The sequence below is a fragment of the Lemur catta genome, chromosome 5 (assembly GCF_020740605.2).
Source record: "Lemur catta isolate mLemCat1 chromosome 5, mLemCat1.pri, whole genome shotgun sequence".
NCBI lineage: Eukaryota > Metazoa > Chordata > Mammalia > Primates > Lemuridae > Lemur > Lemur catta.
Window position 1 is genome coordinate 57,385,166 of NC_059132.1, and position 72,089 is coordinate 57,457,254.

Genomic DNA, 72,089 nt, shown 5'->3' on the forward strand with positions numbered 1-72,089 from the left:
GAGAAATAGCAGAGAAGAATAATTGAATAGCATAGAAGATACTTTCAACATTTTTCAAAAATTTATTGCCCTTTACTCTTACATATAGCAATCTTTTTTGGAAGGAATTTCAATTTTCACCTGTAAAACAATTTCTTCCAAAGTATGTACAAATCAGAATCCCATTTAGAGTCATCTTTAACTACTATAGGTATTTCTATATTTTTACTACTCCTGAACATACAGTCAGTATGCATTACCTTTTTGTTGAATATTCCTCCAAATTGGTTTTATCTAGAATTTTGTTTTACATTTAATTTTTAACTCACAATACTAGTTGTTGTTTTTTCCAATCACGAACTAATTAAAGTACTGAATTATCTGATAAATTTCTGTGCTTATCATTCTTCATTGTCTTTTAGGGTTCAAATTTCTTCTTGATAAAGTATGTTCTTTAATAATTCTTTCAGATAGGTTTAACTGCAGATGAGAAACTTTGTTAGTCTTTGTATGTTTCACAAGTAAATAATAATTTTGTATATATTTTATTTTCACAACTACTTACATTATTAGCTTTTATTTCAATTTATTTCAACTTAAGCTAATGAGAAATCTAATTGTCATTCCTTTGTAGACAATCTGAGTTTTTTGAGTCTAAAAGTAGGCAATTAAAAAAGAAAAGGAAAGACAATTGGGGGCAGGTAATGCTTCCAAATTCCACTATGTAGACATATGCCAACTTTGCTTCTGAATTCTGAATTGGGTTTATCTCCCTGGGGCCTATTTCTGTTTCCAGCTCATAGGAGATACTTAGTATAATTTTTTTGTTGTTATTAGTTTACTTGTATTGGTTTTAGTAAAGTGTGAATAATAAGTGAATGGATGAAAGGATGGATGAATGGATGAGGCATGCCAACTGTGTTGACAATAATTTAAAAATTCAAACCTTTCGATAATGGAGATGTTGGTGAAGGATTTTATTATAAGAGTGTAGCCTCTACAACATTTGTTGATCACAGAGATGAACTGAGAAGTCATCTCCATGGTTAGTATTGATAGAAATCTCGTGGTCCACTTCCCTTTTACAAGGGCTCAGACACTCTTGCTAAGTCTTGTAGGCTGGACTGAAGTGGGCTTCTGACCTAGAGTGGTCAGAAACAGGTATGATTAGAGACACCAGTACAAATCATGCCTAGAAGGGAAGACCTCAGGATTATTTCATAGGCTTGAGTGAAAAGCAAAAAGTCAAGAACAGAAGGGCTCAGAACACCATCAGTCCATGAGACACAAGTTGATGTGAGAGAAAGAGGTCTATGGTTATAGTTCTGACAGACCAAGGATGCTGGATGCATGCTATGGGGACACATCACCTGGTTCAAGTACAATGTCAGGTCAGATATCTTGGTGAATTTATTGTGATACCATGATAATTGACTCTGCAAACTGCATTTAAATTTAGAAAAAAAAAGTCTTAATTTAATTTTTCTAAAAATCAATTTGGGTATATGTGGTCAACACCAGGTGTTGGCAAAATCCTACTATCTGATTCTGCTTGTTAGATCCACACCCTAATTCTAGTATCCTGCTCTGGGCACTTTATAGGGAATATCGTATGGATTATCAATGATTTTTAAAGAATCTTTTAACCACTGGGGTTATGTTACCCATTGCTTAAATCTCACACACACACCCCTAAGTAGACCCACACATACATATCCTGACACAAATACTTAAGGTGAAGGAGGTCTAGGGAGATGTGATGTCACATGTGAGAACCCAAAGCAAAATCTTTGAGGTCAATGAACTAAGATTTTGTCAGAACACACAGAAGAATAAAGTTTATAAAATTTACAGTCTTTTAAAAGGATGATCTGCCTCTGTTTCCCTTCAGTTCAGGTAAATTGCTTAAGTGCTGCTTTGTCTTTAATGCCATCTTTTTCTTGGTTGCTCCTCCCCTGTATTGTTTATCTCCAGCTGTTCCCTAGTGTCAAGCTCCTTCTCCCCACCCTCTCAAATAGGAGGCATCATTTTTCTGTGGCGTTTGTGCTTGTGAATGTCTTTTATCCTACTCTCCTTTTCTTGAGTGCTAGGGTCAAAATGGTTTCCTGGTTTTGTTCTAGTCTGGAGTTGACAATGTACATTTGCCTTTAAATACCTCCCTGAGAAAACTTTGGTTTCTCTTAGAAGCTGGCTAACCATGCTCCCAACGCACACCTGCTTCCAGCTGCCACATTTCATGAGCCTGCTGTGCTAAAGCACATTCGGATGGCAGGCACTGACAATTTTACATGCTCACAAAAGCCGGGGAAGCTGCATCAAGAGGAAGGTTTACCCTGTGCAAATCACGCTGAAGAAAAGTGAAAGAATTCAGCTCTTTATTAGCCATTTTAGTTCTCTGTCTTGATGGGCTGAGACAGCAGGCCTCCCTGAGTTTGAAGCATTATTAGGTGTTATGTTCTAAGTGGTTGGTGGCAGAATTGAAATTTGGCAAAACTCAGATGTACAGAAAGGTGGCTTTATTTCTCCCAAACTGGAAACTGCTTGCTAAGTCAGTTTAACATCCCAATTGGGGCACCTTCCTCTCTCAAAAATTCTTCCCTCGTTTTCTTCCCCAGGACAGTGCATGGATAGGGAATGAGAAGTTCCATGGCAACAAGGAGGAGGTTTCTGCTTTGCAGATTGTCCCTGTCCCTGGGGTCCTTCCTGGTGTCTGCCGAGGTATCTCCTCTCTCTGGGGTTGTGCTTGGCTTTTATGCATCCCTGCTGATGGAGCACATTGTTGCTCTGAGAGAGTGTGCCATGACTGTCCAAGGCTGCTGGGCCATCTGCTGACCAGGTGCCCCATCTCAGTTATCATGGTGCTTTTTGAAGCTCAATGACATTATCTACCTGAGTCCTGAATTTGAACTGAGCATCTTGAATCCTTTGTTATAAGATCCCCCTACACTTTGCTGTCACAAATCTCTGGCAGGAAATTCTGCTCTAAATTCTTAGCTAACCTCTGTACCCACCCTGGGCAGGTGACTGGAGTGGGTGATAGGAACTTTTCCACATCTTCTCCATGCCTGGCTGGTGTTATGGGAGACTTGGGATACGTATGTAGATGACATTTTCAGGCCCTCATTGACCACACCTGTTTTCCAGACAACATTTGGGCTGTTGTTCAAGGCTAGGCTAACCCTGAGGTGACGGCTTCTTGTACTTTACTTACCAAAGAGATCTGTTTAACCTGCTTTGTTTGGCCCCATGAGAACTTGGAGAGGGATATATTTTTTTATTTTAAAGATGACTTTTTTTAAATTTTACTTTTTTTTAAGCAGCAAATTGGGTTTCTTCCCCCTCCCTGTTACTGAAAACGTGGCCACTTGTCCATGAGGACAAATAATAAGGACAAGCAGTTTGAGGAGGAAGGAAAGACAGAGTTTATTTTGCTGGCAAAGGAAGAAATATGTTAGAACTTCTTGTCTCAAAATCCAAATTTCTGAACATTCACAGAAATACAGAACTTTTAAAGGATGGGTTCTCAGCTTCAGGCAATTACTGTTCAACTACAGTTGATAATTCTGATCATCCCATCTCCTGAAGATAATCTTGTGACCTCTGCCCAAGATTTCCCTTCATCAGGTTGGGCTGTTGCAAGTCTTTTGTCGTAAACAAAAGACTTACCCTGCCCCTCCCAACCACTGGCTTGAGGCAGGTATGAAGGTTTTAGAGACAGAAAATATTTTGCCATTTTTTCCAGGCCTTTCCCTCTGTTACATATTCCCCATTCTCAATATTTCCCTTCCATATCTATGGGAGGAGGGGCGATGTAGTCATCGAGCTACTTCCTGCTGATTTGGGGTGATGTCTCAGATGGAAGATTTATACTTATGTATACCATTACAAAGTTTTGACAGTATATTTACATCAACAGATTACCAGGCCAAAAAAGTTATAGGTAACAACTACAACAGTGAAGATCGACAAGGCAACATGGACTATCACCTTGTACACGGTGTCTGATACAGGGATGGGCTAGAAAGAGACACGGTACCTCTGAGTGCAGAGCTATTACTTATACTCTGTAGGTGATCTGAGATACTGCTTCTGTAAATTCAGAAATCATTCACAGCACTGAACAAGGTTTAGGATGACAAATACAAATACAGATCACAAGAAGAGGCGTTAGCCCGGGGAAAATCCTCACTAAAGAGTTGTCTCTCCATCCTATAGGCAGAATAAATAATCAAAGACAGATTAGCAAAACATATCAACATTTTCATTTTTTCCTTTCCTTAAATAGTTACTTTATATCACCTAAAGCCTGGCCCCTCCACTGGGGGCTTGGGTCCTCTTCTTCCATGGGACACCTCTTTACTCTGGTATAGCGGACTCAAGGTTTCATTTCTGACAACTTCAAAGAGGTGTAAGCTGTTAGAGGAACTTCATAGGGTTTCTTCTGCTTTGTTTCCAACTGGGGTGGAGACCTGAAGGAGGCGAACTTATACATAGTGGTTAGTACCTGACCCACTCATTTGGCATATTGCTTTACCCTGCTTTTTACTCCTGGTTGTATTACCATACTTACCTCGGGATGCTAGGAAAGGTCTCTCATAAACTATCTCTTAGGGGATTAACTTAAGCCTGCTTCTGAGGGATATCCTCATTCAGAGGGGAACAAAGAGCAATACCCTATTCTACTTTTCTGACTTGCTGGGTTATCTCTGATTAAAAAGCATGTCTATTACTGCGTTGTATGGAGGAGGGGAGCCTATGAACATCTAGACCTGTGGGAGCATTGAGTCCACTGTGTCACCAGGTTCCCACTGAGGCTCCACTCGAAGTTCATGGGTGACCACAGGACATTGTGCAGTAGGTCCAGGTGCAGACCACAGGTAGGAATATTTTTGGTCACCTTGTGAAATGTCCAGGGCTCCTTGGCCTCCCAGGCACTGTTAACAATGGGGATGTCTGAGCCTTGTTGGTTTCCAGGTCCCTTCCTTCTTGGCTGTGGAGCTTGTTGACAGCCTTGCTGTAGAAGGAGGGGCTATTGAGCTATCTCTGCAGCTTCCTGTCCATGGCATCCATCACCAGCATGCCATTTTATACCTGCTTGGCCTCTTTCCCTGGACTGCTAACGTCTGTCATCCCACTGTCCTCCGAGACTCGTTCCTGCTCTGCTGGTGTACATGCACAGGAACTCAGCAAAGGCCCCCTCCTGGGCCACAGCTCCTGGTAGGATCCCATCTTGGAGCTTTAGACACTCTCTCCATTCGCAACCTGAAAAGAATCTACTAATACCAAGTGAAACTGTCAATCATCAGAAGAGTTGGGCCCCCTGTGCATTGGGTTGCCTTTCTGTCCTTGGACCACCTCGAGCGTATAAACAGTTTGTTGCACAAAGGATCTTTCCAAATGAAGTCTCACCAAATCCACTGAGGCCAGCACATGAACAGTCCATTGTAAATGGGATTTTCCCAAATGAGGTTCCCCAAATCCATTAAGGCATCACACCTCCAATGTGTGTAGGTGCCTCAAAAGAGGCTGAACCAAAGTTTCAAGTAGGAGAACAAGTCTATGAGAAATTTGTCTCCACTTAGCTGTGTCATCCAAAATGGCACAGAGTCCCAGTCTTTGGCTTCAAAGGAAATCTAAATCTAGCTGGGGAATCAAGATCCCAGAAAACAGATGGCCTCCAGTGGCTTTCTTAGCATCTCTGCCAGTGGCCTGACTTCTTTTTGCCATGTTGGACACCTGCTTGGGCTCAGCCACAGCCTGGTTCAAGGCCATTATTTCAGTGCAAGCTCTTTAAGGATTCTAATCAGGGGCATAAGGGCACCTGAGACTTTGGCCCAACACAAAGTTCAATATCCATGTCTGCATTGTAGCCATCATGTTTTCTGAACTCTCTAGTCTAGACCAACATCACACCTTACATTTAAGAATTCTAAGATCCTAATAGCTCTTGGTGGTTCATTGTAACTTTAAATATTTAATTTTACATTCTAATGTGTTCTAGTTGTCTATCATTTGGTAGTTTGATTCCTTTTTTTAAATAAATGAAAATAACATTTAAAGGCCCTGTCCATATGTCTAGAGGAAAAAAATAATTTCTGATGAACTTGGTCACTTGTGTTTAAGTCTGTTCCCTCATGAGCAGTTACATAAAATAATTCATCTCAGTGGTGAATGTAACAAAAGAAGAGGTAGTTCAAATAACCAAAACAGGGATTGGTGAGGAGATTCAGAATTTTTAAAAGCAGAACGTCTGCTTGGTATCCCCAAAATCTGTAAAGTATAGAGTTTTGTAATTGGACTCTAGCATCTCCTCTTGTCCGATGCCCCAGTAAGCCTATGGAAATAACCATCTCTTCTGATTTGATAATGTTGGTCTCTGATCTTAACAGTAATCAGGAAGGTTGTAAGGTGAATTAAAAATTAAAACATATACCAAGAAAACTACCTTTAACAACCATGACTGATTCTATGTATGCATGCATCTGTTAATCTTTATTGGAAATAAGATACTAGTTTTTATTTCCTTGTCAGATGACAGAAAAACAAGAAATGTATTTGAAAACATGAATGTTCATAATTTTGAATCTAAGGGTACATTTCCACTCCTAAATGGAGGTGGAACACATTCATTGCTATTAGAAAATTAACAGTGAAGCAAGAGCCAATTTAGAACTAGATTCTAATTATAAGCAGCATTTGTATTACAAAACATAGCTTATAAGAAATTACTCATTTGATCCTCACAACATTTTGAAAGAAGAGTTATATCCCCCCTAATTTACAAGTGAACCCAGCTAACTTACTGTTACAAAATAAATCAAGTAGGAAATAAAAACAGGATCCACATTTTATAATTATTTCAGAAATTAATTCCCTAATAATAGGTCTGTGGACACATTTATGTACATTCTTTTATCTAGTATTTTAAAAGCACTGAAATAATATCACCCCTATAAAACAACTTAGTTAACTCAGATTCATTTGCTTAAACTTTTTATTAGAAAAATTTTAAATATATAGAAAAATAAACAGGATAGTACAATAAACACCCATGTATTCAGCAGCTAAATCTAATGATTGTGTACCTTTTACCACATTTGCTTTACATATTTTTGCTGCATTATTTAAAATGAGTTATAGACTTTATAATATTTCCTCTCTAAATACTTCAGAAGCCATTCTCCTGAAATAGACATTTTGCTACTTAACCACCATTATATTATTTTCCCTAAGTCCTTCATATTAGCTAATATTCCATCCATATTCAAATTTCCCCCATTTGCCTTAAAATGGTCTTTAATGTTGGTGTGTTAAAAGTGGGATCCAGTTTAGGTCCACACATTCCATTTGGCGGTTGTTTCTCAATAGTTTTTCACTGGGAATACACCTTCCTTCCTCCCTTTCTCCCTATGCCATGCACCTGTCAAGCTGACCTCTCCAGTTACCCTGTGGAGAGTTCCACCCTCCGGATTTCTCAGATTGCTTTTTTGCTTAACTTGTTCCTCTTATGGCTGCTGTTCCTGTTAACTGAGAATTAGGTCTACAATCTAGATGAGGTTCAGGTGGGGCATTTTTTGAAAGACTGATTCAGGGGTGAGGCGTAGGAAGTACAGGTCTGGTTGACCCACCCTTGGTGATGCTGATACTGAAAGCTATAGGAAGGTGATTATCATTTGTTTCTAAAGTACTATATATTTTTTGTGGTGGTTTTCATACTTCATAATTAATTTCAATTAATTCTGGCCTCTAACTTGGACACATATACTTGGATTCTATGATGCTTTGGAGATTGCAATCAATTTATCTTTCAAGTTAAACTGAAGTTACTGTTGTTTCCTAATGAATGTTGTTGAATAAAGAAGAAACAGCCACATCTAGATCACTACCTTTTGCTTTGTTTTTTTACCCTTCAGGGACTTTCTGTTTTTTTGGTGAACCATGTTCCCTAAGTAGCTGTGCACGTAGAGTCTGCCTCACCAACACTTTAGAGTTCACAAGAGCAAATTCAAAGATTAAAGGTTTCCTTCCTTTTCATTTCTCTCCAACACACATAAACACATGTATACAAATAGAGAGAAAGAACTGAAAAATAAAAGTAACTCATTTACTCAGTTTTATGACACATTTTTCACCTAATAGGATGGGTCTCACTATCAATGTGTACATTTATGTGTGTAAACACATATATCTCTCTATATACAATATATACACAGACATACACATATATATACCCCCCCCCACATACACATCCAAAAGCTAATCTGAATCTAAGGTGTGTCTTGCAATTGATTGCATTTTAGAATCAAGGTAATGTGGGGAAAAGCCTGCATTAGGTCAGTTAAAATGTATAAAGATAAATCTCTTTCTTCTATATTCTGTATGCTCACATTTTTTTCCACATAGTAGTCTGATGTGTTAATAATTTTTAAAGGAGTTTTGTTTTCACCAAGAGTAGCACTTTAAAGCTCTTTGGTGGAGGGACATGTGGCCTGGCTTCACTGAACTGCAAACAACTCCTCCTCTGAGTACTATTATAATACAGACGGTTTTCTTACTGAGCAGTTATGAAGGTTTATGACCAAGTTTAAAACAGGAGAAAGGAGCTTATGTTAATGAGGTCAACACTGTTTCTGTTATGTCTTTGACTTATTAAACAGTCTCCCAAAGGGAATACCTTTTCTAAATGGGCTAAACAGAGAGATAAACTTTTACCAGCTAAAGACTTAAACCGCAACTGTGCTTAATGATGTGGAGCTGGATCTAAATCTACATGGAACCATACAAGGATACCTACAATACTGCAGCTATTATATTAATATTTATGTATGTATTTGTATGTATAATAATTTCTGTAAATATCTTTGTCTCAATTAGCTTGGGCCGCCATAACAAAATACTACAGACTGGGTGGCTTTAAACAACAGAAAATTTTCCCACTGTTCTAGAGGTCTAAGATCAAGGTGACCTCTGATTCACTTTCTATGGAGGACTCTTTCTGGCTTGCAGATGGCTGCTTTCCTCACATGGCAGAGAAAGAGAGAGAGAGACAGAGAGCACAGGCACACATGCAAGCTTTCTGGTGTTTCTTCTTATAAAGACACTAATCCCATTGCGAGTGCCTCACTTCATGACCTCATCTAACCCTAATTACTTCCCAAAGGCCCCGCCTCCAAATACGTTCCAAATGAGGATGAGGGCTTCAACATATGAATTTTGGAGAGACACAAACATTCTCTCCATAATAATCTTCACATGCGGAGTGAATGAATGGGAATAAAGAATTATATCCATTTTGTTGGATCAACTGGCTTACAAATCAGCTTATGGAGATTTAGCTTGTATGTGCTTTATTTCCCAGCTGCTGGGTTCTGTGTCAGAGGAGGTGCTTCTGCCGTGGTAAAGTGGATACCTGATCAGATGAGAGTGTACACACCATCATTGAGTTAGAGTAAAGGCAGGCATCACAGAAAAGTTCAAACTTTGGGTGTGTGGTTGACTGTCGATATAGATTAGTTCATTCTAACACAATGGACAGGGGTCAGCTGGTTGAAGTTTTGTGATCAATGTATCAATGCTTTACCAATTTGCAATTATAGTCTTAGCCCAGGATTTGTATAGCCTTTGATAGGGAAGTCACCAGCTTGTTTTTGGGTAGGGTAGATAACCAGACAGCTGCTCATGCATACCAATGAGGGCTTTGTAAATGCAAATTTGGAAAGCCTTTTTAAAAATTTAACCCTAAGTGTCTACTTGGAGCTTCAGTGTGATATGTGATATGAGACCACTTAATCAGCAAGTTTGCCTCTAATTTTAGCTTCACCTGAATTAAAGCCACGTGCTCTCGCATACTGCCACACACATTAGCAACTGCAAAGAGCAGGAAGAACAAAACTGAAATGAGATGCAGTCCATGGGAAGAATCACAAGAAAGTCACTGGTGACATCGTGTTGTTCACAAAATTTCAGAAAATCTCTGATGAATATTCGGTAAAAGAGATAATTTGCTTCTTCTTAGGAACACATTTTTAATGCTATTTATTTCCTACTTTGGCAGCTCAAGACAATCTGCCTACATACAAAGGAAGCAAAACAAAACAAAACAAGCTGTTTGGGGAATTGATTCTTCAACAAACCCCTCTTGAATGAGCCAGTGTCCCCATTTAAAAAGAAGAATGCCTTACATCTTCTGCTTACCTTCCAAATACCTGACCACTGGGCAGATGGAATGTTTCATCAAGCAAAATGGCTGAACAATCTTTATTGGACCTTTTTGTTCTGGATAAGTGACCAGGCCCGGGTGTGTAAGTTTTTGTTCTTTGGGTCAGGAGAAAGAGATTATGGCTTCTCATCTCCCCTGCTAGATGACTGAAGTGTGCCCTCCACATACTAGCTTAGAATTACTGTTTCCTCTATGTAAGGCTGCCACCCCCAAATTGACCTGCAGTCCCAACAATGTTGCTTATCCGTATGCCAATAAAGTGAATTGAGACTTAACCTGTCTTATACAAGTAGCTGCTTCCGGATGATGGTAGATATGAAAAGGGATAGTTAGGACAATACTCACAAAGCAACAAAACAGCAAATAGCCTATTAGTGAGGGCTATCTGTGTAGGATTTTATGGTAATAATTAATTAATCAAACAAATATTTATTTTGTGCTGGGAAGTATAGTAAGATTTAAAGACCCAGAGATGTTAAGGTATTGTCTCTACCTTCAAGGGACTGGGAGAGAGGGAGATCAACACGGAGATGAATAAAATTGTAATTTAAGCCGTAACACAATTTTTCATCATTTACATAGGATACTCTCAAGAGTGAGCCAAGCCCCTTCTTGGGGAGGTCAGGAAAAGCTTCAAAAAAAAAAAAGGCAAGGCATGAAATGTTGGTGTATATGATAAATAAAAATGAAGAAATCAAATATCTACTTAATAAGAGCTTAGAGAAGGAAAAATTACTTCCATTTGGAGGAGAAAGATGATAACAAGCAAAGGGAGAAACTGAAGTGGGTCCTGAGTAACATTTGTTGTGTAGTTTGAAGAAATCTTAAACCTGAACTATGCTAATATTGCCTTAGTTGCTTCTGTGCACACAATCTTTGGGGGCCCAGACCTAGTGGCTCTAGGATATTTGGGGTAACAGAAAGTCATTACCTTCTCGTACGTATGGACATAGGATATTCTGGGCTACATCAGCACAAGCTAGGCTTGTAATTGCCATTTCATTTCTATTTTACTCACTGGTTTTTTATTCTGTTATTTTAAACAGTAACAGACTTGTTCAGAAATACAAGTAGAACTAGCTTGTTCTCCATTGCAACATAGCTCCCTATAAAACAGCAAGAGGTAAAAGTTAGGTAGCAGGCAACAACATCATGGTACCACAGAAGGAGAAATACGAAGTTTATTTCCTTTAAACATAAATTTGGGGGGAAATGAAATCTCAATTTTCATTTTGATTTTGATTCTATGGTTCTTAGACTATTCCTGAGAAATTTCTTAGAAAATGAATCTTTTAGTAAATCTTTCAGTCCTTGGATTCCTGAATGAATTACTTTCACTCTGTGTGGTAAGTGAACTATTCTTACCACTGTGGAAAGAATGGACTTGCAGTTGGGCAGACTATGTGATTGCTAATGGTCACGGAGTACCAGTCCTTTGACACGAAATGGCGGTAGATTTTTCAGCTTTGTTCAGAAAAAACCTATTTCCAACTGAGGAAATTTTTCACGCTTAGGCAACCAGCCACCCACAGGTGCAAGCCCCAAACAGTAACTTCTGAATGTGAGTTTGTGTATCTTCTGGATGTGTGCGAAAAACAAACAACCTATAAGTAGTTTGATAGATTAAATAGAGACTTACATCAGTATATGGCATTGGTAAGATGTCCATTAACTCTTCTTTTCAATCTTGAAATAATTCTTTCATGTCCAATAGTGAGTAAAAACCTTTGTAAGGTTTTGTGGTGTGTTGGAAAGACCCTAGAGGTATGGAAGTGGTTGGATAAAACCCTCGTTTCTAAGCTGTGCCTTGAATTATCTCTGAGACCTCAGGCAAGTCACTTCATTTCAGGGGACTCTTTCTCTCTCCCTCTCCCTCCCTCCCTCCCTCCCTCCCTTCCTTCCTTCCTTCCTTTCTTTTCTTTTTCTTTCTTTTAAATATATGGGGTGAGTTAGATTAGTGATCTAAACAAATCCTTCATATTCAATAGTCTATGACTCTAGGGATTCTATGAATAAACTAGAGTGATTTTAGTTTCAGAAATTTGACTTTTAGAAATACATCTCTAATTCTATTGTTAGGAACATTTGCATCATTGAGCCCTACCGTGCCTAATTCAAGTTGACTACCAGGACACAGCTCCCTAGCACGTTGTTGTGAATCTGATACAAAGTTTGGCAATATTGCCTGGATTTTGAGGCTGAGTCATTTCGAACACAGATGGGAGGAGATGATTTATGTAAGGTCATATTTGTCATGTAGGCAGCAAAACCTGTTCCAAGATAAAGCCACTTTTCCCTGCAGCTCTTGGCTGACTCAGAGGAGTTTTGCCTGTTTTCATATTACTGTTATCTGAGTTTATCTTGTGATGACAGAAAAATTAATAGGTGATTATGCCCCTTTGGTTATTTTGGGTAGCTCTATTGTGTAATGGTAAGGAGTTTGTCAGGTTGAACTAAGACCTTTCATTTGGAGTCTTGTGGGGAACTAATTTGTAGGATTTATCTCATCCATACTTTACTTAATTTTGCATGCATTTGGTCAGCTATATCAACAATTGTTTTCATTCTAAAGGATTGATTACATGTAAGGCATTATTTTAGGCTCTATGGGAAACATAAAGATGACCCTTTTTAAAAAAAGAAAGAAAAGAAAACCTAATGAGGGAGATTCAGTAGATGGCATGCATTAAGTTTTATTAAATAACATAACTATGTCCTTTTGCAAAACAAATACTAATAATATTATACTATTGATAGGTTAAAAAATTACCTAAGAGACCTAAAAAAATAGCAATAATATTTGGGTTTTTATTCATAAGTGATGTTAAATTATGTGATAGGCAATGATCAGCTATGCTCAGAAACCTAAACTAGTTCAGGCCTAATGGATAAAATCCCAAGTGACCCATGAAGAATACTTGCATGTTAGAGCTACTTTTTCATTTGATAGAGAATGGTTAATTTAATTTTTCCAAGTTGAAATATGTAGGACAAATTATAATACATCATTTTACTTTGTAAGAAATTTTAATTATTTAGCTTGCATGATACCCTGTCATTTAAAATGTTTTCACCTTACAGCTTCTTAGTTGTTCTCATTTAATTTCAAGTCAGAGTGCAAGGGTACTTGTATTGATATTTCAGTTAAAGATTAGGATGTGGACAATGATGAGAAATCAGAAGTATAATTTTCTTACTTGTAAATGTAGATTAATATTTGAACCTCCTTCCAGAGTTCCAAGATAATGAAAGGAGACAAAAATTCCTTGTCTTCTAAGAGTGAAGGACATAATATTTCCTAGGTAGCTTGGAGGAGATAAGAAGTATGGCTATAATGCCTTTCAGTCCTATAATTTTCTTGTTTTTTAAATTTAGTTAAACACTATGAAAGTAATCTCCAATGTCTCATTCTTACTGTAAGAGATATAAGAAATACATCTAAAAATACATAAATATGAGGAACCCAATCACCTAAAATGTTTGAGGTAATCTCTATTTAGAATGATTTATGCTTTGAAGTTACAGTATTTAAAACTCTGATAACCTTCACCAGAGTCAAGAAAATGCCTATTTATAGGTCATGAGGCTCAGGACTCACACTATCTTCTGTGGCCTCCTAACTGTTTTTCTGCAGACACATTTTTCTACAGGATAAGAGAAACAGGAGATTTATATCCAATCTTCTCAATGTTAATTTTTTTAGACGAGACATTGCTCTATTAAACCAACAGAAATTCACTTATATGTTTCTCTTTTATCTTTGTTTATACAAAAGTATTAATGGAATGGGTATAAAATAATACTCAGGTGAAAGAAGGATCCTTTTTACATAGTGCTTTGGGAAACTTTAAGATAAACTTTCATTGATGCAGGTGCTTTGAGCCTTCTGCTGGCTCCCAGAGGAAGCTGTTTCCTGCAGACCCTGAGCACTGATGGCCACTGACAAGCTCCACATGGAGGCTGGGCTTGCAAAGCACCAGATGTTCCGAGTGGTCTCCGGAGCTTGGCAGCAGTCGGAGGAGGGAGTATTTCCACCCCTTTGCACTGAACAAACTCTGTTTCAAGAAGTATGAAATTGATAGAACAATCAAATAAGAATCTGCACATAGAAAAAAAATTTGCAGAATATAGGATTAAATTCAGTTGATAGGTATGTCCGTGTCAGGTCTTCTCATAGTCATTCATCTGCCGAGGTCACGGTGAATATCCTTGTGGGGGACACTCTGGGCACGGTCTTCTACACTTATGTCACCAGGAGCTCCCTTTCTGTTAGACGTCTATGACATGTTGAAAAAGAGTAACATTTTGAGGAGAAGAGTTTGGATAATTCTGCCTTAACAACCATCAAATTCTCTCCCTTAGATGAGGAGGGTGATGTAGGAAGAAAGATCTGGAAGGCTCTAAAGGTGTTCTCAGAGGACAGGGCGCTTCCTCTGTCGCTGCTGTGGCGTCTCCATGCTACTCTGCTGCTGCCACTTGCAACTGCATCAACAATCTCTGCTGTCTCCCTCCAGCCTCCTTTGGGTCTCTGGGACTTTGCTCTAAACTCCCTGGCATTCTGTCTCGTGGCTTGCCTCAGCACTATCGAAAACAGGCGGCATGCATTTTGGCATGCGTGTCCCTTCCCTGTGATAATTTTTCTCCCATTCATCTCCCATTTTCAACCTGGTCCTTAGGGATCTTCTTGCCAGAGATAGTTTTAATGAATTTTTTAAAAAGCATTTAAAACCCTTATCTGAATTCATCAAAACAGTTGTTATATTCAGTGGGATGTGTGTGTGTGTGTGTGTGTGTGTGTTTGTGTGTTTGCAATAAGCATATTTTGGAAAGTTTCTCCCCTTTTCTTTGATGCCAGCTCATGAAGTGCAGGGTAGCAAATATGAGACCATGTATACCATGTTATGGGGGCTCATGAATGTGCAGGAAGCTAAGAACAAGAATAGATTCCTCTTTTTGTTTGTTTTGTTTTTCCTAAAGATGAGTGTCAACATGCAGTGTCTGGTTTGACTTCAGGATTCTGCCCCTAACCAGGCCTGTAACTTCGTGGAACGTAACCTCTCTGTGCTTAGCTTCTTCATCTGAAAACTAAGGATGGTTGGAAAGATTAGATGAAAAATCACATGAAAAGCATAGAGTGTGCTTTTATCTCTCTCTTCATCGCTTTTGACTCCACCCTTGACCTTGCTAGTATTTGGGTCCAGATGAAGCCCTCTGTGCTTAGCTTGAAGATTTCAGTTGAATTCAAAGTTAGATCAGTACAGTTGGGCTGTAGGAATAGAACTGATTTCTAACTGCATGCCCAAGCTTACTTTGGGGGCAAGGGCTTCTGTAGTTGTGTGCCATGGCTAGACCAGAGCTTGGCTCCCAACGATATGGAATTGCAACGTGAATCAGCAGAGACACCTGTGAGGGGGACTGCAGCGTCCAGACTGTACCTGAGGAGGTCATGATGACTGGTACATTCTAGGGTACCGAGTGCAGACTAACAATTCGGACATCTTGCCATCCCTTTAATATGAGGCTGCTACATATTAAAATATTCTTTCATTGCAAAAACAAAAAGCAGCCATTTGAACACCAAGGTGCAGATCACACAAATCTGAGACCAGCCAGAGGGCCCAAACTTCCTCCTCCCAGTGTGCATGAAGGAATATTATTTTTTACTTCTTTTAACCCACCTAAAAAGTAGGATATCTCAAAAGTATGAGATTTAAGGGAAGGCGATATTCAGTATCTGCCCAATTAACACAGGCAAACTATATATACCACCTTATTCTCCAGTAGGTTTGGTTTGTGTGCGTGCACGTGCATGCGTGCGCTCTCTCTCTCTCTCTCTCTCTCTCTCTCTCCCTTTGTGTCTTTCTGTCTGTTGGGATGCTCTCTTTTTATGCCCCTCTGTTTCTTCTTTTTCTCATCTTTCATCTCTTTCTCCTTTCTCTCTCTTACTCTTTTCCCTTCCTCTCTTTCTTAACATGCAAAGAGACTGCTTAAAAACTTTTCTCCAGCAACATTTGAAAGGGAATATTCTTTTTTTTTTTGAATATTTTAAAATATTTTTAGCCTGTAATTGTTACATACTAAACATTGTCAGGCAAGTGGTACTTTCCTGTGCCCAAGAGAAAATATCTAATATTTTGGAAACAGCTAACTTTCTGAAAATAATAATTTTCATTTCTGTGGTACTCCTGTACACTTTACAAAGAGCTCTCACATACCTAATTTCATTTAATCTTCACAGATACGGTATCATCTCCAACATAGCAGATGAGACAGTTTAGGGATGGTGGGGGGAGCTGAATGAAGTACTTTATGTGAAGTGCCTTAACAAGAGCCTGGAATGTGGTAGGTGGCCCTGAATTTTCTTTGTCTTTCCTTCTTAGGTAACATATCCAACCTCAGTTAACAATCTTCTTACAACAAATAGCACACTCTTTCCAGATCAAACCGTAGTCCCTAGGATAGAGAAGTTAGTTGGGCCACATATTTCTGGAATAGAATGAAGGCGAAGTCAGTTATACGGTTATGTTTCTAGTTCCCTGTGTCTGCTATCCAAAAGCATTTCTTTTTCTTTTAATTTCAGAGTATTATGGAGGTACAAATGTTTTGTTTACGTGAATTGCTTTTGTGCTATTTGAGTCAAAGTTATAAGTGTGTCCATCATCAAGATAGCATGCATTGTACCCATTAGGTGTGCATTTACCTGTCCCCGCCCTGACACCTGCTTGGTTTCTGCTGAGTTTTACTACTATATGTGCGCTTGAGTGTTGATTGATCAGTTCCAGTCTAAGAGTGAGCACATATTGTGTTTGTTTTTCCATTCTTGTGATACTTTGCTTAGAAGAATCGTCTCTAGTTCCATCCAGGTTGTTATAAAGGGTATTAGTTCACCATTTTTTATGACTGAGTACTCCATGGTATACATACATCACATTTTACTAATCCACTCATGTATTGATGGGCGCTTGGGTTGTTTCCACATCTGTGCAATTGTGAATTGTGCTGCTATTAACATTTGAGTGCAGGTGTCTTTTTTATAGAATGTCTTTTTTTTTTCCTTTGGGTAAATACACAGTAGTGGGATTGCTGGATCACATGGTAGGTCTACTTTTAGTTCTTTGAGGTATCTCCATACTACTTTCCATAGAGGTTGTACTGGTTCTTTGTAGCTATAAAGGGTGGAAAGCCCAAAGAACTGACAATTTGCTAGGATAGAGAAAATACACACTTCTGCTTTTGACTTGTTTGTAAACTTGAATTTTCAGTACACACATCTGTAGAAAGGGATAGTTTTCTACTCTATTTACTTTTCCCCTCTATTCATTTATCTTAGGTGGACTGCCATGCAGAAAACACCATAAAATACCCTGCCCTGCAGGGCCCTGAATTTGAGGCACACTTGGGGATAGGAGAGCCGTACACACAAATACAATATAAGCGGTGACGCAGAACAGTGAGCGCCAAGTGGTCATTTTTGTTGGAATGCTTCACAGAACAGATGGGCTTTTATGAGTTTTCTGAAGTTTGTTATTATAAATCTAAACTGTTGTTCTGAGGATTCTTTTCTTCTATATACATTTTAATATCTCTACTTGTATTTGGTTCAGATGAAAATGCAAAGACAGTTCCCTCTTGGAATGGGGCATTTCAAGGCAGTATAAACTTCCCTTGCTAAGCTCTCCAGAAATCCTCGCTCTATGTATTCAAGCTGGTTGGCTAGGGAACAGATTTGGTAGTAGAGTCTGTGACCACACCTGAGTTATTTGTCATATAGCAAAGGTCATGTAGCAAAAAACAAAATAATCACCAGATCCCATAATACACCCAAAGTTTATCTCTTGCTCATGCATTATAATTGAAATTATAAGGGTACAGGATGCAGGGGGGCAGTGCTCTCCTCCAGATGATAACTCAGGGATCCAGGCTGACAAAGGCTGGATGAGACTCCAGGGTTTGCTACAGCAAGCAAAGAAAGAACCTGGAGACTCACAAAGGGGATTTTCATTGCCATAGCTCATGTATCATCCCTTCCCAAATTTCACTGGCCGGAAGTCGTCAATGGCATTGCCTATAAGCAAGGGGATTGGGAAGCATAGTTTTCTGTAAGTCAGGAAGAAGTAGTTGAGAATGGAATTTGATGAACATGGATCTTTTTCTCAGCCTTATTTGATGTTTACAGAATAGCAAGTTCAGCATTATTAGGGATTTTGCCATAATACACTTTGTAGCCTTCTCCTTTATTCAAAGAGAAGAACAGAAATACACATAAAAACAATCAGATAATACACATATTTATTTTTGCTTTAAATTAAAATGCCAATTATAATGTAACTAAAATTTCTACATGACCACCTCTTGATGGTCATTTTCCTAAATAAAACAACCTTATATTCTCCAAGCACACATTAACTATTAAGCCAGCAAAGATCCTAAAATTTCCTAGGTGGTCAGGATAAACCAAGCTGGCATAAATTAGACGTGTCTTTGATATTAAGCTCTAGACATTTAAAAATTTAGTGAGATAGAATTTGAAATTGGAATTTTTGGTATTTTCTTTGCTGCTCCAGGCTGAGAAGGGCCTTCTTAACATTTTTTTTTAATGCACATTTTCACTTCCTTTAAAATATAGAAAAAAATTAAAGGTAAAATCCAAAAAATTTGAAGGTGAAAAGAAATAACCCAACTCATGCTTTTCTGGTAGCATTATAAATTAGTACAATCCTTTGGGGAAACAATACAGTAAAACATATCAAAAGCTTTGCAAGTGCAGTATTGCTACCAATATGTCAAGAGTCATAAAAATGCTTATAACCTCACTAATCCTACCTCTGGGAACCTAACTCAAAGAAGCTCAGTAATCCCTTATCAACCATCTCAGGTAACATTCTTGAAAGACAGTACGGTTGGCCACTAGTCCGAAAAACAATTTTTTGATAAGGTCATGATTTGATTAAAATTAATGGTTAGGGATAGAGAAAATATGGCATTATATAGATTTTTTCAAAATTAAGTAAATAAATATTCTAGAATGCATCTATTAACTTAAACTAGGCTATTTAGCATAAACTCTGTTTTTTCTATTTTTGTGTAAGATGACTGTTGACTTTGTGAGCCCCTGTGGCAGATTTACCCAGAAGTTTTCTTTTCTACAGACTGTATCTCTCTAGTTTTCTAATAAACTTGTACTGACTGGAAGTCTAAAATACATTTCACTTGTATTCTTATTTTTTAATATCTTAAGTTTTGGCAAAATGCTTAAGTAACCAGGTGGTCTTAAAAATATTCATGCACCGTATTGGCACATTTTTCTAGGTCTTGTCTCCAATGCATATATTGAAAGTGTAGACCATCTATGGACTTGTTTTTTTTTACGTTATATCTATAATCTTTTGCATAAAGAGAAGAAATTATATTGGGTTTTTCTGTCTGTGTTTTGTTTTGTTTTAGGGGACTGGTTTGAATGGGCTATTGGTGGAACGAGTACCAGCTAAAAAATTTTGTTTATCCCTAAATTGTAGTTTGTAAGAAATTCCAGTTTTATAATTTGTGTAAAAAAGCTACTTGCCTGAAGAGCATCACAGATTTATTTCAGCATTATTTATTTCAAAGAAAATAAGTACCCCCAAATACCCTATTCCAACTGTGCTGTCTTCTACCTCACCCAAACACTAAAGTCAAACATTTGTCCTGGAAGAAATTCACTGTTGGACTGACAGGAAGATTTAAGGAGAATATAGCTGGGCTTTGGGCAGCATCTCTCCTTCCCTCCTGAACGTTCCTGAGCCACTCCCCATTCAGTCTCCCTGGATCCTGAAAAGCTCAGGTATATAGTGAACCTGCTACAGGTGAGTATAAGTTCTGTTCTCATCCCTTTCAAAATCCCTAACCCCAACTCTCATCTGGAGGCCACATCGGTAAGAGACTTGCCAAACAGCTGGGCAGGCATTGACTCTACTGGAGCCTATGGGAAGTATAAGACTCAATTTGTTGTTTATATTTGAGTGAAGATCGAAGACCAGACAGGAGTGGCATTAGTGCCAGAAAGATAAAATAGGAGAGTTAGGAAGCTAACTCAAACTTACTGAATAACCCACGTTGTTAACAGACATACCAAAATTCAATTTCTCGACACAAACAAGAAATTTAATCTAACTGCTTGAAACCATACCCAAACTAAAAGTCAGAAGAGGCTTTTTGTAAGTATGCATAGGTAACTTTGGTTTCTCTGGATGTGTTTTCTTAAGAGATTTTCCTGACAATAATTTTGTATAAATGTTCTTTTTTCAGCACTTCAAAAACGTCCATGAAAAGTCTCACTAATGTTTAAACCTTGCTTTATAATGTCCTGGCCCTTAAATAAGGTTCATTTCTCTTAATAAAAATCAATCTAAATGCCAATTTCCAGTTGATTCCATTTTTAATGATGGTTTAACCACCTAAGGCTCACACCTCACTTCAAGATAGCTAAGGATTTCTAACTTGTGAGCTAAAATGGAAGTTCAGACTCAATGATACTTGTAAGCCCAGTAATTCTGGTGGCCTCACTTGACAATGAGGAGGACATTGGACCTCAACACTTTTACACTTTCATATAGTTCTTTCTAAATTCACATACTTAAATAATTTAATTCAAATATATTTATCATGAGATATAAAAATATTGACAACTTTTTTTGATGGTTTTCCCAGAAAGAAAATGTCTTTATTTCCCACTTATTTTCCTCTGACCCCAAAACTACCCCAAACTGTGTCAAGAATGTTTCATTTAAGTTATTTACTAGGAATCTGGTACCTTTCTATGAAGCAAACACTTTGTTATCCCATCTCTCTATAATTTACATTTCCACGAACTTCTGGTCTAAAGGGATGACAGGCACCACAGAGTCTTTAGTCCTTTTAGTAAGCTGAAGAAGCAATTCTATTAAATTATTAATAATTACCTTTCTATTAGACAACAGAGAGGGACAGGCATTGTTTTCAATCCAGAAGCCACAAAACCATAATTCGAAAGTGGAAAAAAAGAGCTGTGTATGGAAATTACAAAATATAGATTCTCAAGGGAAGGTATCGATATCTTACTTATTTTGGAAACCCCAGTGCCTGGGTAAGTGACAGACACCTACAAAGTGTTCAATTTCTCTTTGTTGAAGAAATGAATGAACATAAGCCCCAAAGATTCATATGCATGGCATTGATCATGAGAAGTGTCAAGCATGCTAGACAAAGTAGTTATAATCAGTGCAGATACGTTTATATTATTTTTGATTCTTGTCTTTTTATTGTTCTTCCTAAAAAATTAAATATCACCATCCATGTAACATGATTTTAAATGCCATAAAAATTGATGATTTGCAGACACATCTAAGCAAATAGTGAAGAATAATTTTGAATGACTCAGAAAGCAACATATGTAATAAAGTGAAAATCCTTATTTCTTTTCAAGTAGCCAAGTGAAAAAGAAGAAACTGAAACTGATCATGTGTGTGTATTTTTCGTGTGTGTGTCTGTGTGTGCTCTCTTCCAAACACTCTGTTGAGTGACTTACCATTAACACAGTTAATCCTCTCCAAACTCTATGTGGCACTTACTATGCTTATTTCCATTTCACAGTGTTTTACAGACAACTGAGACTGAAATCACTTAAGTAACTTATCTCAAATCTTATGACTGAGCTGGGTTTTTAAACCGAACAGTGATTCTGGGACCCCTGCTTTTAGCTACTATTCTACACTTTCTTTGTACTAGAAAAATAACACTTCCGTGAGCTCTTGGCTAGAATATTACAATTTTAATACTGCACGAGAAGGTCAAGAATAAAAACAATCAAAGGGAAAACAAAAATTATAAAATGGATTTCACTGTGGCTCAATTGAATCTAGAAATAATTTCCTAGAAATGTGCCTACTGGAATTTATCATTGAAAAATAAATAATGATCTTTCTCTTTTATTTATTTTGAATCCTTAAACACTCTATTTCAGTGTGTTTTCTGAATGTTCTAGTATCTCTGTGCTTTAATTAGCAGCTGTTTCCGCGTGTGATAGGTGATTCATGCTAGTCTTAATATTGTATATAATTGGATCTCTAAGGCAAATTTATCTGTCAGAGTAAAATTGATCTACAAGTAGTTCCCTCTAGCTAATGCCTAAATTAGTTTCACCTGGACTCTGCCCTTTGCTTCCTTCTGAATTATACCCAAGGAAGGAAACCTAACAGCTGGTGTAGGAAACAGCAATTTTATCCTAAAGATTCTAAGGTGAGTCCAAGATAATTATGAAAGGAACAAAAAACTAAACATATTTATAGGCCAATTTTGAGAAAAATCAAGCTTACAATCCATTATATGTTAGAATATTTAGAATCCACTATTCGGAATGGATACTTCAAAGCAATACTAGACAAGACTTTTAAATCAGTGAGCAATAGAAAATTATGATGAGTAGGGGTCCTAGATTCCATTGTACATTTTTTATTGTGTAAACACAGACCCTATGTATACGTTTGCTTTCCTCAATTTTCCCTCCTAATTTTAAACATCTCCAAATCTACTTCTTAATCTTCATGGGCCAAGTATACAATGGTTCCTTGTTAAATGGATAATAAGTTAGCCTTACTCAGGGCTAGAGTAAATAATGATTTATTTGATGTGGTTTGAGGGGTCTTTCTATTCCCAAGTTATATTCTCAGGAGCCTTCTGCTTCAGTAAGGCAGTGCCTCTGAACCCTGCGTAGAATCTGTCACCGGGGATCCATGTCTCATTTGCTCCTGTCAGCTTCAGAACCTCACCATAGTATTAGCTTCTATTGTAACAAATATCACATTGTATTTATTGCTTGTATCTTGTCCTGTGACGCTATGAATTCTCTCAAATTCTCTTTTTTTTAAAGTCTAATCCCTAGAACAAATAACCTCCCCAAAAGGTAAGCATTCTATCACCATTATTTAATGGAAGGAATGCTAAACCAGAACTTGGGAGACCCAGACCTTGGGTATTGCAGTGGATCTCTCTGACCATCAGTTTCTTCACATGTCTAACGTAAGATATTGGCCTCACTAGTTTTGCCCAAAGTGTATTCTGAAGAATACTAGTTTTGTGAGATACTCGGCAAATAAAATGATTCTTCTCTCAAAGAAATTTGGATACTCATATATTCCTCTTAGACATCAGTGACATATGAGGAAAGGCTCTCAGAAATCTTGGAGTTACAAATAATGCAAACAGGGATTTGCTTTGTTTTATACACTATTACCCCAAATTTTTAGACCACAGAACACTCTTTTAAGAAAAAAAAATATTAGTATTTCATAACACTAGGATTTCAAGCAAGAAAGATCAGGAAAATCAATCTGTAAAATCCCTTCCAGTATAAAACCTTCCAAGATTATGATTACTGTTTATCGTTCAACAACTTATCACTATTAAAATCAAAATATACCTGTAGTGGTAAAATATTAATCTGTCATCAATTGTCAGCCTTGGATTTATTTTTCCCTTTAAAAACCAGTTATTTCATAACCATTATGTATCAGACACTATATTAGGACCCCTAGATGTAGGGATGAAGGCAGTAGTACTTTATTAAAAGCAGTTTAAATATAGAAGGAGTAGACCAAAGTGTAAAATAGAAGAACAATAAAAGTATTCTGATGGAATTTTATATGGAATACAATGGAGATGCAAGGAATATTTGGCCGCGGTGGGAGACAAGCTATGACTGCCATCAGTATGTGCAGGTGTGTCTCAAGATGAGTGCTAAGAGGCAGCCAGGATTTATCTGGAAGAGCAAATGAATTTATCAGAGTGCGATCCTCTCCAGGATGGAGGGAGCAAGATAAGATGGAGCAGGAAGCAGTGGAAAAGCATCACAAAACTGCTAATGGGGAGGGAGAAAAAGTCAGAGCATTGCTAAGAAGGGATATGCGGGTTGAGGTGCTCTGTGCTCTGGTCAGCCCAGTGAAAAGGGTGTTGAGAGAGTGCTGAAGACACAGATACACGTCCCCCTAAACCTAGCCTATGTAACAAATTCAGATTTCTAACCTAAAATATCCAGAAGGCTTGCTTTATATGATTTAGTGTAAAAGGATGACATTTCATTCAGCTGCTTCATAAAAATGGAAAATTACCTTTCTGTTTCGTCTAGGCTTATATATACCTTGAGGGTATCCAAAGTGTTTCATAGCAGGCTGTATAATATGTTGCCCTGAGGTAGATGAATCCAAAGATGAAGCAAAATATAACAAGCACAGAGGTCTGGCCTGATTTTAAGAACTATTTTCTAGGGAAAGAGAATATAATTCATAATACGCATTTCTGGAGAGAGAGCATTCCCAGCAAAGAGACTTATATTATTGTAAATATCAAGCAATCCCAGTACTCCGGATTCTCTTTACAATTTATCCACCTCAAGTTGATAATAATAATAATGCATTCACTTCCACAGCATCTCACATACAGATTTCTGAGTGCTTTGTAAATGTGAATAGATTCTTAAGATACTCCTGTGAGACAGTAAAAAATATTACTAATATTTTATAAAGAAAGTAACAGGTAAGGGACTCTTGAGTTCATGGAGTCATTCACTTGTTGGTGCCTGAGATTCTGGGATGAAAACATGCATGTAGGTACACACACACACATGCACCCACACACAGAGTGGGCCCTGCCTTCCATGAGGCCATGGGACAGAAAGAGGCATGTATATAAAGAAATCATTGTGATAAAATAAAAAGTAAGTACAAGATGCATCCATGACTCAAGATGACTCCAGAAATGCAGTGATCACCTTTGCTTGGGCAAAATCAGCATGAGCTTCAAAGAGAACAAGACACTGGGTCACACTCATGAAGGATGATGAGGTGTTCAAGACATAGAAGATAAAGGAGGCAGAAGATACATTATCTATAAAGCCATGATGATATGAAACTGCAGGATGTGTATAAAGAACTAAAAGGAGTCTTGCATGGCAAGGGCAGAGGCCACAAACTCAAATACCTACCAGGCAAGACAAGTCAGGTCAATGAAGTAAGTGGTCTGCCTGGAGATTCATGTCTCTGCCACAGAGGGCAGGGGCTCCTACTCATTTCTATACGGGTTGATGTACTATAGGATTGGAGGCTCAGTGTTGCCATATACCCTGTTTTTACAAGATAAGCTAGACATCTGAATTTTGAAATCCTGCTGGAATAAGGAAGAGGCTATAATCCCTCCATTCCACAATGGGATATAACAGAGTCTTGCCTCTCACCACAATGTAATGAGGAAGGATGTTCGGAGCTAGGTAGCTCAAAAATCACAAGTTTATCCAACATATATTGAGATGGTCATATAGTCAACACTCTAATCTTGGCTTAGAAATATTACTTCCTGTGTGCTGGTAGGAAAGTCATCTAACCTCTCTGGTCTTACTTTCTATACCTATAAAACTACATCTATAAAATTACAGGGTCTTGGACCAGAAAGGCTCTGCTATTTCCTTACAATTCTGCAATTGAATGATTTTCATTGGCATTTCCCCCCACATATATAAAAAAATCTAGAAAACGGACATAACTTCTGTGGAATTTCCACAATTCACAATCATCTAGAATTTTGAATAGTTAAGCCACTCAGTACGTTGGTAGTCTGGAAGCTTATGCCCTACTAATGCCTTTATACCAGAACATTTTAAGAGACAAACTATTTATCATAATTTAGCTTTCTTTTTCTCAGTTCTACCACAATCATCAAACACATGTTAATGTGTTAAGGAATAGATAAGAATACATACTTTTTACGTGGACTTATTTAATAACTATATATCTGAATGATTTTTATTATTTATTTATTTCAGTAGATATAGGGGATCCAAATTGTTTTTTGTTACATGTATGAATTGTGTAGTGGTGAAGCCTGGGCTTTTAGTGTACCTGTCACCAAATAGTGTGCATCTCTCAGTCCCCTCCTCCTCTCCTCCTTCTGAATATACTTTAGAGACAGAAGTTGTCATATTGGATCAAAAATGAGACAAAAAATATAAATATTTGTTGAATGAATAAATGAATTTGGCAACCAGCACTTTGATTAAATATAAGAAGGCCATCAGGAAGACTATTTTTAAAGATTTTATTATATTTTCTAATTATTAAAGTAGTGTGTATTCATTGTCAAAACCTTTGAAAAATATATAGATCATAAAAAGGACAATAAAATCACCATCTAGAGGTAAAATATGCAAAATTTTGGTGATGGAACTTCTGGTTTCTATCTCTATCTTCTTTCCTTCCTCCTCCTACTCCCACCCCAAAAGAATTATTCTGAATTATCGCTATTGGTATTTGCTTATACATATCATGACATTTTCTCAATTGATTAAATATTTATATAGAGCATGGTTTTTAATGGGTGTATAGTATTCAATTCCAAGTTGGTATTTTTTCTTCTTATTAAACATTATACTCTTTGTGCCTAGCTAGCTTCCTTATTTGAAAATTGTGATAATAAGACCCATTTTTCTCTAGGAATATTATGATGTTAAAAGAGTTCAATAAATGCTAATTGTTTAGAACAGATCCGGGCACATAGTTAGCACTCAATACAAATGGGATGATAATAATAATTGCTAATATTACTGATTTTTTAGTTCAATCTATAAATCTTTTTTTTTTTAACTCAATCTATAAAACTTCAGGAGAGGCATGGGTCCTGAATAAGTCAATGGGCTTAGGAAATACTACATGTGAGGACAACATATAAAACGTCAAGGACTTGTGTTTCTGAGTTCTTGCTATTTAAAGTACTATATTGGTTGACATTGAGATAGCTGGGATGTAGAATATGATTATAAATAAACAGCCCAAACTTTTAAAGTACCACATAAAGTTCCAAAAAAAGGTGTGTGTCTCAATTTCCTAATTTAGTATATAACTAAATTAGTAGAGGGAAATATATGGTGCTTATTGCTGTGATACTCATTTCTCTCATTGCCTGTCCTCCATAATATTTAGCTTCCTCTAACATATTAATGCTCTATGAACTACTTAATGTAAATATTTGAAGAAAAGGTACTGCTCTATGTAAAGAATTATAACATTCCTTACCTTAATTATTCTGTTTTCTGTGGATGGCTTGTTTTGCTATTTCTCCAGAGCCCTCTTCTCACTAGAACTTAGTCTCCTCACCCTTCACTACAATGTTTTACTAAGACTGCTTCTCCCTTCCTGGATCTTCCAACCTAGGAGCCTTTGGTATCCTCTAAGGACATTTTATGTGCATGCCAAATCCAGATTCATGTTCTGATCATTGTCTGGGAAATGTCTCTCATTAAAGACACTGAATTCATTGTGAATGATATATATATTTGGGGTGTTGGGGGGTGTCATCTAGCTGATTGCTTACTGCTTTTTCTATGGGTTGCTGAACACAAGTTTTGTTTCATGTTCTTAGCAGCAATAACTGGGAAAACAGGTTAGTGAAAAGAATAACAATCCAATCTAGCTCTATGTGGAAAGTGTTTAAGTGCTCAACAGCCACATGTGGGCAGTGGCTAATGTATTGGATGTTTCCATCACCATAGAAAGATCTACTGAACAGTGATCTTCTAGAAGATTTATGGCTTATATTTTTCCCTAAATAATTCAAAAGTGAAGATGGCTACTGATGTTATGGATACTATTGGACTAGACTACGGAGAGAAGACAGCAAAGGCACTGCTAGTGACAAACAAAGGTGGAGGCAGTACTTGAGCCCAAGAAAGTTGGACATGAAAATGGAGCTTATCAGGCTTGGGTAGATACATGGGATATTCTAAAGACCTAGAAAGATAGACCTGAACTGAAAAGGAAATTATGGAAGAAAGCAAGATATTGTCTAATTGCAAACTGGATTAGTGACAGCTCTTCACAACCTTCAGCCATCTTTAGAATGGGTCAAATAATTTTATGTGAACTTAAGAATATTTATGTGTAACAAAGAAAAATACTACAGTCAGAATTTAAAAATAAAAGTATGAGAATATGGGTATTCAATAGCAATCTAAAAATAATTAAGACAAGGTTATAAGATTATATTAGAAGAAACTAAAATTGATTTTAAGCCAAATCTCTCACATTGTCAATGGACGTGGGATTCAGGACAGAATGGGCATTTGTCATGGGAAGACTAGTTAACTGCAATGTCAGAGCTGCATACTGAGCACTGAGTGTCATGCCTGCACTGAGCTGGGGCCCAGTGAGATCCGAGTGGAGGCTGTCCAGGCATTAACAGTCAAGGAGAGAGTCAGGAAAATCTCTGTCCTGGAGAAGTAGCTAATGAGTGTAAGATTCAGTCTGTGAGACACAGGGTTCTCTGAGCCTGGCAGCAGGCATCACGTGTCTCTCAGCAAATCGGCTATTCCATGGCTTTCTTGGGGCTGAAGTGGTGGGGGAAAAATCGCTAATTCTCAGACTTATTTACAAAGGAGTTCCATTCTATTAGAACCATTGTTAAGGGGTTCCTGTAAAGAGAGGTAGTAGAATTGTGCATTTTTGTCCCCTCAAGTCATCATACCCCGTATTTCCAACTCCAACAATGATACCTTCTTCTTTTCTGAGTCAGAACAGGAGCTAGAAGATTCTATGAGGATCCTTCTGACCTTAATTAAGCTCAGTTACAAACCGAGACAGAAAGAAAGCTCAACTGTACCTCAAAGTCTACAGATCGGTAAGTCTCAGACTTTTTACATCACCTTTTGCTGGCCCTGTATTTACCATGTTACTACTAAAAAATAATAAGCATGTCTAGGTAATCTCAAATATAAAGCTGGGGCTAGAGGAAACAGATCTGCTTCTAATGGATTTTCATACAAATCTCATGCACTTCTTAAAGACTGTGATCCCTATTTCAGAAACACTCTACTAGACTAGTGCTTTTATTTGTGTTATTCTTAACTAGAATAACACAAATGCGTTATGTGTCAAAATGTGGACACATAAAATGTGGACACATAAAATTTCATTCAATATGTAGAAACCGGTATTTCAAATGAAACCCAAGAATTTAGCATGGTTTCTTCTATATACTGAAATGCATAATGAAAGGGCTCTTTTAGTTTACTGACATATTTCCTCCATTATGCTGTACTGTTTAGAATGAGGACTGAGTGTTATCAAGAAAAGAGCGATTGTTTAGCAAGGTTAACAAGTATGTGATGCATTTCAGAAAGTTTCATCTAAAACTACTAAAATACATATTTAACTTTTTTATTATAGGAAAATTTAAACATATACCAAAGTAGAAAAAACCAGACAGCTCCATGTGCCCATCACCCAGCTTCAATAATTATCAACATATACAATCTTGTTTCATCTACAGCCCTTCTCTTTCTATCCCTGCCCTAAACTCTCTTAGTTTGATGCAAATACTAGAAATTATACCATTTCATCAGTATGCATCTCTGAAGCATGACATTTTTTTTTTAACATCACAAGCTTCTAGTTTTAACTACAGCAAATACAGGGTAGCACATTAAAAGATGCCAAAAGAATACAATCAGCAAAATTCAGAATGTTGGAAATTCTACAGGATAACAACTCAGTTTCCTTAATAAATAAATTGCAGTGGATAAAATAGGATTAAGGAAAAACCTATAAATTAAGAGACTCAAACACACATTGATTCTAACCAACAATTATGAGACAATTGGGGAAATTTGAATACTAGCTGTATATATGATGATATGAAATGATATTGAGAAATAACTGTGTTTTTTTTTTTTTAAGGTAGGTGAGATAATGGGTTTACAGTTATGGCAAGAAGTTTTTTTTTCCTAATACTTTGCCATAAAAAACAAGAGTAAATCATCATTTATCTGGACAAGTTGATAACCCAGAACGACTCTTAACTCAAGAGTGGTAGGTAACTATGTTCTTTCAGTGGTAATTTTTATTTTCTAAATAATAAAAGAAAATCATAAAGAAATATGAAATAAAATAAAATAAAATGAGCAAGTCCTGAGTTCTAAGGTAAATCTGCTGATACTTGATTCCTTTTGTTTTGAGAAGTCAAGAGCTGGTGTCTACTTAAGGGTTAAATAGCAGAGCAAGGAAGCCATTATTCTCTAAGTGCATTTTTTTGGACAAATATATCTAGAAACAGCCCTGAGTTTGGCAGCACTTCTGCACTTTTATAATTTTTGCCTTGTTAAAAATAGAGGAACCTGTTATTTTGCAAATCCAGATCACACACCCTCCTCTGTCTTGCAAGAATGACAAAGGCCCATAGGAAAATGCACAGAGAAGATTCTTTGAGCTTTTTTTTTTTTTCAAGCATTTCACACCATGCCATATATTTCAATAACAGGCTGAGATGGGGAGAGATGAGTCTCTCAAGGAAATAACCATGGTGCATTCATTAGAAGACTCATTAAGAATAAAGTGCAGGAAGGGGGCTCTGAGAACAGACTCTTATCCTGGTATTTATTAGGACAAAGCACTCTTTTTAATGGGGCACATGAAAAGCTCTCTGATGCAATTATTATTAGGCATTAGTGCTTTTCTTGGGATCAGGTTTGCCCCTCTCTCTGTCTTGGTAAACAGCTGACAACAACCACCTTGGTTTCCAGGATCCTGTGGCAAATTTGTCCTCACTCTTCCTGCCTTTGTTCAGGAGTCCTGTGCTTCCACTTGGACAGGGCACTTGAAAATTGGACCTCCCTTTAAAGCAGAGTAAATTGAAGGCTGTTACCACACTTTATTGTTGATCTCTTCCCCTGAATCCTTCTTTCCTTCCTGCATTTCACATATAACTCTCTACCTCTCTTTCTCTCTCTCCCCTAAGGCAGGTGTTGGAAAACTTTCTTTAAAGGATTAGATAATACAGATAGTAAAGAGCTTAAGCTTTGTGGCCCATGGGGTCTCTGTTGCATGTTGTAATACAAAAGCAGACATAGACCATACATAAATGAATGGATATGGCTGTATTTCAATAAAACTTTATTTACAAAAACAAGTGGTGCGCCAGATTTGGCCCACAGGCTGTAGCATTCTGACTTCAGTTCTAGTGGTCTAAAAGAGAAATTCCCGTTGCACTTATACAATAAAAGCTGTTATGTACTATTCACAAACAATTTTAACTTCATTCATATGATGACTCATCAAATAAGCTTTGAATACCTGCTATGTGCCAGGTTCTGTGCTAGGCACTGGGAATATGGAATCATAAAATCCAAAGAGCTTACTACAGTCTTGTAAGTAGTTGGACAGACAGCAAAATAACTACAATGGGATCTATTTAGTTCTATAATGGACATGTGAGTATATGAAACCATAGGTTAAGGGGATGGAAGATGGCCTGAGACTTAAAGCATTAAGAAGATTTTACCAGGCAAAGGGCATTTCAAGAGGAAATAGCTCAGGAAAACGTATAGAGGCCCAAGGAAATATACCTGTTACTGGGCCTTTGAGTATTCGAGTGTGACTGCAGTAAAAGTGTATGTACAGGTGTTAAGGCAGGAGGCAGCAGGGATGGGAGAAGAGATGAGTTAGAGGAGGAGAAGGCTAGACAGGTAGGAAAGTCTTGTGCTCCATGCTAAAGTGTTAAGATTTCGTTTTGTAGGATGTGGAAAACCACTGAACAAATTTCAGCACAAGAATGCCATGGTCAGATTTACCCGCCAATTCCCAAGAAACAATATGGGAGATGCAATCCATCAGTCCTTTGATTTCTGCCCTGAGAAACTGTCAAAAATAAGCTAAAGTTCACAGAACTTGGATCTAGAAACCAAGAAAACAACTTAAAATAGATTGAATATTCTTCCTGTTCACGTTCCATTCAAGCTCCCTGGGCCAACTGTGTTAGCCATGGATGTTAAATGTTTATTTGCTGCAGAAAGAAATAAATCTCTCTTAGTTCAGTGACAAGAGGAGGAGAATCATTAGGCTAATAATTCCAAGATCGATAGTGAACAGCTTGCTCCTGAGTACAATTCGAGGGCTGCTAGGAATCCCCTTGCCCTGAAACACTAGATGCATTCAGCTTCTGCAGCATCCAAAATTCCACAACTGGAGATTCGATTCCTTCAGGTTGGACATTGCTCTCTCTAGGCAAGATATTTTAAAACGCAAATACTCCTAGGAAAAGTGATATACTATGTCAATCATAACCTAGTATGAATGAGGATATATGTCTGATAGGGACTCAGGAGAACACAGACCTGTGTTCAGGAAGAAATCAGGAGGAGGCTTTTAAAATAAGGGAAGGGCTTCAGAACCAGGGATGGAGAAGGCAAAGGACACAGGCTAACTGCCTACCTCTCCATCTTGCCTAGGGCAGCGCTGAGCACAAGAAGGTGGAAAAGGACAGGCATAATATAGCAACTGATTAATAAACATGGGCAGGAGAAGTGTATATTTTTCAGACTCAATGGAATTTTTACTGCCTAACAATTCCAGAGCCAATTTGTAAAGCTGTCTGGGAGTGTTCAGTGTGTGAGAGGCAGACACAGGAAAGGGGAGGGAGACAATTAGGAGGGTAAAGATGCTTCAGACAAGGAATGGGCTGTAAGTGACAACTGAATGAACCCCCCTCCCTCACTTCTGGCAGCTCTTATTCTTCTCCCAACAAGCTCCTGCTTGCTGCTTTGTGTTCTGACTGCAAAACTAAAGTGCCTGGGTGAATAAACAAGAACCCTCTTTATCAAAGACAGACAGCGCCCAGTTTCTTGGGGCTTGGTGTCTGTTCCTGTGCAATGCCCATTGATTTGAAGCTGGTGAGAGATGTGAGGGCACATTGCCTCGTTGGCGACAATGCAACCAGGTCTATAACAGCAGACTGAAACTCGGCAGAAGTTGTCCCTCTACTTCTGGCATCATTGTGTGAACCAAAGAAAGACACTTGTGAAGTGGATTCCTGCCTGGATAAGGCCAAAAACAACCTTCAGACTTTCTTGATCGATTCATTCATACATTAAATATTTAACCACGTTGATTGCAGCCCCACTCTGTGTAAAGGCCCTGATCAGGTGCTGAGATGCATGAGAGCGAGGCAGAAGTATTCCAAATAACATGGAAGCAAGGTTACCATCTGAATATAAACAAGGGGAAATAATGGCTGATGTTCCTCAGCTGTAGAAGCAACCCAAGAGGTTGCAGAAGTTTGAAAGAAGAGTTTATCCAATAACTTAATGTGTCCATCAAGGTGATTTGAGGACAATGAGCAAGTCTGATTGGAATGTGAGGTAATTAAAGAAGTTGAAACCAGGGCCAGCTACGTAGTTGTCTGGCCCAGTGTAAAATGAAAACGCAGAACCCTTTGTTCAAAGAGCAGGAGAAAGAGGGCACTGTAGTGCTCTTAGAGGTACTGAAATGTGAAGCGTATTTTTTTATTCCTTGGTTTCTCTTTTGACTTACCTTTTCTGTTCTTTTCTTTTTTGTATTTAATGTCATGTTCCTTGGGCACAGGGATCCATGCTGGGTGAGTGTAGACCCTCACATACACCTAGGGCCCTGACTTGTGACTCCGTTCATGAGAGCTCAAGGCCCACTGGCTGCCGGGTTCTGTGTCCCACTGGCCACCTCACAAACGTTCCCTGTTGCAGCTGGGGCTGGGGAGTCAATGTCCCCTTCCTATGGGTCTGACACCCCAACCATAGCAGATAAGTGACCGCCCTGCAAAGAATTGCATCCTCCACACAGGGATACACTGTACTTGGATGGGTATGGGGAGAAGCTTACCCCTATCAAGTCACCTGCCCAATGCACATGGCAGCCATCATTTCCTGTCCTGAAATGCCACGGGGGACATGCGCTAGACTGCATCCCTCCCTGCATGCTGATAGCAAGGCCCCAGCTGGAGTCAGAGCAGCAGTAGTTGCTGGGAGATGAACAGGAGGAAGTGTCTGGGTGGGGCCTTGAGTACCAGGAATTGGGGGGTCAAAGCAGACACTGAACATTGCAAAGGGCCAGGGAGGAGGAGGCCAGGTGGGATCCTGGGTGCCAGGAGGCAGAAGACTGGGCTGCCCTTGGAGTTAGCAGGAGGCTGGACTTCAAGTGAGCAAAGGCTCCAAGTCCAGGGCCTGCTCCATTATCCCCCTGGACTTCATTTACAAAATACAAATTCAAAGCTAACATTACTAAGAATTTCCATTGATGACTGCAGAGCATGAAATGCCAGTGCAGACCCTTCTGAATGTGGGGCTCTGTGTGACTGCCATGGAGGCCTCCATGGAGCTGGCCCTGGTTGAAACCTGTTTGATTATATTGTATCCAGTCTGGGAAAGAGATTAATTGAGGAGGGTGGTATTTCCAAGGCACATAAAAAGGAAGGAGTTAAAGAACAAGTATAGGCAGTGGTCACCCAGCACCATTCAGGAGACAGTCAGGTTGATGTTTGGGGCACTAGAGAGGTGGAATTGGTCTTGGGGCAGGGGTGTTTCATCCTACTTTATAAAGGCCTGGGTGAAACAGTCCTCACCCCGCCACGGTGCTTTGCTATGATCGCACACACGTTTTAGAAGAAACTGCTAATTGCCCCTAAATATCCATTCTCTTCTTCCTCCACAGTAATAGTATTTCCAGCTGTGGACATGATCCTCTAGAATAAAAGTGACTTTTCTCAGCCTTTCTTGCAACCTCGAAGGGCCATGTGACTCAGTTGTGGTCATCAGAATATAAGTAGAAACTTTAATTTTGCAGCTTCTGGGCACATTTGGGTTTGGTTTGCTCTTCCTTTTCTAGTTCTTTGAGATATGATATTAAGTTGTTAATTTGTGATCCTTCTGACATTTGGATGTGGGCCTTTAAAGCTATGAATTTTCCCCTGAGGAATGCTTTTGCTGATGAGTCTCATAGATTTGGATAGCTTGTGTTCCCTTTATCATTTAGTTCAAGTAACCTTTTGATTTCCATCTTAATTTCATTATTGACCCAATAATTGTTCAGTACCAGGTTGTTTAATTTCCATAACTTTGTGTAGAATTGAGTGTTACTCTTAGAATTGATTACTAGTTTTAATCCACTATGGTCTGAAAAGATATATAATTTTGATTCTTTAAAATTTGTTGAGGCATTTTTATGGCCTAAGGTATGGCCAGTCATGGAGAATGTCCTATGTCCTGCTGAGAAGAGTGTATATTCAGTAGTTTTTGTGTAAAATGTTCTATGTGTGTGTGTGTGTGTATATATATATATATATATATATATATATATATATATATATATATATATATATTAGGTTCATTTGTTCTAGGGTCCCATTTATGCCCAGTGTTTCTTTATTTATTTTCTGCTTTGACAATCTCTCCAGCTCTGATAATGGGGCATTGAAGTCCCCAGCAATTATAATGTTATTATTTATTTCCTTGCTTAGCTCTAGTAGAATTTGTTTTGTGTATCTGGAAGCTCCTGTGCTAGGTGCATTTATATTTAGGATTGTTATGTCTTCTTGTTGAATTGCTCCCTTTACCATTTTATAATGACCATCTTTGCCTTTCTTTACCATTGTTGATTTAAAGTCAATTTCATCTACTATGAGAATGGCTACACCTTCCTTCTTTGAGTTTCCATTTGCATGCAATGTTTTTTTTCCATCCTTTCACTTTGAGCCTGTTTGCATCCTTGTAGTTTAGATGTGTCTCTTGGAGGCAGTAGATACTTGGGTTGCATTTTTTTCATCTATGCAGCCAGCCTATGTCTTTTGAGTGGTGCTTTTAAGCCATTAATGTTATGAGATACAATTGATATGTATGGTGCTGTTCTGGGTTCAACAGATTGGGTAGTACCTTGTTTTTTTTTTTCCTTCTATTGTGTTATAGGAGTTGTGAACTTTAGCTATGTTGGGTTATTTTACACTGGTGGGTATCGATTGTGCTGATTCATGTATACAGCAGTTCTGAGTATTTCCTGCAGGGCAGGTCTGACCATAACAAATTCCCTCAGTGTTTGCTTGTCTGGAAAATACTTAATTTCTCCATCAATTGTGAAATTTGGTTTTGCAGGATACAAAATTTTAGGCTGGCAGTTGTTGTGTTTAAAAAGATTTCAGATGGGGCCCTACTCCCTTCTGTCTTATAAGGTTTTCACTGAGAAGTCTGCTGTTAGCCTGATGGGTTTTCCCTTGTAGGTCAATTGTTGTTTACATTTAGCTGCTTGTAGAATTTTCTCTTTCATTTTGACTTTGGCCAAGTTGTTACTATGTATGTGTCTTGGAGATGTCCTATTTTCTATGAATCTTCCTGGTGTTCAATGACCATCTTGTATCTAGATGTCTGGATCTCTGGCAATACTAGGGAAGTTTTCTTCAATAATTCCCTCAAATAGATTTTCCATTATTTTAGCTCTTTCTTCTTCATTCATCATTATGTATTGACAAAGAGGTCAATTCAACAAGATGATATAACAATTCTAAATATACATGCACCCAACACTGGAGCACCCAGATATATAAAGCAAATATTATCAGAGCTAAAGAGAAAAATAGTCCCCAGTACAATATTCACTGGAGACCTCAACAGTCCACTTTCAGCATTGGACAGGTCATCCAGACAGAAAATCAACAAAGAAACATTGGGCTTAATCTGCCCTATAAACCAAATGGACCTAATAGATATTTACAGAGTGTTTCGTCCAACAGCTGCAGAATACACATTCTTCTCTTCAGCTCATTGGTCATTCTCAAGGACAGACCATATATTAGGAAACAAAACAAGTCTTTAAAAATTCAAAAAATTGAAATCATACTAAGTATTTTCTCTGACCACAATGAAATTAAACTAGAAATCAATAACAAGAGAAACATTGAAAATTACACAAATACATGGAATTAAACAACATTCTCCTGAATGACCAGTGGGTCAATGAAGAGATTAAGAAGGAAATTAAAAAATTTCTTGAAACAAATGAAAACGGAAACACAAGATATCAAAACTTATGTGATACAACAAAAGCACTAATAAGAGGAAAGTTTATAGTAAAAAGTGCCTACATCAGAAAAGTAGAAAATCTTCAAATAAAAAGACCTAAGAGTTCATCTCAAAGAACTAGAAAGATAAGAGCAAACCAAACCCAAAATCAGTAGAAGGAAAGAAATAACAGAGATCAGAGCAGAAATAAATAAAATTGAAAACAACAAAAATACAAAAGATCAATGAAATGAAAAATTGGTTTATTGAAAAGATAAATAAAATTGACATACCTGACTCACTAAGAAAAAAAGAGAGAACCAAATAATTACAATCAGAGATTTAATAATAAAAAAAAGGAGACACTACAACTGATAATGCAGAAATCCAAAGGATCATTAGGGACTACTATGAGCAACTAATTGGAAAACCTAGAAGAGATGGATAAATTCCTAGACACATATAACCTGCCAAGATTGAACCAGGAAGAAATTCAAAACCCAAATAAACCAATATCAAGTAATGAAATAGAAGCACCACATGTACTCACCATCAAATTGATATTAATTGATCAACATTTATGTGCACATATGGTAGTAACATTCACTGGGTGTTGGGCAGGTGGGACGGGGGAGAAGGGGTTATGGGTGTGTTGTGCACTGTCTGGGGGATGGACACACTTGTAGCTCTGACTTGGGTGGGGCAAAGGCAATATATGTAACTCAAACATTTGTACCCCCATAATATTCTGAAATAAAATATATGCATATAGATATATAGATATAGATATATATAAAATAAAAAGAAGCAGTAAGAGTCTCCCATCAAAAAGAAGCCCAGGACTCTATGGCTTCACTGCTGAATTCTACCAAGCCTTCCATGAAGAACTAATACCACTCCTACATAAACTATTCCCAAAAATCAAGGAGGAGGGAATACTCCCAAACTCATTCTATGAGGCCTGACACCAAAACAAGACAGACACAACAACAAAAAAAGAAAACTATACGCCAATATCTCTGATGAACATAGATGCAAAAATCCTCAACAAACTACTAACAAACTGAATTCAGCAACACATCAAAGAGTATTCATCATTATCAAGTGGGATTCATCCCAGGGATGCAAGCCTGGTTCAATATATGCAAATCAATGTGACATGTCATGTCAACAGAATGAAGGACAAAACCCATATGGTCATTTCATATTTAATGCAATCCCCATCAAAATACCAGTGATATGCTTCAGAGAAATAGAAAAAAAAATAGTCTAAAATTTATATGGAACCACAAAAGACCCAGAATGGCCAAAGCCATCCTGAGCAAAAACAACAAAACTGGAGGAATCACATTACCTGAGTTCAAATTATACTATAGAGCTGTAGGAACAAAGAAAGCATGAAAGAATGGATATATTCTAATGGCTTCTGAAGCCTCTCTCTGCAGTAGTTATATTTTTGCTCGTTGATCATTCCCCATCTTTTATTTTTTGTTTTTTGGTTTTATGCATATGCATTCCATACATTATTGGAAGACATTCACCACCATTGCTTTTAGACAATCTCGTGTAATGTGAACAATTTCCCATCTATAATTGTGAAATTCAGTTTCCGCTCCTTATTTCAATATTACATCTTTGAAGAATATCTGAAAGTAGTCCCCCAATTTTTTTCATTTCAGGTAATGTATTTATTTTAGAATAGTTTCTCCAGAAGGAAAAAAGTGGGGCAAAGATGCAAGTGCTGAAACTTGGTTTGGAAAGTATTGAGAGTGAAGAAACAAATGTGGAAATGAGGCAAGGAAAACACCAAAGCCAGCTGATTTGATGCATCACTATGGCCACTGCTTGTCAAGCAGCTGTGAAGAGACAAAGCAGTCGCTCAACACGTATTATTTTTTCATCATGCAGGACTTTCTCACAGAGTTGACAAGGAGAAACTGCCCCTCAGAACAATCCACAAATGAGTAAAAGGGAGAAAATATTATTTACCTGTTTCCTACCCAATTCTTGTTTTCTAATAGTGAAAGTTTAACTTCCTGGGCGCTAGGTCTCCTGAATTCCTGAGTCAGTGCTTATTCAAGTCTGAAGGGTGAAAGAAATAGAGAAAGAAAGAGTCAGTTAAAGGACTCTAAGAAGATACAACATTGTATCAGATAGAATGCATTAAGGCTAGAAATCTAATGCTTAGTCTTCATTCTCAATTTCTCTTTTTATGTGAAAGTATTTTCGTTAGAGTCATACTTTTCACTTTTCTCCCAACCTTCGCACTTACTCATCTCCATGGAAAGAGGAGTGATTTATCTGGTGAAGTTGGATGGAGGAACAGGGCATGTGTGGCTCAGCTGCTTCCTCATGTTTTGTTTGTTTGTTTGTGATCTACCAGCTTACAGAAAGCATGTTTTGTGGTGCCACACAGTAACTTTGGTGGTGGAGGCCCTGTCCCTGCACATGCAGGAAGGCTTGCAGCTGTCCAGTGCTGGCTATGATTAGTGGGGACAGAAGCCTCATTCTGAGGTTGGCCATTGGGAGTCTGTTGACCTTAACCTTAAGCTATGTTCTCGTGTATTTATTTTATCAGTAATAAAGCTGATCATTTTATTTCCACCTGCCTTTCCCTGTGTCTACCTCAGAATTCTATTGGATAGAAGAAATTTGATCTATTAGTTCACTAAAAATTCAACAAAAAGAAAGAAACAACCACCATTTTCTCTATAGAATAACTCTTTGCTTCTATTTAAAAGGGGAGGAAATTATAGGTGGTCATCTTATTTTTATCCTTCTTGTAGCCTCAATTTATTGAGAGCATAGGGTGTTCCAAGCACAGTGTTAAGTACTTTATGAACAATATTTCATTTGTTTCTATAACAGACTTGAGAGGTTTGCAGATAAGCAAGCTGAGGCTTATTCCTAAAGATTCATTTGTTCATTCAACATGAATTCATAGAATACCTGCTATGTGCCATTACTAAATAAAAAAGCAGGCAAGATTTTGTCATGTCATTTTTAGATACAAGTTAGAAGCAACCATAGAAATACAAATGTAACTCCTGCTCTTTTTCTCTCATTCATTCAACAAATAATTATTGAATGCCTCCTATGTATGGGGCAGAGATCAAGACAAACATTGTCTTTGCCTTTATCAGATGGCTTCCTAAGAAGTATACTGAAACATACCTTTATAATTTGGCTCATATTCCAGAAATAAAAGATCACAATATAAAGAGGAGCTTGTTGACTCTTTTACATCAAAGGAAGAATCATTTTTTAAAATGATATGCATAAACTAGTTTTTATAAATTAGTCTTAACTTTCCAAACAAATAGCACAGAGTGTCAGAACATAGATAGCATCTTGGGTTTTCTCCTGAAGGTTCTAGCTCTCTTCTAGGCACATGGTTTATCTTGGCTCCACATGTTGTACTTTGTAGGGCTGTGATTTTTAATGTATGTGAAAATCTAGTCAAAGCTCTGGATTCTCATCTCAGGAAAAACAATGAACTTAAAACTTCAGGATGTTCCTGTGCTCCTTAGAAGCCACTTACGGAGTCTGGGCTAAGAATCCCTAACAGCTCAAGATCATTACACTTAACCCACTTTTACACCATTCCAGTAGAAGGTGAAGGATGTCTCATATGGGTCACATTCCAAAGTGAGGTTTCAGAGGCCAATGTGGGACATCAAAAGGAGAGGTATAATCTGGAAGAAATCAAGAAATTCCATTTTATTTTCCTTTGCCCACAGTGGTAAGATGGAAGAACCCAGGGGCCCAGGGGAATGGGTTGAACATCTGGATGTTCAGGCTTTCCTCTAGTCTAAGCTTTGAGCTTAGGCTAGAAGAAAAATACAAATGGCTTTTGGGGCTCATATTATCCCAAGTGGCCCATTAATAAAATAGTATAGAGGAAAATTTGGAGCCAAATCTCAGGTCTTCCATTCATTCATCAAATATTCATTGAGTGGCTGCCATGTCCTAAGCACTTGGGGAGACCAGTACCTGGTCTCAGAGCTCATTCATTCCCTCTTGTGACTCACGTAGGCAGCAGTAGTAAAAAGCTGCTTGGAAACACTGAAGCTCCTGATCTTGGACAGCTCTGGCAAGACCATCAATAGGTGCTCAATAAATATTGGTTGGTTGATTAGTTTATTACTTTCCCTAATGCATTAGTTTTGTTGCAGAATCAGAGAACAGCTGGGGTTAATAAAAAGAAAAGTTTAGTTTTGAGAGGAGCACAAAGCTACACACACTAATTATAATAAAATATTAAAAAGCTACTTAGGGTAACATAGTTATGAACTTGAAGTGCATACTAATGTGAGATTCATTTTGATGTAAAGCATTTTCAAAATCAGCTATCTATCCTCAGAGTGGCCAAAATAGCAGTCCAGAGACGGACAAGGAGCATTTCAAATTCAGCAGTATGCTCTTATTGGCCCAGGGATGGCAATAACATAAGCAGCAGCTGGTAAGAATCTGAGTCTATTCTGACTAGATCATGCTGCCTGAGAGTCTAATTTTGCTTCAAAAATAGTCTAATTTTGCTCACAGTGGAAAAAATGGTATATTCCTTTAGTGTCAACAGACCAGATTGCATCTCCAGTTTGTTTGATGGGAGAACTTGGTTCTGTTCCCAGATATGGCTCTCCTTCATGGATCATTGAATTACACTAAGTGTTTTGAACAGAGTCAGTTTCAAAACATACTGCTTTCCTCCAAAACCTTGGAATTTCTCTTCATACCAAAGTTCCAAGAGCCTATGTTTGTAGGAACAGAATCTGCAAGTACAGCTCACTTCAGTTCCAATCATCAGCTTCTTCGTCTGTGAATAGGTAAACACTAAAGACCCTTCAGGTTCTAACATTCTGGGATTTTATACTGAGTCCTACATGCTCTAATACTCTGAAATTTGTGCAAAGATATGTGTGTAATAAATCTACAAATTGGGAAATAAAAATATTAAACCCTTTCTGTCCAAAAAAAATATACCTGGATTTGGGTATATTTTGCTTTGGCTTTCAGTGAGGGGACGTTTTGGTATTTTCTTATTTATGTTCCCTTGCATTTCTTCAGGCAGTAGCTATATGCAAAAGAATGTATTACTTCATCAGTTTTTTTTTTTTTTTTTTTTGAGACTATTTCTAAGTGAGGGCCCATTACCTGTTTCTAATTCACTTAGCTTGAAACTCTCCGGACCTAAGTAATGAGCCATGAAGGAGACCAGGTTAGAGAATGACCTGGGAAGGACTTGCAGCCTCCAAGGGGCTCCGAGCTCAGGCTTGTTCTCTAGGTGAGGTGCCCTTTCTTTCCAGCATGTGCCCCTCTGCGCAGCCGCCTGGGGCCGCGATCAATTCAGGAACCTTGCTCCAGGCAGACCGTGTTCCACTGAAGATCTGACTTTCTTAAGAATGAACCTGGAAAACATTGCAGATAATATACCTCTCCCTCTAATCCATACCCCAGGAGCATGAGGCTGAAGGAAAATGACAGGACTGATGAGCAGCTCAATTTATATTCTATTGATGGGCTAATCTCACACACCTGGAGATAGTCTGTGCTCCTGCCCACACAAAGGGATCCTGGTGCTGGCTCTGGTGCTAACAAGTCCAAACTAAGCCCAGACTTCATTTGGGCTCAATGTGCAGATGTACTACCTGGATTCCCAGGGAGAACCAGCTGGGGGTTACTGTAGCTGGCAATTGATCTTGTGGTAAGGGGTGGGGAGAACAGTAGGAAAAGGATCACAGTTCTGGGAGAATTTAGGAGCATTTCTCTTTCCCTTTCCCATATTTTTTTTTCCCTAAATCCCATCTCATTTCCAGAGTTCTGGTTCTTTTGCTTTACTTTTTTAAGAGTCCAAAAAAAAAAAAAAAAAAAAAAACCTGTGGCACTTGGCTTTATTATACAATAAATGGAGGTTTTTTTTTTTTTTTTTTTTTTTTTTAACGAACTGCTTACTTCATTTGGTCCCATCTAGAATGTGTGGTTCTTTTTATGTAACACCTGGAGGTAGGATTTTACTCAATCCCATTTCTGGAATCCATTGAGTATTCCGAGTTCTTAGCTCTTCTTCAGAATTTCTGGCTGCACTGGGCATACCCCTTGGGGGAAAGCCTTTGGAATGTGATAGAAGGCCTTTCTTATTGTGCACACTACACTGTGCTGGCTTTTCCCTATGACTTCTTTAGATTGAATGGAGCCAGCTACAGAAGTGGGTGAAGCTATCCCTCACACTGACATTTAATTTACCTGGGAGTACACTAATCTGAGGAAGATCAAATACTCGAAAATTTTGCTTCAGTGAGCAAAAGCTAAATGTTCGTACCATATTGAAAAGTGATACTCTTGTTTGGAATTGAAAGGAAAAAAAGAGCGACAGATTCACTGACTGAAAGCCAGAGGAAAAAACAAAACTCTTCGTTGGCATATTCACAATTACAAAGTTGGAGAAAACTTTGGAATTTTGCACATTAAGATAATATTTTATCCCAGCAGGTGTTTGATTGAACAAGGTCAATGGGGTCTAGATAAAGGATGAGTTGATAAAGCCTAAAAAAAGGAAGGATATTTTTAAATGTGTTACAGAAAAGAAAGCAGCTGGACTTAATAACTAACAATATGTGGGAGGTGAAAGTATGTTGAATCTTGTACAGAAGTTTGATCGGAGAAAGGGTGGGTAATGTTGCTGTCCAAATCAAAATAACCATTTATAATTAGTTCCACCTGTGCTAAAAAATATGCTCACAGACTGTTCTCAATTCATTGAGATTTATGATCATGCAATATGTTTTATGAGTAATAGTTGCTTCTGAACCAAAATTAATATGCATCTCTCTATTGACAAAACTTGAGTTTATATTTTATTCATCTTTGTATTCTATCACTGACATGATACCTAACACCCAGTAGATGATCAAAATGCTGAATAAATTAATAAAATGGCAAATTTATAGCACAGTTAAGCTCTTTGGTTTCTCTTTAAAGGCATTTGGCTAGTTTCAATTAATTGTTTGCTTTAATGAGTTGAGTGATTATTTTGGTCCATCGAGATCTGGCACTGTATGTCATATTTTTTGCCATGCTTTAATAATCAGGCATTTAGAAGCTAATGTTTGCTTGAGATCAAGCTTACAAGGTAGTCATCATGATGAAAAATGGAATGTTCGGGTGAGATGACCACATTCCCAATATACCAAGGCAAGGACCCTGGCCAATACTCTTTCTCCACCTGCCTTTCTGTTTCATGACCACATCATCATTTAGGATGATGTCTCCAGATGGTATAATATAAGCAGGCGTTCCAGCCACCACTCCATTACCTACTCTGCACCTCATATTAAGAGTCTCTCCATATGTCCTGGACATCTGGGGGTGGTTTTTGGTGGCATACCATATTGTGCCATGATGACATGTACTCTCTCCCCACAACTCTCTCAAAGGTGAGTAACTAGACTTCTTATAACAGCCTGGGATATTTTTGAGACAGCCAAAATCTATTAATACATAAGGCATAAAGAGACCAGTTTCAAAGCTGTCCTACAAATCAAGAAATGTTAGCTCCTCTGTGTGAGATGTGCAGTTCAGTGGTTGTGCCTTCTTGTCTCTGAGCTAACTCAATTGCTGATTAAAAAATGACTCTGCCTAAGACATGAGGCAGCTAGTGCAAAAAGACCCGAAACTGGGCTGTGCATAAGGTTTCAAGGGATGCTTAGCCCTAATTTACTGAAGCAATGTATCAAAAAGATTAAAGGTTAAGAGCAAGGACTTTGGAGTTAGACAAACCAATGCTGTCCCTGCATAGCTGTAAGATCTTGGACAAGTTACTTAACCTCTTTACATTTCAGTTTCGTCATATATAAAGTGATAATAATTTTTAAAAAATCATATTAATAGTGTTATTGCAAGGATTAAATGAGGTAATGCTTAAAAAATGCTCAACAGAGCATCTGGCAAATAGTCATCAATAAAAATTATACATCATCATCGCCATCATAATTACCTCATAACATAACCTATGAGAATCTCCAACACTGCTATGGTAGCTTGAGTCTGAGCTTGCAAAGTGCATGTTTTCTGGAGACGCGGAAAAACATAAGGGCTGCCTCAGATGGTAAGGTCATGTTGGATCTCCTACAATTGTCATAACGCACATCAAAAGAACACACTCACTGGGCAGAACCTTCCATGAAGGGAAAGCAGTGGTAAGGGCACTTAATGGGCATTCTGCTGCAGTTATTTTCCTGGGGTTTTGGTATGCATGATTCATAGAATTATGCACATGAACTCTCCCAACAGTAAAAAAAAAAAAAAAAAAAAAAAAGCCCCATTTGAGCATCTGATGATCCATGAATTAAACCAAAGAAGTAACCATGTAATCAGTCTGCAAAATGACCAATCCATTTTAAGAACTAAAATAAAATCTATTTATAAGCATGACTTAAGCCCTTCAACTGTTTACTGTGTCCAGATTAATTTTCAGCTACAGAAATCTGTGGACAATGATGATAATTTCTTGAAGACCAGAGAGAGGGAAAGAAAAACAAACTCAAGAAGGCCTTATAAATAAGAAAACCTTACAAATGAGAATGTTCCAAAAGTGCTTTACTCAATGTCTTTATGCAAACTGCACTAATTAATCTCATACAAACATGGGTATTTTTGTAAAGCATAAGCCCAAGTGCCATTTTATGACCATATAATTTACAAGTCCTCAAATTACATTAAAATCACCACACACAGTGTTTACAGTTTAATTACATGGTTATTTACCATTCCCAATCAAGTGTTATTCATTCAGTACCTCTTTGCCTGATCTTACCTAAAAAAGAAAACACTTTTATGCTGGATTTGAGTGGTAAACATTCAAACATGGCAATACTCAAAGGCAACAAAGATGGGATTTGGAGTAAACAAACTCCATTGACAGAGAGATTTCAGAGAACGTTCAGGGAGAAAGAGAATAGAAAGAGATCAACATTTTACTAAAATAATATTTCTTTGATTGTTTCCATTCTGAAAAAAAGAAACCTCACTATTCACTGCCCATTCTTTATGTAAAGCCAACTAGGACTATCATTCATATTTTATATTATAAAGATAAAGTTCTTTGGTCAAGAAATATTTACCAAACACCATTTAAGTTCCAGATTCTAGGATAAGAATAAGTATGGAAAAAATAAAGCATGCCTCCTTGATGAACTCACAGATTAGATATCCACTAAATGTTATAGACATTACACATGTAAGAAATATTTCCTTCTGATCATCCTTTTGTCACTTAACGATACCATCCTGAAATTAGAAAGAAAGTCTCAGTACCACCATGGAATATCTGTTTTCAGACAATTGTATCACCTTTCTGAGCCTTAGACTTTTTACCTGTAAAACACTGATGTGGAAAATGTAATAATAGTGCCAGTTTTCCTTCCATGGTAATGTGATTGTAAAGATCAAATAAGACTAACAACTCTTTGCATATTACTTCTTCAGGATCTGCTTCTGCAGCTGATTTATATTCCCAAACCCCATCAAACTGAATCTTTATTTGCTTTCCTATGTTGCCTAGCAACTCGTGATGCCCCACACCCTGTTAGGATACTAGACAGTTATATCAGGAAACAATTATTTTATGGATTAAATAGAATGACCCTTAACTGCTAGGACATAATTTTGAATTCTGTCTTATAGAAACTAAAATTTTAACAAAGTGGTCCACATTATGAAGTCCTTGGACCACCTGCATTTACATTTCATCACATTTGGCAATAGTCTTAGATAATAGACATTATTATCCACATTATGAATGTGAAAAAATCAGTAAACTAGTTAAATAATTTCCCAAAATTTACACAATTATTAATTGAGATTCAAACTGACATCTGCCTGTTTGCTGAACCTATAACCTTTCTACTGTATTATGTCATCTTTGGGAAAGTCAGTCTTTCAAAATGTTGATGATTGATCTAATTTCCCAATTAATTGCTCAATTTTCATAATGCTTCTGTGTCTACATGGATGTTAATGAAAAATTAACTTTTATTCAATATTCAATCACAAAAATCTAGAGACCATGTATAGCATGCATATAATTTGTATCTACACAACCCCATGCATTTTCCTTTAGAGAAATAGGAATTACACATGTAAAATGGTACTTATGTTCCTCATTACCAATTTTCAAACCAGTGTCCCCTTCTGCCTGCAATAAATACAAGTGAAATGTAGCAAACTATAAACTAGGGTGATCACCTTTGGAAATTGTCGGCCCTAAGATATAGATATTTAAATGAGTTTCAATCTGGAAAGCACTTTAAACATATGACATGTCATTACCATCCAACAATTATCCAAATGGAATCTGAAATATAAAATTATTTCAGATACTAAGGCTTTGGAGAAGCTTTGGAAAGATATGCATGTAGAAATATAAGTCCACTTTGTACAGTGAATTTTGATAGTGTAATGTAGTTATAAATTATATTCTATCTCTCTTATTTTATATTTGGTTCTAAATCAGAGAAACAAAGAATAAAATGAGAATATAGAACTTAGAGTCCAGCATAAAACTGGAAGAAAAGAACCAAAATAGGCACAGGCCTTATGGTTTTTGTGGAAAAAAACTGAGAATTTTCTTCAGGCTCTGGCTGTGGAATATTACATATCCATAGGGGAGTTATTTAACTGATAGTCCTTTAGATAATACACATATTATAAAGCATATGTCTATCAAATATATACATGGCAGCTAAGGTATAAAAGCAGTACTAATATTAATCAACCAAAAATCAATAACTAAAAATTTTTAATAGTGTAATTTTTTTCTATGTATGTGTTATGAAGTTGAATTTGTGGATAAGCTGTTATACAGCTTGATTCAAACATATCATCATTAAGGGATAATTAATATTTTAACCCAGTTAAGAAAAATTAGAATTAAAGTTTTCAGAGCTGGAACACGTTAGAGATGATTCAACTCTTTGAGTTCACAAGTGAGGAAACAGATTCAGGAAGTTAAATGATTTGTTCAGTTTTGCTCAGCTAATAGATGGAAAAGATAGGGCTAGAATGATCTTTCTTGAAGAGCACACTTTCAAGTCCACATTTTCCATTGAAAGAGTAAGTAAAAGTAACAAAACAGCTTTGTTAAAACTAAATCAAAAAATTACAATTACTTACACAAAGATCTTTTAAAAAATTGATTAAATCCATGCTGTATGCTATATAAGTAGATATATACCCAAATAACTTACTGCATGCTAAATGGTCATATTCATACCCATCATATTAAATACTACCATGGGCTAGGTGCAGTGGCTTATGTCTATAGTCCCAGCTACTTGGGAGGCTGAGGCAGGAGGATCGCTTGAGCCCAGGAGTTCAAGGTTACAATGATCTATGATCATACCACAGCACTCCAGCCTGAGTGACAGAGCAAGACCCTGTCTCAAAAATAAATAATACATACATACATACATACATACTACCATGTATATGTTGAGTATTGTACAATTACACCCCAGAAAACACAAGTTAATACAAATTGTATTTTTCCCAAGATCATACAGTAAGTGAAAAAGCTGGAGTTTGTATTTAGGTCCTTCTGATTCTAGAATCCACATCCTTTCTAACTGACTATACTATTTCTCACCAAGATGGACTAGAGGGACAAGCAAATTATAATACAGATCTGATTAACAAAGAGAATAATAAAACCACACAGAAAACAGAGAAAAATAGAAACTGAGAAAAGAAGAGAGTTGGGGAAACATTGCGAATGGGGAGAGGTTGGAGATGGAGCACAGAGAAGAAGAATCCAAATAAAATATAATAGGCTTTGTTTTTATCACAAATCTTTCATCATTATATTTAAGTATAATTCATTTGAAGAATCTCAGTGCTGTGCAAAATGTAGAATATTACCATCAACTTAGGAGTTATCATAATAAAACCCCTAGGAAGAATTACAATTAACTTGAGTCAATTAGATTTCTTAAGGATTCCTGACTCCAGCTCTGGCTAACAAGAATCCTAATGAGGCAATTAATATTAGCTAATATCAGCTTGATTGATTTAAAGGGTATATATAATTACATAGATGTATATATTTCTCTGTATGTGCTCTACACCTATCTGTGGTATTCAAAATTGATTCTCAAAATATTTTGAAAGCAAAAAAAAAAAAAACAAAACAATAGAATTCTCACTGAATAGATAAAAAACTGAGGTTTTGAAAATTGCTTTTCTTGGAATCAGAGACAAAGTAAACAACCTCAGAAAATCAGGGTTTGGTGTGAGCTAGCCTATTGAAATGTTGGTACAGTTAAATTGAGGAAAAAATTTATTGAATATTTGTTGAGTGCCAACCAAACATCAGTCACTTTCAGGAAATTATCTGCTTACTCCCTATTTTACACAAGGAATCTGAAACCAAAACCATTTAAATCACCAAAAAGAGTGATCAGGGCTGCCATAGGTGGTTTTATTAGGTTGATGCAAAAGCAACTGCAGTTTCGGACCATGATTTTTAAATCATTGTAACTAGGTTCAAACGAATCTTTATTAATCAAAATAAGAACCATTACAATCAACACATTTTTGCCAATGAGAAATAAATTTGTTTATTCTTGTATGTAAAAATCTGTGCTTTGGGATTCCACGAACTCTTGGAAAGCATTTTCTGCATCCTGCTGGTTATGGAAGCGTTTTCTGTGCAAAGTTGTCAAGATGCTTAAAGAAGCGGTAGTTGGTTGGCGAGAGGTCAGGTGAACATGGCAGATGAGGCAAAATTTTGTAGCCCAATTCAGTCAACTTTTGAAGCATTGGTTGTGCGAGGTGCGGTCAGACGTTGTCGTGGAGAATTGGGTCCTTTCTGTTGACCAATGCCAGCTGCAGGCATTGCAGTTTTCAGTGCATCTCATCTATTTGCTGGGCATACTTCTCAGCTGCAATGGTTTTGCCCAGATTCAGAAAGCTGTAGTGGATCAGACTGGCAGCAGACCACCAAACAGTGACCAGGACCTTTTTTTTGGTGCAAGTTTGGCTTTGGGAAATGCTTTGGAGCTTCTTCTCAGTCCAACCACTAAGCTGGTCGCTGGTTGTCATATACAATCCACTTTTCTTGGCATGTCACAATCCTATCGAGAAATGGTTTGTTGTTGTGCACAAGAGAAGACAACACTTCTAAATGACTTTTTTTTCAGTTTTGGTCAGTTCATGAGGCACCCACTTATTGAGTTTTTCACCAATTTGCTTCAAATGCCGAATGACTGTAGAATGGTGGGCATTGAGTTCTTCAGCAACTTCTCATGTATTAAATCAACATATTATTCTAGCAGACAACAGAGCAACACTATTTGGTACTGACTGCTGTCAGGGACTAGGTTTGTTTGTATTCATATCATCCTTTAAAGCCAGGTGTACTACAATGAATACAGCTTAGGAGGGTGGGGACTCAGGTTCGAATCTTACCTCTGTGGTCACTTTGTAGTGCTGGCAATGGGGATTAGAGCTGCTCCCAGTTTAATTGACCTAAAGTATCAGAGCTTTCAGCGGTATCATTTCAGGGAAGGTAATCCAAATTCTCTTCTAGGAGCTATGTAGCAGTGTTCTGTGGTGAAATATATTTCCCTTATAATAACAGATTTAAAATCCCAGTACGTTAGAAGAAATATAAATAGAAACTGTTGCCATTTACCATTGGTTTCTCTATAAATTTGCTCTAGAGTCCCAGAAAACAAATTGCATTGTACACATGTTCTACAAATGTAGTGGCGGCTGCTTTGGGATAAACTGCTTATTCATTTTGTATTTAGTTTGAGGAATTACACATTTGTCTCCTTTGATGACCTTCCTTTCAGAAAGGGAGGGAAGCACAGGCTATAAGTTTTATTGGGAAGAATGACCAATACACTCGGAGCAGTGTGTTTATTCTTCAGTGGACATACAGAATATATAGCCTTCCGAATCACCTAAAACAGTTTTAGGAATTGAAAGGTGTCCAGAGAAAAGACTTGTTTGTGGTATGGTCATAGGGTCTTGGGAATAGAGAAGACTTCATGTTCTTTTGGGACCATAACCAGTAGGAACCTCTGAATAACCTTGGGCCTTAAAGGCAGGAAACTGTATTCTTATTTGAGCTTTGCCGTTGTCTCTGCTACGCTGGACCGGTCGCTTAGGTCTTCTTTGTTTTAGTTGTTTCATTTTAAAATCAGGGATCGGGGGGATTGGAAACACTGGGCTGGATTATTTAGTTTTAACACTTGCTGTTTTAGAGTCAGTTCTATTTTTGGATGGGCAAAGAAATAGATTCTGATTAAAAAAAAAAAAACTTCAACAGAATTATGTTTTCTCTTAAAACCGGGTCCATTATCAACTTGCATGCCACGTCTTGAATCTAGAACCCTCCCAAATTTCTCAATATGAATACCAATATTATTCTTATTATAAAATATGAAACAAGTCCACATAGTATAAGTATCAGTCACTTTCCTTGAATATCATGTGGCCTAAATGCTCTCAACAGGTCAGAGGTGATCAGTGTTGTTACAAAATTATCACATTTGGCCTCTACCATCTGACCCACCTTCAAAGATTTTCTAAATGGACCGTGGTGCATACCTTATTTACCTAAATGTAGGTTTTATATGAACTCTGTTGAGTATTTTTTGGTCTCCTACCTGTGGCATTCTTTTTTCAGCCATTGAACACAGTAAAAGCATCACTGTTAGAGAGTGGTTGGTGCAAGTCACACTCTTTCTTTCCTAAGCCTTCTTTCTTTACAGCACATTCCAGTGTGTCTGGCTCTACTGGAAACAGGGCAAATAGCTGGATGGGGTTATGTTCTTCCTGGAAGAAAGACAGATGACTGTGTTCTTTGTCTAGGGGGTTTAGTTATTATTGTTCTTTTTAAACCTATTATTTATTTTATCAACTGCTTTATTGCAATTAGCTTGTCTAAAGGTTTTGCTTTCCAACAGAACTGATTTAATACCCTGTCCGTCTTTTGTGATTTCATTGCCTACCTCTAGAGCAGTACTTAACTGTATTAATGATGACTTATATTCCTTGATTGTTTAAGATAAAAGGAAAATGGAAATAACATTCCCTGAAAATACAACCCCAGATCACGGAGCTCTTACAGTTCGTTTCTCTATTCTTCTGCTCTGCTGCTATGGAGTGTATATGAAAATTAAATGGGCAAGAATGATTTGGAAAGTACGCCTGTACATGAAGTCCAGTGTGAAGCAGAGCCTGGAAATGATTGAACAGATGTAGCAGGTGTAAACATGTTTTCTTATCTTGGTTCCTGGATTTTACATCCTCCTAGAAGACTCTCTGTGCTGCAGAAAAGGGTTATCCGTACAGATGGTAAACTGCTAAAATGCCCAGAAGGTTCAAGCTCATCTGTGCTTTTAAGGAAGAGGAGGTTTGTACGTTGTCTGACTCACAGGTGTTTGGAAGGCTTCAAATTACCTTCAGGTTTTTCTGTTTTACTTTGCTTTAACAGATGTCTGGGGTTATATGTTGGAAGCATCCACTCCTTATGGTGTCCAAGTGTTTAAAATTGGAAAGAGTGTCCCAAGAGCAAGGGGGTGGAGTGGAGCTATTGGCACACAAGCCTGTGTGCAGTCATTGCAAATCGAGGCTCTGGGCCTCTCTTGTCTCTGGGCTGCTGCCACTGATTTTTTCCCCTCTGGTCACTGGCTCCTTACTTTCCTGCTTTGCAGAGTTCTTATTGCACAATCTTTTTGGTACGGACACTTCATTATTCCTGAACCTTAATGTCCCTTGTTCCTGTTTCTGTCTCTCTCAGCCTGTGGCCGCAACAGGTGCAAACAGGCTATGACCACATCCTTTCAGGTATTCTGTTAGAGTGGTTTCTGTGAAGTGAGCACCAGAGCTACCCTTCTACAAGAGCCAGAGATTAGCACTGAAATATATTAGCTTCCTTTCCCAGAGCAGAAAACATTAGACAAACGTATAGTACAACAGCCTTTGTTCCATAACCTATGTCTATGCCATCATTCAGATGCCATATTTGCCATATTTGCTCTCAGATGAATATGCCATTCATCTCTTCCTACTTTGAATAAAAAGTAACATTTTCTGAGAAGAACATTTCCTATAATGTATTCCATGGGAATTTTAATAGGTCATATTTGGAGAAAATTCCATGTTGTCAAAAAAGTTTGGGAAGCCCTATGCTATATAAAAGCAAACATTTTGTTTTAAGCTCTAGCATTTCTCAAGGCCTTTAAATATGCTAATTTGTAAGTCAAGGTCTTGATAATTGCATTATGCAGTATTTATCATTATTTATTTAAACAGGAGATTGTTTTTTTTTTGGTGAAGTATGTCATGAGACAAGTGCTCCTTGGAATACACTTCTGGAAATGTTTGCTTAGACAAACAATGAGGCCCAGGAGACCCACATCTAGTAGTAGTTTGGCCCGGGGAAGTTCAACACATCAATGATGTTTTTTTAAAAAGTCATGGGTAAAAGAAACTAACTTGTGAGGGTTTTGTGGCTTAAAATGGACATTGTGGTTGACTCCCCAACACCTTTCTCCCCTGCTCTTTTGTAGTCATGCTCTCTGAATTGGATTATCCCAACTCTCAGCCCCTGTTATGGACTGAATTGTGCCCACACCCTCCAAATTCATTTGTTGAAACCCTAACCTCTAATGTGACCATATTTGGAGATAGGACCTTTAAAGAGATAATTAAGGTTAAATAAGGTTATGAGATGAGAACCTAACCCAGTATGTCTGGTGTCCTTAGAAGAAGACACGCACAAACACACACACACACACACACACACACACACACACACACACACACACAAGAAAGGTCTTGTGAGGACTCAGTGAGAAGGAGGCTGTCTGCAAGCCAAGGAGAGAAGCCTCAGGGGAAACCAGACCTGCCTACACCTTGATCCTGGACTTCAAAACTTTAGAACTGTAGGAGAAAATTTCTGCTATTTAAGCCACCTACTCTGTGGCACCTTACTACAGCTGCCCTGGCAAACTAATACTGTATGCATTGGGCCTTGCACGAGAATATCAGGGTTATCCATCCCATTATCCCACTACGACAATTGTTCCACATAACCCTGACCTAAGCCAGTCAATGTCACCATATTTCTCTGGACACAGGGATTGGTTCAGAGGTACTCCTGCTAATATAATCCTCAGGCCTTTGTTTAATGGTGTTGAAACATGCCTGTTTGTTCCTGATGCAGGTGATCGAGGAAACGCGTAGCTTCCGTTGCTGTGGGCAGCCATCTTGTGAGGCCTGTCAGAGGATGATGGATGAAGAGGCACAGACAAGAAAACAGAAAAGAAAAGCATTTGGAGCTCTGATCAATCCCTGACTTAAGGCTGAGAATTTCTGTTATATGAACTGATAAGTCTCTTAGATTGCTTAAGCCACATTGTATTGTTTTATTTGCTGTGAAAAACATTGCAACTGACGCAGAGGTTACACACGAGACATAGCGAATCGAGCTTCAGGCCCAGCTCAAAGGCTCCAGGGTAGTTCTTAGTATCCAGATTGCTGTGTGTCTGACTTATCATCTCTGAGTGCCTGAGTGGTAAATTCAGTTCACACTTCACTATTCTATCCTGTTGTCTTTGATATCAGGTTATATGCCGAATTCATGGTTCCTTTAGGTCTTTTAATGGGACAGATGTTTTAATCCTGTATAAGTACCTAAATTCTACACTTCAAGGTATAGGTATAAGGCTGTTCCATGGGTCTGAGGCCACCAGACAGTCAGATGGTAGATATATTTTGTGATAATACCCATGTCTGTTAAGGTTCAGCCAGCTACGAATAAAATCTCGCTTGGGAATACAGAAGGTAAGGAAGTGTGTCCCACTTAGGCTGTAGGAATCAGAGCCTTTTCAAGACATTGAACAAAATGAATTTCCGATGCCGAGGTGACACCTGATGCTGAAAAGGTGCTTCTCTGCAGCTTAATTTCTGGTTTCACTTGGGTAAAGCTGGAAACTGAGTCCATACACGTTAGCCTTTCTTTCATACCTCAGACCACCTGTAAGCTTTCCTGAGCTTAAAGACAGAAATAAGGCCACCAATGGTAGTAGATGGAGTCAAATTCCTTACAGTAGAGGGGCATGCTAGCTGGACAACGTTTTACCCACGAGCAGACACTGTGGTCTCCAATCCCAGCTCAGTGACTCTGTTTCTTGGAATTGATCACTTTTTTGCTTCTTTAATCTAGTTTCAACTATAAATTAACAATCCCGACTCAGATTTTGCCCACCGGTATAATTCAAGGTCTAGCAATACAAAATTCAATCAATACACATTCATTAAATATTTACCATCTGCCAAGCATTGTTATAGACACTGAGGTGTATAAAACAGATAAAAATCCCTGTACTCACAGAGTTTAGAATCATTGTGTGTGTGTGTGTGTGTGTGTGTGTGCATGTACACACAGGCTCACATAGATTTTCAGTAATTATGTAATTTAAGTATACAGTATGTAAGATAGACGAAGGGATAAAACCCTGTGGTAGTTTTACAGTGTGTCCAACTGGCTAAGCTGGAACAAGGCTTCCCAGAATCCCTTTCCTTTTATGGTTCTCAGTCAGAGTTGGCCCAAAGTGGAATTTGCACAAGGTTTGGAAGTTGGAAGGAAAGCAGCAGCCGTGCTGTCAGACGATTGTCATGGCTAGATGCTGCAAGAGACAGACGCTGAGGTGCCAGAGGATTCTGTCACTGCCTTCTCTCCCCCTCACTCTGTATCTGGCTCCTCTTCCTGTCTGTCCTGTGGACCTACAGCAACCTCAGGGTGACCAAGAGAAGCAGAGGCTGCCAGGGCCTTCTGTTGATGTCACCAGCTCTCCTTTGCTGCCCCATTCCAGCTGGGTGTGCCTCACCGCCCTCTTGAAAGCTCCTCCTTGTCCGTCTGCAACAGTGCTTCAGGAGAGCTGCTTTAGGACATTTCTCTGGCCTCCTGGGTCCCTTCTTATACTGTGGTTTCCCCAGCTTCTCTTTGCATAAGGTCTTATTTCTGTAACACACCCATCTCCCATCCTACTCTTAGTGGTCTTGCTTCCCTGGCTGACCCCTGACTGATACAAGCATTGCGGAAAAATAAGCAGGGTAGGAAGAGAGGAAGTGCTGGTGCAGAGTGAGCAGCAGTTGTAAATAATATAATCCTCCCCAAGAAGAAGACACTGGAGCATAGATCTGAAGTGGTAAGGAAACTATCTGCAAAATCCTTTCTAAAGCACATGAAGACTACTCAAAGAATAATCAGAATAATAAAAGATTTGGCCGAGCAATACCTACAACTATATATTTTATAATGCTGTATAAATATAGTCATCACAAAAATATTTAATGCTATATGATTTTCTTTAGAGCCTTCTTTTGAAGTTGTATTTTCTTAGACCTTATGGCATGTTGCTGAGGCTAAATCAAGGCCAGAACTGTTCTTGGAGCTTTTTGAAGGAAAAAGCTCTGTAGGTATGAAGCCGTAAGGATAAAATACCCTCATTAAGTCACATTGCTCCCTGACTACTGGAGCTCAGCCATCTATTTTCTCAAACATACTCCTCCAGCTTTGTGTTGCATTTGCAAGAGCAACAATGAAGAATAAATATGAAGATTGTAAGGAAATCAGGGGAGACAGTCCTTGAGAAGGAGAAAGTGATATAGGCAAGTTTCTCCTTTGGGATTCACGGAGATGAACTTCTTGGCTTTAGAGCATTAAGACAGGATCTGCACTCAGCTGGTGTGCTAGAGAGAGATGAAACTGCCTACCCAGACAAAGTGTAGAAAGGAGACCCTCTGCTCCTATGTTTTCCTATCAGCTGCACCAAGAGGATGGTTTCCTGGCAACCTGCCAGGGAGCCCTCCCTCTGCGAGGCTTGTCTGCCCCTAGGGGAAACCCATTGGCTGTCATCCTCCAAGGGGCTCCTTCTCTGGGGATGGCAGGCTGGCTCTCTTGCAGAGCACAATTAAAGCATCTCCCAGGAAAAGATTATTTTGAGGCAGGTATGCATTGTATACATTGGTGGTTGCAGACTTCACGTGCCAAGGCATAGCTGGTTGCTGATAGACGATGGTGAACTGTCTTCAGATTCTGAAGTCTAAAGCTAAATAGAAGGTGGATGTCTGTAAACAGTTCTCCTTAGGTCATGGCAAATAGCACTCTTACCTATCTGATGATCATAATAGATCTGCAAAAATTCTATCTTGCAATGAAAAAAATGCTTTTGTCATTCTTGGTTTGGGTTTTTTAAAGCTAGTTAAAATTAACGACTGTGTAATAATGTCATACATTTTAACACTTCAAGACAGATGACATTTTGTGCATGTATTTCCCTACCTCTAAAGTACTCTTGAGGAAGCAAAATGCACAAACCAGAAAGTGGGCAGACAGGGACCGGAAGTTTCCATTTTGAGAGGTAAAAGCTGAACGTGACCTTCTGTGCATAGGAAAGGCAACTTGGTAAAGGAAAATATGTCCTCTCTCAGGTGATTTGAACTAACCCTACAGTCCCTTGTTCTACGACTTCACTTTTTGACTCACTAACTTGCAGCTTAAATCAAGTCAAAGGGAAGGCCCGAGGGTTGGAGTAGAAAGCACCTAACCTTCTCGCATGACAACTCCTTTCATGCTTTGCCCACTAATCATAACAGCCCCCATTGACTTAAAAGTTTGGAAAGGAGGGATGAAACCAACAAATGTGCCTGTTTCCAAGCCAAGTTCATGGCAAAGAATTACTTTACATTAGTCCCTCCTCCACCAATTTATTCATCTTAAGTTCCAGAGAAACTTCTGGTGTAGTCAACCGTTCCATAGCTATCACTCATTGGACTTAATTAAGGTAAACTAACTTGAAAGCAAAAGCCAAAATTCTAATATTTGTCATTTTAAACTTTCAGTTTCTCAAAGCCAACAGGAGGCACTAGCTGTACTATGAACCTCACATCAATCTTTCTTATCTGACAACACTGCGCGAATATGTTGATCCCACCCCCCTGACCCCAGTATCCAGCACAAGCTTGCTCCTAGGACAGAACAGGAAAATATCCAATAGTATCCTTTAGGCTCAGAAGTCTCACTGTGCACACCGCAATGCTCATTTTGCATCTTAATGCCACGAAAAGTCTAACCTTCCCACCTATGATAAATACACATAACCTGACCTGTAATGAGATATATTTCAAATAACAGTGAGTGGTCATTCACTCTTTTAAGAAAAAATCCCTCTTAAGTGCTAGCTTCTTCCATTCCTTCAGTGATTACTTGCATATGGGAAATGAAACAGTTCATTTGCCTCCATTGTGTTACCATCAGGGGCCCGTAGGATTACCTCTTTACCAGACAACCGAGGACTATATAGTAAAATCAGGGCAAACATTGCAGAACAGCAGGAGAGAAGGCCATGAAAATGATGTTTATTTATCCTTCAGCAAAAAAAAGGTCCCATCTGAAGTGTAAAGCTGACTTGAATTTGGAGTTTGCAAGTCTTTCCTTAATATTGAATAGCTTGAACTCCATTTGTCATATCAATATAAGGAATTTTTCCTTTCTGATTCATCTTATTGAGAATCAACTTTAAAGAAGAAAAAAATCACATCTTCTTGATATTAAATTAGTAAAGTACTGCTCTAGCTAGTCATAATTTATGTTTGAGGCAATTTGCATCACAAGTAGATTTAGAGTAAAAATGCCTTACCAGCATTTACTTTTCAAAATAAAAATTTTCTTATGGTTTAGAAATATGGTGATATTAAAAATAAATTCTAAAAGAAAAGGAAATTATTTTTACATTTTCCCCACCTTTACCTAGCTCCTCTTTTAATGCCTTGTGATGTTTACAAGACTTGAATACCAGAAGCTGGCTTTTTTTTCTTTCTTGTAATTATTCATGAAATTCAATTAACTTGTCATCAGATGAACTATTATGTTATCTTGGTCTTTTTGCCCCTAACAACCAGACTTCCTATGAGATAGCTGAGTCAAAGTTTTACTTCATTTTCTTCTAAATATGAGTTCTTCATGAAAATTAAACCTTTTATTAAGACATCCAAGCATCATTTTAAACAAACTATTTACAAATCAGTAAAACTATTATAGAACTATTTAAAGAATATAAACATAAAGATATATTTAACTCTCTAACCTAACCCTATTTCCCACAAAGATTTTGCAGAAATCACGCATAATCTTTCTGTCTCTGATGAAAACTTTCTAGGCTTGTGCATAGACAGCTCCAATAACATTTTGGAGCACTTTTGATGGAGCACTTTTGATGTCTTTTCAGTCTCTGCCCTGCAGCAGGAAAGACATGCCTATCCTCTGCTCACTTTTTAAAAGATAAAACAAATTGTTTGCCTTTCCATACCATATTTCCCTGATCTCTCTGCTCTCTCACGCAAAAAAGAAAGAAAGAAGGAAAAAAGAAAAGAAAATCTCAGAAAGCATAAATAAAACTGTGGAAAACAGTAAAAGATGAAGCGCATGGAAACTCTTGAAACAAAAAGAGAAAAAAGAAATTATGCAGTAGTATGATGCTGCTAGTGCGGATGGAAACCCTGTGAGATTGCCTTTTCCCAATCATCAGGGAGTAATTTTCCCTTCTCAAGTGGGAGACCTTCTTTGCCCTTTGAAATCAGAGTTGATGTTTACTAATCAATTTATATAGAATGGTCCCTTAGCAAGCATTTCAAACAGTATCTTTTACCTCTGCTCTCTGGGTTTAAAGGTGCATATCCTTTTCTAAGGCAACAGTGTGTAGACGCCAGCAGAGTGGAGCAGTATTCCAGAGACGGGTACCAAGTGATACTTCCACAATCATCCAATGATGAAAAGTTGTCTTAGAAATTGTGACATTATTATGTGATGAAGAAAAAAACTTTTCATATCATCTAATTTGTAGTTATTGTTATACCAGAGGGGAAGATCTTTAAATCAACGAGGAATCACTGTCTGCCACACTATGTATATTTATTCATTTATTGGCTTAAGGTCATCTTTTACTTTTCCTAAGTATGTAAGCCCTACAAGGCAATGATATTTTGTCCGTTTTATTCATTACATCCTGAGAATATATATAGTCCCTAGCATAGAGTAGACACTCAAAAAACATTTGTGGACTAAATAAATGAAAATACATGAATAAGGATTTTTCACATTTTGAAAAGAAAGGGGACAAGGGACAATGATGAATAATATTTAAAAATTTCTTTAGTCACTGTTTGAAGGGATTTTTAATGAATGACTATAAGTGCTTCCTAGGGTTTTACAAATTATAATGGAATTTGATTTTATTTTCACTGCAGTGTGTATGTTAAAATGGGATTTTCTTGTAATGGACTCTGTTGTCACCTAATCCATATCTCCCTGCCTTTACCTGTAATATGTATTTTTTGCTTTTAATAGATTTTATTTTTTGAAGCAGTTTTAGGTTCATTGCAAAATTGAGAGGAAAGTACAGATTTCCCTGTCCATTTTTCTGTCCCCACACATGCGTAGCCTGAGCCAGAGCCGTTGTCAACATCCCCCACCAGAGAGGTACATTTGTTACAATTGACTTGACAAGTCATAATCACCCAAAGTCTATAGCTTACATTAGGGCTCACTCTTGGTGTTTACATTCTATGGGTTTGCCTGCTGAAATTATTCAGATTAGCCAGTCCTAAACTCAATAACCATGTCTTGCCCATTCCTTCCCATGGAAGCCACAATGAAGTTCTTCCACAGTTGTGCTTCCTCATCTTCTCCATGACTGATCCCAGTGTTTCCCACAAATGATCCTGTGTGGGGTCTGTGTTCTTCCCAGGGACCTGTGGGCATAAAAAAACCCATAACAACTCTTTCCAGTTTGTCTATCTTGATCTATGCTTGGCCTTACCATACCTCACTCAAGGTAATGTAGTGAAAACACACCACCGTGGCCAGACCTCCAACTGACAGTACCTTGTGTTCTTTCCGTGGGGTCCCTCTTCTGCTGCAGGAGTTAATTTTGCTGTTCAGATGGGAAGCTATCAATGCTGGGAAACAAACACTCTGGGGGAGTAGCCTTCAGCCAATGGCTGACTGGGGCAGGTGTATAAATACCCCAGTTCCCTGCTCTTCCAATCCATTAACTCTGAGGCATATATTTTATGCTGGATCCCAGCCTTTTCCCAGCAATATTAAGCTCCAGCTGCACATATTGATAGCTAGATAACCATCTTTATTAGCTGCCTTCTCTTTGTTGTCTCATGTCCCCATTCCCCTACCCATGTTTTCTTTTGCCTTACCAATAAACTACTTGGAACTGGCTTTAGTTTTCTGTGGCTGCTGTAAAAATTACCACAACAGAAATGTATTCTCCCACAGTTCTGGGGGTCATAAGTCTAAAATCAAGGTGCCAGCTGAGCCACGTTCTCTCTGAAGGCTTTAGGGAGCCTCCTGTCTTGCCTTTTCCAGCTTCTGGTGCCTCCAGGCTTTGTTTGGCTTGTGGCAGGAATATAATGTCTGCCTCTGTGGTCATATTGCCTTTTCCTCTCCTGTAACTCAAATACCCTCTGCCTCCCTCTTTTAAGGACATTTGTCATTGGATTTAGGGCCCCCCCCAATTCAGGATGGTCTCATCTCAAGAATCTTAGCTTAATTACATCTCAAAGACCCTTTTTCCAAATAAGGTCACATTCACAGGTTCTGGGTGAACATACTTTTTGGGGGAGGACACCATTCAACACACCATATCATCTGAATCCTTGTCTTAGAGTCTGCTTCTGTGGGGAACACAAATTAAGACTTTTCTGTCATGCAAAATGAATTGAGATTGTTTCAGAGTAGGTAAGAGTTCAAAATTTAGATAATGGGATTCAGACCCATCCTTTTTTCTGCCAATGCTCTCAGAAGGCTGCTCCTCTGTACAGGGAAATAATTTCTATTTTTCAATCCACACTTGGCTTCTACTGAACTGAAATGAGTAATGGAGCGAAATTTCATTCTTATCTGTGAATTTATATATCCTTTGGAACATTTGTTACGAGAGAGGAGAAGTGAACCTCATAATTTCCTAAAGAATTGCTTTTCTTCTTTCCCCTTTTTTTCTTTTCCTCCTCTTCCTCTGTATGCTACCTTTGCTCTGCTGTTCTGAGAGGCTGCCATTATCCTTATTGAAATAATTCAAACCTTTACATTGAGCTCATTGTTCTAAGATTCACAAAATATATATATTAAAACTCATTTATATTTGTAGTTTTTTAAGGGGGAGAGAAGGTGATATGGGCCAAAGACATTTAGAGTTTTGAGCTATAGATACCCTTAAATATCATCTTTGCCAATTTATTCAGTTCTCAGATTAAAAAAATAAAGCCTACAGCACATAGAAGAACAAGGAATTATCAATTAACAATTCTACCTAGTACTATGGATGGCGTAGGCAATTTCAGCCTATGATTTGATTTGTGACATCTATGTAAATGAATATAAATTTAGAAAATACATGTGATTTCCCCAATGAGGACTAATAACACCCCTTTTCTTCATCAAAATCTTACATCTTTGGTCTACGGAGTGACTTTCTATAAACTATTAATACATGGCAGAATCAAAGAGTTTGATCTAACCATCTTTTATGCATGGGGTCACCTGTGTTGCTTCTTGGGCACTTTTCTTTTTGCTGATAACCCAGAGTGGTTTCACATGATAATCTACCTGAAGGGACCAAAGGCTTTCTGTCCACTTCTCTCCAGATGCTCTGAAGATTGAAGCTCTGGATAAATAGACATTCCCTAGGCCCGAGAGAGGAAAGCCCTCATTAAATTATTAAGCAGAGTATACTGTATGGGGGAAGGGCAAGCTTGTAGCCTTGGCTTGGGTGAGGCAAACGCATTACATGTAACCAAAATGTTTGTACCCCCATAATATCCTGAATTATAAATAAATAAATATAAAAATAAATAAATTATTTTGATTTTAAGTTTCACGTTAATTATATAATTTATTTAGATCCTCATACAAGGCCATATATGTAGACTCACCTAGTTCACCATATGCAAAAAAATTAGAGCAACTCTTTCATACACTTTTATGATGAATTATCACTGTGTCTTTCACCAGTGAGGCACATACCTTCTCTCCCTAAATATCACTCCTCATCTAAGACCTGTAGGAGGTGTCCCATAGGCTTGAACAACATCATCTTGGAATTGGGGTTGAGAGAAGATGAAGATTAACTTCCAGCTGCTGCAATGATAGCCTGATCTTATAGCTACTTTATGCCCAACTCCCTTCTCCCAGAGGTTTTGGTGGGGTCTTCTGGTTTCTGTTTGGGTTGCTGTTCTCTGAGCCTTGCCTTAATTTCCCCTGACTGGGTTCAGAGCTCCATTTTGGAACTATTTCTACCCATCACTTTGGGGCGTGGGGCTGGTCTTGCCCACACATTATATACAACTGAACACTGGCTTGGGACATCTTGCTGTTTTAGGCTTCCCGGGAAATTTCCCAGTTTCCTCAACCAAATGGGAACACATACAGAGAGAAACATCACATACTAATATAACCAAAAAGGTTCACTTCAGCTAGAACTCAGGGTATCACAGAGGAAGGGGGATGGGGGCTGGAGATGTAGGTAGGTGCCAAAGGAAGTGTGTAGGATGCCAATAAATGAATTTGGACTTCATCCTCCAGGAGCTGTGGGGCCAAAAATATGCTATAATAAGGATAGAGCATGACATTCTTGCCCAATACACAGAAGCATGTTTGAATCCTGAATCCCCAACCTCTCCTTTTAGGCAAGTCACTTTTCCTTAAGAACAATGCAAATGAAGGTCTTGCACAAATATCTCTAATCAGCATCAGACAAATACCAATCAGGTTCTTTGTGCTCTGGCTCAGTAGGGTGTTATTAAGATGATTGAAAACCAGACCTGTGCAGAGTGCCAGCGCTAGCCCTGCCCTGCCCAGTCACACCGTGGAGATCTCTGCTTTTCTCAGCTGCCAGCTTAGCATGGCTGATCATCTGAAAAAAAAAAAAAAATGAGTATTGGAACTCAAACTATGGTGTGACATAAATTCAGTTTTGAGACCTCGGATTGGAAATGCACTGTATATTGTATCTATAGCAAAAACACTGGTAGTAATTAATATTCATTCAATTTTGGTTGTGCTCAAAGAAAAGACATGATCAGAAAGCTTACCTGCAATGTGCATGAGAACATGTCATAATTTAAAAGCTATTTTGGCATGCTGCACCATACAGAGTAGGATGATACATCCAAGAGACTACCACGATACTTAATTCTTAGTCTAAGAAACAAGAGGAGGGTGAGTGATCTAAAAAATGTACTCTCTGACCCAGGTTATTAAATGTGAAATGTGCGATTTAAGTATTAAGTTTGACAGTTGATATCTCTGACATTTCACTTTAACGTTTCTCGTTTTATTTTTATTGTGAAGGCACATCCTCAGTCTTTCAAAGTCATATTTTGGCTTGTGATTATCTTTCAAAAAATTTTTACAGAAATTTTTGTGAAACCATGGATAAGTAAAAATTTGTATTATTTTTGAGTGTGAGTTCCATTGTGGAACCAAGGCAGCACAGACAGCTTGAAATATCAATGCAGTGTTTGGGAAGGATGTGGCTAACGAATACACAGTACGTCCATAGTTTGAGAAGTTCCATTCTGGTAATTTTAATCTCGAACATGAGCCACGTGGGTGACCTGAGACCAAGGTGGATAACGATGAGCTGAAAGCTGCAGTGGAAGCGAATCCATCTCAATCTACACATGAATTAGCAGCAGGATTTGACATTACTAATTCCAACAAGATTGGACCATTTGAAACAAATTGGCAAGGTAAAGAAGCTGGATAGATGGGTTACTCATGAATTAAATGAGCGTCAGAAGGGAAATCATCTCGAAGGTTGCCTTTCTTTGCTGTCACGACATAAAAGCGAATCATTTCTACACTGTATTGTTATGTGTGATGAAAAATGGATTCTTTTTCACAATTGCAAGCATTCACTACAATAGCTGCATAAAGATGAAGTGCGGAAACACAGTCCAAAACCAAATATTCATCAAAAAAAGCTAATGGTGTCTGTTTGGTGATCTGGTATTATCCACTACAGCTTCATGAAAACTGTTCAGTCGATTACAGCGGATGTCTACTGCAACCAACTGGACAAAATGATGAGGAAGCTTGTTATTAAGCAGCTGAGATTGGTCAACAGAGATAGGCCAATCCTTTTGCAAGACAAAGCTTGACCATATGTTGCACAAACAATGCTGCTGAAACTACAGAAGCTGGACTTGGAAACTCTGTGCCATCCATTGGATTCATCAGACCTTGCACCAACTGACTATCACTTCCTCCAGGCTTTGGACCACTAAGCAAAGATAAATATTCAATTCTCAAACAAGCTGTGGAAAACATCTTTTGCTATTTCATCACCACTCGCTCTCCATGCTTCTTCGCTGCTGGCATAAACAATCTACCATTAAGATGGCAAAACTGTGTTGATAGTTTAGGCACATACTTTGATTTATTGTACTGCTCCTTGTTTGAGCTATAATAAAACTAAACTTTTGATGCAAAATCAGACATTTCATATTTAATGAATGACCTTTATGTATAAGCATATATGGTACATCATAATATATAATAAATGTGTATACTATTGCATAGTAATAAATATATGTATAATATATGCATATTATATACATTATAAGCACACATATATAATATACCTATGTATTATGTGCATGTTTATATATACACATGTACTTTATATATATATCTGAGCATATATATTTGTGTGATATATATAATATTTTTGAACCTCAATCTCCTCATTTATAAAATGAGAATTACAATGTCTAACTCAAAGATTAGGTTCTTTTTTTATACCACATCCCCTCCCCCTACCCCCATCCCCCCGAGACAGAACATTCAAGGGTGTCCATTCCCCAGACAGTACGCAATGCACTCATCATGTAGGTATATATCCATCCCCTCCCCCCACCCCCCCACCTCAGTCTGAAATCCAATTGGTATTAATTATTCCCAAATGTGCACTTAGGTGATGATCAGGGAAACCAATTTGCTGGTGAGTACATGTGGTGCTTACTTTTCCATTCTTGAGATACTTCACTTAATAGAATGGGTTCCAACTCTCTCCAGGAGAACAAAAGAGATTCTATATCACCGGTATTTCTTATAGCTGAGTAATACTCCATGGTATACATATACCACATTTTACTAATCCACTCATGAATTGATGGGCATTTGGGTTGTTTCCACACAAAGATTAGTTTTGAGGATTAAATTAGCTTTACAAATAGCATGCTTAACACAAGGCCTAGTATACAAGATGAACACAGTTGTGGTGTTTCTTTTCCCTAACACTTTAGCATTAAAACCAACTACATGGAAATGTAAGTATGTAGAAAATTTTGAATATATGTTACTTTAAATAGATAGTAAAGATAAAACTGGCCAGGCGCTGTGGCTCATGCCTGTAATCCTAGCACTCTTGGGAGACTGAGACAGGAGGATCTCTTGAGCTTAAGAGTTCAAGACCAGCGTGAGCAAGAGCAAGACCCCATATCTACCAAAAAAAAAAAAAAGAAAAATTAGCTGGGCATGATGGCACATGCCTATAGTCCCAGCTACTTGGAAGGCTGAGGCAAGAGAATTGCTTGAGCCCAGGAGTTTGAGGTTACAGCAAGCTATGACGATGCCACTGCATCTAGCCTGGATGATAGAGCAAGACTCTGCCTGAAAAAACAAAAATAAAAAAAAGAGAAAAAATCAAGAATCATTTATTTTCCTATGTGGAAGCATCTAAATTTATTTTCAGTAAATCATGCATCAAAAATAATTAATTTAATTTCTAGTCTTTCTCTGCTTTTATAATATCACTTATTTAATACCATCTGTAAGTATTTAGAATCATCTATTTTATTTTTATTGTTAAATTTCAATTCCAGATGTTGCCAGGTCCAGCTCTAGATACAATCATCTATCTTTCAAAAAAGAGAATAATTAATACACTTCATAAAATTTGACTATTTTCAGATTTGCTTTTATTTTATTTTTGAAATCTAAGTTGGTATACACAAACATTTAATAAGTAGGATCATAATGAATTACTATTACATATATGTTAATAAAAACTTCAAATTCTTTGACACTTTTTCCATCAAATGTTAGGGTCTATACTCCCTCCCCTTCAACCTAAATGGTTTCTGTGACTCCTTAACAAAATGATTATTTCCAAAATAATACTGTACTGGTTTTCAGGCTCAGGTCTTCAGAAACCAGCAGTGTCCCCCTGGTGTCTCTGAGAATGCTGCCTCTAGGAACTCTGAATCACCGTGTAAGTCTGACTACTCTACAACTACCACATTGGAAAGGTCGTTTGCAGGTATTCCGGTTGACAGTCACAGTTGTGCCCAGACTTCCAGCCTTCCCTGCCAAGATGCCAAACATGTGAATGAAGTTAGCTGCAGCTCTCTGCTCAGTCCATTCACCAGCTGAATCCCAGCAACGCACCTCAATCGCTGCCACAGGGAGCAGAAGAATTGTCCCTGTGTCGAGACCTGGCAGCATCCCTAACCTCCAAACTGTGAGATATAACAAAATAGGGATTGTTTTACACCACTACGTTTTGGGGATAATTTGTTACATAGCAATAGATAGAACAATGGATGTACAAAAAGGAAAGTAGAATGTGTTTCCCATTATGGGTACTGTCAGTCTGCATTCAGAAGATATATTGTGATCACCAGCAAACTGAAATGGATGACTAGGCTAATAGAAAACTATAACATTTTTAGCAACTAAGATAATTTTCTAAGCATTTGTTGATCATATTATACAAACTTGGAAATAATTCATGTTCAAGGCTGATTTAAAATGTGGTTCTTCTCAAAAATATTCATTTTCTAGGAGATGATAATGAATATCTGACTCAGACCTCTGAAATTCACTTGTGAGGCTATAAACATGATAAGTTAACTTCAATTTTACTTAAGCTGTAAAATATTTCTGAAGTAAGTATCATTATAACAGATTCAGTGTAATCCTGTTTTTTGGTAACATTATGGTTTAGACATGAGTGATAAATTAAGTTTCATGGAACACCAAGCACTATTTGTAATGTTTCCAATAATAACTCTAATACTTTGAAAATAGATACCAAAGGAAAACAAGTGAATGTGATAATTACTTAGGTCAACTGAGTATTTAGACATGTTGGGGACACTTGGAAGCAGTTATGATGAATGCCAAATGGGCTCCTTGCTTGAAATCTCCTCCTTAACTCTGCTTCCAGCTTTGTCCAGTTGCTCTTCCCTCTCTTTATACTACACAGTTCCCCAGTGTGGGGAGCAGGCATTTCATCTATTCTTAAGGCTTTAGCCTTGCAAAATAACACACACATTTGAAGACACCCAGATTTATATTTCTAGTTTTGTCCTTTATTTCAGTTCCAGGCCTATATTTTCAATTGCATAAAAATATGGCCATCTAGATAACCCTCTAGTACTTAAACCCCCAAATGCCCAAAATTTAAACAAAGGATTCATTATGTTCAATTACACAGTCATTCAAATCTATCAAACAAGAAACTTTAGGGTGACTTTTACCTTCCTTTTCTATCCTCCTATGGATAACAGAACTTCCAATCATATGACCTCTATCTCTGAAATACTGCCTCTAGTCCTCCCTCTTTCTACACAATTTAGACTTTCATCATCTACTTCCTGCACTTGTATGATAATCTCTCTTTCTCTTAAAGCAAATCACTTCAATACTGGTTCTTGAAAACATTGTCCAAGAGAAAACAAAATCTGTCAAAAAAATGTTTCCTTTCAACATAATGCTAGAAAAAGCCATGTTCCATCTGAGAAAATGACATTTCCTCCATTTTGATTTAATTACTGTGAAAAGGTTTACAGTAAATTTTTGAATTATAACATATATACGGAAGTATGTACAAATCGTAAGTGTACAGTTCAGTGAATGTTTAAAAAGTTAACACACTTGTGTAACAACCACACATGTAGCACTCCACAAGATTTCCTGCATGTTCCCTCCCAAATGTAACCACTCATGGGACTTCTGTTGGTATCAATTAGCTTTTCCTATTTTTGCACCTTATATAAATGGAATAATGGCATGAGTCTTTTGAGTCCAATCTTCTTTTGCTCAAATATAAGCTTGATGTTTATTCATGTAATATGTAATAGTAATTTGTTCATAATATCTCATAGTATGGATATACCACAATTTATTTATCCAGTCTGCTACTGATAAAATTTGAATTTTTCAGTTTTGGGCTATTGTAAAAGTGCTATGGTGAACAATTTTTTACTTGTCTTTGTATATAATTTTGTTAGGTATATCCTTAGGAGGACAAGTATTAAATTGTAGGAATTTTATAAATATTGCCAAATACATTTCTCAAACGGTTATATCATTTTTAACTCCTAGCAGCAGTATATGAGAATGTCCCTTAATCCAGTTGGTATTGTTAGTATCTTCAATCTTAGCCATTTAGTGATTGTATAGTTTTATTCATTTGTTTTAATTTGTACCCTATGATGATTAATGATATTGGCTCTATTTTCATATGCTTATTGACAATTTGAATATCTTTTCTGGTGGAATTCCTGTTTAAACATTTTGAACATTTTTTTAAAAGTTGGTTGCTTGCTTTGTCTTAGTTCTTTGTAGAAGTTGTTTATGTATTTGGAACATGATTTCTTTGTGACATATGCATGGCAAGAATTTTTTACTCTATAGCCTGCCCTGTTATACTTACAATAGAATCTTTTGATAAACATAGGCTTTTCATTATAATGTGGTCTAATTTATTAAGGTGTTTCATTTTGGTTAGTGTTTTACAAAAAGAAATCTCTGCATAGATGTTATTTTTTAGAATTTTTATAATTTTACCTTTAACTTTTTGATGTATGAACCATCTGAAATTAATTTTTGTGCATAGTGTGAGATATGGGTGAAAATTTATGTTTTTACATATAGATATTCAATGGGCCTAATGTAGTTTATTGAAAAGACCATCTTTTCTTCACTATAGTAGAGTTCTATCTCTATAAATCAAGTGAATATTGCAGATTGGGTCAATTTCTTTATTCTCATCTATTAATCTATATTCTATGCCATTTACCTATTTATTAACAGCTATTCTCACAATAATAGCATGCTGCCTGAATCATTATAGCTTTATAATAGCTCTTATGAAACCTCTAACTTGGTCCTGTTTCTTCAAAATTATCTTGGCTACTTTTTGACCTTAGTGTTTTTATGCAAATTTTAGAAAAACTTCATGGATTTTAATTTTGATTGCTTTCAGTTTATGTCTCAATTTTTTTAAAAGTTTATATTTAAAGAGATTTTAGATCTCTTTAGGAGATTTTCAAATGCTGAGTCTTCTAGTCTATGAATATGGCACATTACTTCACTTATTGAGGTATTTATTTTCTCTCAATAATATTTTGTATCTGTATAATGAAACTCTAATCCTTGTTCTGTCATATCAGACTATAATAAAGTCCCAAGGATATCTGCTGCCTACCTTATTTCCTGATACTTCCCATCATCTATGCATTGTTCCAAATTCTTTGAACATTGTAACATGTCTAGAATATAAAAGGCTATTTCTCACTTCCTTGCTTTTGCATGTAATTTTTTTCTATTTATCAAAAATGTTCTTCTCTTCCATACCTTACAATTTCCTAGCAATAGTTTAAAACCAAGCTCACCTTCCATCATCTCTGTTAACTCTTCCCTTGTAAATTTCATTGCACTACATGCATTGATAACACTTTTTCATATCACTGTATTTAATTAATTCATATCACTGTTTCTTTCATTAAACTGAACTCCTGAAAGGCAGGGACAACATTTTATTTGTCTTTGTGCCTCCAGTACCTAGCACAACTCTCAGCTGAGTAAGAGTTCAACTGCTATTTGCTGAATGAATGGCTGTGTCCCCATTAGCTAATCCCAACCAATTTAAGTACCTAGACACACTCAAATAGAAAGAACTTCATATACCTTTCAGGTTTCAGAGTGTCTCAGGGTTACAAATATAAGCTAAGAGAAGAGATAATATGTATACTTTAAAACACTCATCTCAAATGAAATCTAAAAAGCTTCTTACGGCTGTGTTCCTAAACTTCTTGCAGTTTAGGTTAGCAGCACTCATGGTGTGTCCCACAGAACAACTACATCAGAATCGAGATTGGTGGTATATCAGATCCCCTTCTCCCAAGGCTGAACTTGGACCTTCTGAGTCAGAAATATGTGGTCTGAGAATCTGTATTTCTGACAAGTGTCTGACATCTCAGATACTTATGAACATTAAGGTTTGAGATTGCCAGGCCTAGAAATGACCTTTTGGGTCATTATTTTAAATGATAGCTCCAGGTCTGAAAATATAGATATCCTTTAAGGACTGCGGCTTTAGAATCTCTGCCTGGCTTCCACTCCCTCTGAGAGGACACAGAGTAGTCCGAAACTAGGCTTCCAGATTAGAATAGTCTGAAGGATTTAGCAGAAGCCTGATTTGGTAGAAAACAGATTATATACACAATTTATCAGAAATCAGGATGAGGTGAGGCGTGAAGGGAACTGTGTCCCTCCTGTGGTGGTGGAAATCCTCCACACTGGGAGCCAACCTAGGTCAAAGGGTGGTTGACTTCTTCGTTCCTGTCTATCTTACTTCAATCATTGGGTTTCCACCTGTGGTGACATGGACATCATCTGGAAACTGGCATTGACAATTTTATTTCTATTATAAGAGGGGTTAAAGGGCAATTCCTGAGGTCAGAGCTGGCTGTTCATGGTGGTCCATATAAAAGCCAAAGAAAGTGGTGAGTGAATTATTATCAAGGGCACTCTGGCCATTTGGATTGCAGACATACTGACATGAGAGAGAGAGAGAGGAGACACATTTCTTGCCCTTTTTCCTCCTCAACAATGTAAGTCATTTTTTTTTTCTTCCCAGGAGCTTTGTAATTTAAAAGGCCCCTTCTTTT